Below are 72,089 nucleotides of genomic sequence, written 5' to 3'. Positions count from 1 at the left end.
TCCAAAACGCAAAACACCTGAGTTCGACGGGTGGGTTGATGGGAGATGGTATTCACTTATACCTCTCTTGTGGCCGACTGGTTAGTGTCACTGTAGTCCTGATTCCTCGTCCGTCGCTGGTTCGACCCCACGGGACGGTGGACTTATTATCAACTAAAATTCCCCTTCGGTAACATATATGAAAATATATTACTTCCGGTAGAGTGAATTGGATATTAAAGGACGTTTGTAGCTTTCTGATTGTATATGAATCACGGTGATGTGATAAATAGTCATAATATGGCTACGTGCGACAAATGCACTACACGGTCAACATGGCAGAGGTGGGTGGATATCGTCTCCAAACGCAAAACACCTGAGTTCGACGGGTGGGTTGATGGGAGATGGTATTCATATACCCTCTCTTGTGGCCGACTGGTTAGTGTGTCACTGTAGTCCTGATTCCTCGTCTGTCGCTGGTTCGACCCCACGGGACGGTGGACTTATTATCAACTAAAATTCCCCTTCGGTAACATATATGAAAATATATTACTTCCGAGGTAGAGTGAATTGATATTAAAGGACGTTTGTAGCTTTCTGATTGTATGTGAATCACGGTGATGTGATAAATAGTCATATATATATATATATATATATATATATATATATATATATATATATATATATATATATATATATATATATATATATATATATATATATATATATATATATATATATGTATATATATATATATATATATATATATATATATATATATATATATATATATATATATATATATATATATATATATATATATATATATATATATATATATATATATATATATATATATATATATATATATACACATATATATACATACATATATATATATATATATATATATATATATATATATATATATATATATATATATATTTGTGTGTGTATATATACACCAAAGGGAAATTATAATTGATAAGTGGTTCGTTGCCTCACAGGCTTGAACCGCCGGACATGAGAATCAATGATGTTCAGGTTCAGTGATGTGCCTTAAACCACTGGGCTATCAATGGAGGTACAAGTTGATACCGACTCTGCTGTACAAATCCCCCGTCAAGTGCAGGTAATTGTACTTAGCGTTTGTATCAACCCACTTCCACCATGACAGCATTTGAAACACATAGCTATTTTCATGAATGAATTTTTATCACATCACCGTGATTTTTAGTTTTCTGTAAAAGAAAACTATTGAGATGGCTATTTGACTGTCCGTCCACACTTTTTCTTTCCGCCCTCAGATCTTAGAAATTACTGAGGCTAGAGGGCTGGAAATTGGTATGTTGATCGTCCACCCTCCAATAATCAAGCATATCAAATTGCAGCCCTCTAGGCTCAGTAGTTTTTATTTTATTTAAGGTTAAAGTTAGCCATGATTGTGCATCTGGCACCACTATACAGTAGGTACCAACAACACAGCCATCACTGTGATGTGGCTGAAAGTTTCATGGGCCACTGCTGAGAGTTTCATGGGCCGTGGCTGAGAGTTTCATACAGTATTATATGCTGTACAGAAAACTCAATTGCGGTAAAGAAACTTCAGCGCATTTTTTACTTGTTTTTTTACACACACATTAAGCTACAAATGCCGTTTGATACCCAATTCGCTCTATCTCGGAAATAATATACAGTTGAGCCTCTTAAAACCGGCGTTCGGTGGTCCGGGAACTCCCGTGGCCGTGGTTCGGCTTGATATTGAATTGGCCACCATTAGTTCACTGCGCGGCCACGAGGGCGGCACCACCTAATGTTTACAACTTCCTGACAGAAAAAATTTACTGCCATATCTCTTTGTTTATATGAAAATAATTGTTAGTAATGAAAATAACTGAAGTCAAATATGTTTTCAATGTTAACTCTAAATGAATAAATATATTTTTTTAAAGATTCCACTTGAGAAGGCTCTACCAAGTCAAAACATTTAATCAAAACAATGAAACATTAGGCAACGCACAAATTCCTTACATTTAGACTTTAGAGTGCTTGAAAGACTTACAGGTGATAGCCTACGGTTTTGATCATTTCTTTTTTATAGCTGTATTTTTACCCATTCGATATGCCACCCATGAGATCAGATGATGCTAGAGGTAAGAAGTGCAAGCATAAATCTTTATCTGTGCTAGACAGTGTTTCTCCCGTTAGCGAGTGTTTAGTGTTCATTTTCCTCAATAGAAGGCCGTGTGCTTTGTTTACGTTTTGACAATGACGTTCAAATGCTGTGAGTGATTGCTAAAATTTAGTCTTTATTTTTGTCATTTCATTACCCTCTATAATCAAAACAAATGACGAAAAAACCAATAGCGATAATTATGAAGATAGTAAATATAGGAGATGAAGGTCAGTGATAATATTCTGCAGATTCTGAGAAAAGTTAAGTGCTGTAGTCGACTTCCGGTGAGGCTAATTTGGGAATGTAGGCTAAATGTGTTAAATAAAGTGCACTATTTTAAATTATGAAGTTTTAAAACGATAAAGTGAAAATATATGAGTAATGAAATGATAAAAGCAGTGTCAGAACATAGCCAAGTAGTAGGCTAAGTTGGCAACTAGGCTAGTTGTATGTGGAATTAACTTGCAAGACAATGTTTACACAGGGGCTTTATTTTTTAGGGATGTTTTCTATATTCCGGAATTTCTGTGGTCCGGCAGTGGCCTGGTCCCAAGGTTCCTGGATTTAAGAGGTTGGACTGTGTATATATATATATATATATATATATATATATATATATATATATATATATATATATATATATATATATATATATATATATATATATATATATATATATATATATATATATATATATATATATATATATATATATATATATATATATATATATATATATATATATACCGAAGGGAATTATAACTGATAAGTGGTAATAAGTAAAAATCATAAAAACATAAATATTAGAATTACTGATTCTTACAACAAGCCATAGTGGTTTTGTGCAGGCAGGCTGAGTCCCAAAACTAAGAGATTAATTGACTTCAGTTATTTTCCATTCATCCTCACGGTTTCAGTTCACCATCATGAAATAAGTGCATTTATGATTAATAATTACACCAAATCAATATCATCTGCAGTAATATAAAAAATGTAATCATAACAAAACACATAAATATCATAGCCACTTTATCCGCAGAATTTTATCCTAAATATTTCTGGTGTTCCTGGACTTAACGTACTTCTAAAGAATTCGTCCCCGTCTCTCTCTCTCTCTCTCTCTCTCTCTCTCTCTCTCTCTCTCTCTCTCTCTCTCTCTCTCTCTCTCTCTCTCTCTCAAAACAAATAGATAAGTAAATAAATTTATTTAAAAAGTAAACAGGATTCAGTAGGATTAGATAACAGGCAAAAAGTGTTCAATCCTGAAGTTAGATCTGAAAACCGAGAAAAAATACGGAAAGAAGAAGAAGAAGAAGAAGAAGAAGAAGAAGAGAGAGAGAAGAGAGAGAGAGAGAGAGAGAGAGAGAGAGAGAGAGAGAGAGAGAGAGAGAGGCAGAATTCCCAATTAAAATGGTAAAGGAATGAATTAACTTTTCTGCCTGGCAATTCATTTCAAGAGATGTCATGTCACAACCAAAAGATTTTTTCTTTATTCTAAATTCATCTACACATGAGATCTATTCAAATCGTTCTTTTGCAAAAAAATATATATATGAAATAAAACGGCTTTCGGAAAAGGAAACAATGGAGAAAAGCTGGAAAAACGAAAGGAAATTCGGCCAAGCAGAAACAGATGCTGCATCAAATAACAGTTTCTATATTTCTTTAATCCACTTTTTTGCTTCAGTTGGCTGAGGGGACGTACAGGCAGAAACACAGAAACGCGTATGTATGTATGTATGTATGTATGTATGTATGTATGTATGTATGTATGTATGTATGTATGTATGTATGTATGTATGTATGTATGTATTGTGCCATGACTCAGTCTTACAGCGAAAACTTAATTTCTGAAAGAATGCAGAGAATTTAATGACCGCTTGACGCGCATATGTTGGTGTATGTATGCATCATTGATGAAATTTAAAATATTTGATGAAAAATATAACTACAGTATTTACTTGTTTTCATTTAAATTTGTTTGTCTTGTCTAAAATTCTAAACCATTTAAAAGTTTTTCTAACTAAGAGAGCAACTGTCAATCACGCTACTATATTTCTTTTCTATCGTGCTGATTTCTTACCTTTTCATCTCCTTTTTTTTCCTCTTCTTCTTCAGTCTTATGTTTATAAATCGTTGTTTCTTGAGAGGACTTGTCAAAGAATCATTGTCCCAGTCAGTTATTCATTACTCTGACGATAATTTCATTTAATCGTAAGAGAAAGCGGATCGGTCTTAATTCATTGGGCAAGAGTGAATCCTTTAGAACAGCAAAGAGTGACAGCCACGCACAGATAACCAAACTACCGTGGAATGTATTGACTTCAATCGTTTGCAAGCCAATTATTGCATATAACAGGTACGCAGCAACTGAACGGCCCCTTTGCTGAAATCATGTTTTACTTTTTAAAGAATTGACATATTACAAGCAGGTTTGGAGGGTCCCCTTGCGTTTGCAAGCAATGAGTGGAATGGACTATCGAGGAGGGTTGGTCTCTGAGGGGAATTTCAAAGAATTCCTTTGATATCACAGTTCCGCACCTAGGTTAGTAGTGATACAAGATGGAGGAAATTCAAGTAAATGAATGCTTATTACTTATTTCTGACAGATACAAAAATAAATCACAACTACTTTGAATTAGTTTAAATCTGCAAATACATAACGGAGTAATATTTGTTAGAAAAGCGACATGACACGGTGTATGGTCAAGAAACGCTATATATGTCATGAAATTGGCAACTTGAGATAAGATCTAAAAACTCAACAGATTTTCCTCTAACGACAGATAACAGACGCATGAAAATCTACCAATCAGAGTTTGTGGTTTGGTGTTTATGATGGCCTTTTGCTGCAGTCTGTCGCATAACAGCAAAGAAAATTAGCGATTTGTCAAAATGAGTCCATTAGAGGCAACGAATGAAGAAAAGAAAACGAAAAATGAAATGTAAATTACTGATTCAGTTTATTTTATTAAATCAGAAACTTGTTTGAATTCGGAGAAGAATTATTTGGAAGGCGCTCGTCTTTTTTTTTTATGAAAAATTGTCATCATAAAAGTATCATGCAGTCAAGAATGGCTGGACTGGAAATTCATAATTCAGCTCAGGAAGGCAGCCTACCGTGTTATATCACAAATTCATAAATTTCAATAAACTTCCGTCATAGAATACGGAATTACTTTATTCTTCTTTTAGCTAGTTTATATCACCACTAAACTGAAATCGAGTTTGTTATAGAAATCCATTACTGAAATCTTTTCATTGAATTCACTCGGCTTTGCGGCGACTCTGCTCGCGATTCAATCGAATGTGTTGCTCCAGGGACTGACGTTTTCTTTGTGGCCTGATCGTCCTGCTTACTTACACTTGACTCTCTGATCTGCACTGGCTCTTCCGCTAAATCCTTTCGCACTGAAAATTCACGGAGATTAAAGCAGAGAGAGAGAGAGAAATATAATCTATTTAAAAGTCTCTTGTTCTCATGTTTCCTGCCTGTTGGTGCCTCTTTCCTTCCTATTCTTTTCTTATGCCTTTTCTTCCCTGTCATCGACTTGCTTCAGTCTTGGAATTCTGTTTATGAGTAGAATTTCCCTTATTGTTTACGAGTAAAAATCTTGTCACTAGTTTCGTATGACCAATACCTGTTAACGAAATTCGTAATCAGCTTTTCTCAGTTCGGTGACAATATCAAGTTTTTTCCATTGACAAATTTGAAATATTCTTTTTGTCTGTTCCACTGTATTCTATAATCGTCCGTCTTTCACGAGGCGGTTTTAGAGCGTCGTCATATTTTGGTAAGAAATAAGGGCTTTTTGAGTCGTTTACTTAGGTCTCGATACAAAGATGAAAGGTATTCAACTTAATCTTATAATGACATGAAAGCAGAGTTTTTATTTTGGAAAGTCAGATAAACCATTAAAATTCAACTTCGAAAAACACATAGGAGAAAGTTATGCCTGATTCCTTATCCATCTTCCGCAGCCGAAAAAGTATCATTTCTAAAGTAAAACCAAACACAAATTTTGAAAAATTCTGTGAGCATAAGTATAATATAGAAGTCGTTCAGATTATATAGTCATTTTTGAATATTACTATGCACCCCTCTGTCAAAATCTGCCTATATTGACATTTTAAAAAAGGAACGTGACAAAATGTATGGCGCAAAAAGATTCGTTGTTCAACATTTCTATGGTTCTGTAATTTCGCTTTTATGACAGATGCAGGAAGACAGTAAATGACCAGGGTCACTAGTCTTTCATGGAACATGAAAATAAAAGTGAAACTTTTATTTTCTTCCTCTTCTTTCGGCTTACTCTCTGAATACTTCCACAAAAGAGCTTATAATTAATATATGAAGAAGTTACTCAAACTAAGAGAACAACTAATTGCATTATTCAAATGAGATATTTTCCTGTCCTATTCCCGAACAAAATATACGCATTGATATGGAGGTGATCATACATAGATGCCTACAGTCCTATTTAAATGACTGTCGGGGCAACAGTTCACAGTCGGGTCCTTTCACCTCGGGAGCAGAGACTTGCCCTGAGAGATGAGGGACCTTCTCCGTGTCCCCTTGGTATTTCCCTCGCTTTCCCGGACCCTTTTAATCGAGGCATTTATTGTTTGCCTCTTTTCTTCCACGGTATGATAGTGTTAATCATCTCTTTTCTCCTTTTCCTCTGGGATTTCTTCTTCCTTTGTGCCTTCCTACCTTTCTTCCTTACTTTCTCTCTCTCTTTATTTCTTTCTTTCTCCCTTCCTATGTTTCTTTCTTTCTTTCTTCAGGAGCTCAATATTTTCGCTTTCGTTTGAGAGAGAGAGAGAGAGAGAGGCGTGTTTTCAGTCTGATTTTCAGCAAGAAGTCAGGGAATTCATTTCCTTTTCTATAAAACTCGTTTCTTTGGGTTTTCGGTCATTTTTCCTCCTGCGATTCAATCACTGACAATGATCAATGATGTCACGTCATTGTAATGGAAGAAATCTGTTCCTTGAATGAAAAATTACCATTTTATGTGCACATTATATATATATATATATATATATATATATATATATATATATATATATATATATATATATATATATATATATATATATATATATATATATATATATATATATATATATATATATATATATATATATATATATACAGTATATATATATATATATATATATATATATATATATATATATATATATATATATATATATACATGTGTGTGTGTGTATGTATGTATGAATGGGACGGTATGCTTAATATTCATCACATCAAAACTATTAAGCACTCCGCAACGTTAGAGCAGTCTTCAGTTCAACAAGAACAAAATCTAGCAACTTCATCCAATCTGAAAAAGGTCACATCCTATTCACAGCCGGTGACTAAATGTCTCCGCGTGTGCAGAAAATGCTCCTGAACATTAACTGCAATGCATAATTTGTATGAATCTTCTCATAATCGTCAATTAACTGCATTTCTTAGGTTTTTAATTAGCCCTTTTTTTGGAAACTATAACCTATCCGAAAAAAAACTTGGAACTTTCAAGAAGGTATTCATACCGGATACAGTAGTCTGATATGGAACTGCGGCGTCAGTGCCTGGCTTCATTATTTTTTTTTTAAACACACGAAATAAGGTCCCGGAAATACGTTACCAGTTCCGCTTGCCGAAAAAATACCTAACTCTTGTAACAAAGACATAGCATCTGCTAGTTAAAGTTATTTAGTGTTACTTACCAGTAAATACAGTTCTTTCTTTCTCAGCATTTCAGTTCACCTTAACCTGAATAGGGAGGGAGGGAGTCAGGGAGGGAGGGAGGATGGGCAGAGGAGAGCAATAACATATTCACACAAGCCTTCCAGTTTTGAATGACCGTCAGTCATTCAAAAACAGCCCAGTAGGGGATGAGTGCCATCAATACACCGCATGTGGTGCACTGTAGGAATTGCTAAAGAGTATTTGCTGTTGAAAGTGCCACAGAGCTTAGCTTGACAGAGTAAATTTCATAAAATAAATCAAACTCTCAGAATAAAGAAAGAAAACTGAGATTGGTGGGAATTATGCAGTGAGAGAGAGAGAGAGAGAGTGTGTGTGTGTGTGTGTGTGTGTGTGTGTGTGTGTGTGTGTGTGTGCGTGAGTGAGAGACGGGGGAGAGAGAGGTCTTGCGAAGCTCTGTAGATATCTCTTTTGATTGTTTTTCTTCAATCTTATGCTAATAACATCTCGATAAGATTTGTTAAATATGTTTTCGACATAATTTGTTTCTGTTGAATTTTCAAGAGACGATTTTTCGAGTCAAAGAGCGCCTCATCCTCAAAATTTTCTTGTCTTTGTTCATAATTTGATTAACCTTTGCTTCATAATATAAGTTGAACGCTACCAATCTATTGCAATGCTCGTCACCAGAAATGCTTCAAACGTTTTGCTTTGTATTACAGATTGTTTTAAAGGATGTGCCATTTAGGTGCTTTAATTAATTGCCTTTTGATCATGAGGGACCATATGCCCAATATCGTTTGACTGGATCCCCTCGACTTGGGACTACTTGACGTGGTGAGGGGGCTCTTGAACCCTAGCAATTTGTTCCCGGGTTTTAGTCCAAGGGTCCCATATATTATTATATATTTCTTTGGATTAATTTTTGTGGAATTTTCCACTTTTGCTAAAATTTATTGGACCTGACAAATAGGAAAGAAATCATAGCTGGGATTGGGTTTATATCCGAAGCTGAATAGTGGGAACTGTGGTAGGACCATCAACTACCCGATAATGTTTGGACCCGAGAGATATCAGATACATAACTCAAGGGTGGAACTCTCCTTTAGGGCTGGACCACGGATTCCAGGGGAGTCTGGTTCTGAGGATAGGACTCTCGGCATTCTATCCGCTTTGCCCATAATATGAATAGTGTGGGAATGATGGTAATCTTGTAATACTCTCAGTCCTAGCAAGCGGGTTTGGCTTACACTTGGGCCACTCTAATCATGTTGTGCCATCCCCTGTTGGGTAGGGTAGGGATGCGGACATTTGGTAGTCGGTTCTCACTTGTGTCATGAAAGGCTGATGATATCTTTTTAAGGTTTTCAGCTTTAATTTTTTTTTCTTCCAGTCTTTATGACTAGTAGCTATAAGGATTCGAGTACCCCTGGGCCCTTTGATGCAACCTACACTGACAACCTTTGTTTTGAAAAATCAAAGAAGCCTTCTAGTGTAATTACACTGAAACCCTGTGCTCCAGTACAGAACAAAGAGAAATTGAGCATAAATATATGTGAAATAGGACCAGGAATATTTGAAATCTGGAAGAGTCTAGTTGCGATATTTTGAATGTGTATATAGACATTGTGCAGTTTTGTGACTAAGAGCCTAAGATATCATCGGAAGGTTGAGGGGAGCTGACGGTAGAATCAGCCTCAGCAAAAGAAAGTAAAAAATTTAAAGCATTATCGCATCTCGGAGGAGTTAAAGTAGAATGTGCAGTACATCCTTTTTGAAATTACTCCAAGGGAATGATATATGCAACCCAACTGATGACATACTCGGAGGAGAACCTGGTAGAAGAATTAAAAGATTAAAGTGTGATAAGAATTGAAAGAATGAAGATGATAAATGGAGCCTTAGTTCCACTTCCCAATTTAATTATTACATTCGATTCTACTCGATTGCCTAATATAATACAAGGAGCCTGGTTAAGTTTTAAGGTTAAGTAACATATCCCAAAGCCGAGGAGATGTTTCCATTGCCAAGAATTTGGACATATGTTAGGGTCTTGTAGGCAGAAACTACAAGGCAAGCCTGCCACATGTGTCAAATGCAGTGAACCAGAGCATGGAAAAAGAAATCCAAACATTAAGTAACTGAACGTATCATGCTTATAAAGGCAAAAGAGATTACTGAATCAGTATGTTAAACCTGGAATATACTTTTCCAGTGTTCCTGCCAACAGAGGAAGAAATGTAAATGCCACCAGAGGTAATGTAAATAGAAAATCAGTGACAACCTGTACTTATGCCTCTTTGGAGGCTACATCAGTGATTGCTGGCGCTCCTGCTTCTTCGGAGGCTGCGCCAGTGATTTCTGGTGCTCTTGCCTCTTCGGAGGCATTGCCAGTGGTTTCTGGCACTCTTAGCTCTTCGTTGGCAAGTCGGTAGAGCTGTGGACTGGAACTCACTAGGCCTGAGTTCGAGTCTCCGGCCGGCTGATGAAGAGTTAGAGGAGTTTATTTCTGGTGATAGAAATTCATTTCTCGCTATAATGTGGTTCGGATTCCACAATAAGCTGTAGGTCCCGTTGCTAAGCAACCAATTGGTTCTTAGCCACGTAATATAAGTCTAATCCTTCGGGCCAGCCCTAGGAGAGCTGTTAATCAGCTCAGTGGTCTGGTAAAACTAAGTTATACTTAACTTTTCTGGCATTCTTGCCTCTTCAGAGGCAGCGCTAGTGGATTCTGGCACTCCTGCCTTTTTGGAGGAAGCGCCAGTGATTTCTGGCACTCCTGCTTCTATGGAGACAAAGCCAGTGATTTCTGGTACTCCTGCCTCTCTGGAAGAGGTGCCGGGTGTACCTGGCACTCCCGCCTCTCTGGAGGCTGTACCAGCTATACCTGGTGTGTCAGCTTCTCTGGAGGTTACACCAGTTATGGCTGACATTCCTGCCTCGTTGGAGGCTGCATTATCACTATCTGGTACTTGTGTCTCCCTGGAGCCTGCACCAGCTGTAAATAGTGCTTCTGATGCTTTGGAGGATGCATCACTGTCTGACCCTCGCACCCCTCCTCAGTAGTGCCAGCTTTCTCTGGTGCTCCTGAGATTAATAACCCTTGAAAAGGAAGGCAGCAATAAACAACCGGTCTCCTTCCGGAAAAAAGCAGGGGCAAGGCAGCAAGCTGAAAGCTCTTAAAAGAGGCTCCAATTTAACAGCCTCAAAAGGAAAGTAGAGTTCATTAATTTTCTCCCGTGGAAATGTCAGGGGTTAAGAGCTAAATGGGAAGAATTAAGGCTTCTCATATCAGAAGTGTCTCCTGTATGCATAGCTTTGTAGGAGACCATGATTGGTAATAATATGTGCCCCAGCCCACGAGAGTATACGGCAGATCATTCACCTATAACTTAAATATTGGAAGCCATGGGGTGTAATTTTGTATGTTCAAAATGACACCCCCACAAAATCCTGTTAGTACCCAATCTACATTGCAAGTGATAGGTGTGCAGATCCATTTGCAAGGAAAATATACAGTATGCTCTCTCTATCTACCACCTAGTGAAGTCTTCCCCGTTGATGAATTTAAATCCCTTATTCAACAGTTACCACATCCCTTTGTTTTTCTGGTAGATATGAATAGTAGAAACCCTCTTTGGGGTGACATCATCACCAATCAAAGAGGAAGGTGCAGGTGTTCCATCATGGAGGGTAAAAATGTGGGGATCCTCAACACTGGGGAGTCTACATATTTTCACGCTCAAACAGGCACACTATCAGCAGTTGATTCAACTATATGTAGTGATGACTGCCTTATTGGCTTTAATTGGAGAGTTATAAATGATAGATTTACCAGTGACCATTTTCCAATAGTGGTGAGTGTAGCCTCAAATCCTCCATCTTCAAGGCTACCGAAATGGAACACTGGTAAAGCTGAGTGGGCAACATTCCAGGAACGCAGCCCAATAGATGATTCTGTGTAAACGATGTTCTTGACTTTTTGTATACAATAATGTTCTCGGCCGGTCTTCAGTCTATACCTAGGACTTTGGGCATGTTTATCCATCGACCAATTCCCTGGTAGACTCGTAAAAACCAGGAAACTCATAGAACTATGAGGTCTGCTCTCACCAGCTACGGCAGATGAAAATGTGAGTATTACTGTGTTGAATTTCGAAAAGCAAGAGCTCATTTTCACATGGAAATTAAAAGAGCACAAAAGTAATCTTGGATAATTTTCATATCTTCACTAAATTCGAAAGTATGAAAGAGAGTTAGAAAAATAGCAGGCAAATATACTCCTTGTCAACCTCCAGTTATCAAGATTAATGGTTGTGAGGAAGCAGACGCCCGATTAGCGGCAAATGAGTTTGCTACTCTTTTTGCTAATGTTGCAAAGAAAAATAATGAGACACGTCGAAATTTATTTTATTATATCAATCAATGAACAATACAATGTACCCTTTACCATGAGAGAATTTTAATCAGCCTTGAATAAATGTAATAAATGCAATGGTCACTGGTAAATCTATCATTTATAACTCTCCTGGATTGGATGGTATAACATATTCAGTGATTAAGCATACCCCTGAAAATACCAGACTTTTCATATTAAGCATTATGAACAGAATTTACCGAGAACATATCTTCCCTAAGCTTTGGGAGTTGTTAAAATTACTGCCATTCATGAATCCAGGAAAAGACCCATTCAAGACAGAATATTATCGTCCTATTGCACTGACATCATGTTCGTGTAAGATTGTGGAAAAAATGGTGAGCACATGTTTGATGTGGTACTTGGAATGTGGTAATATCTGTCGCCTGCTCAGTGTGGTTTTTGAAGTATGCACTCCACAACTGATGTATTTGTTCGAATGGGATCTTCAATATGTGAAGCTTTTGCTAACAAGCAGTATCACATTACAGTTTCCTTTGATCTAGAGAAGTCTTATGATACAACATTTTGAGGCTCCTTGATGAATGTAACCTGAGAGGCAATTTGTCCCTCTTCATTAAGGCTTTTTTTTTAAATAGGTTATTCCAGGTTCAAGTTGGAGCAACAATGTCAGATGTATTCCATCAAGAAGAAGGAGTACCACAGGGAAGTATTTTAAGTGTAACCTTGTTTGCCCTAGCAATCATTGGGGTTCTCAAAATAATTTCCCCAGATATAACATATACACATTTTGTTGATGACCTTTCAGTATTATTTGCAGCAACAAGGATGGCAGTGGTTGAACGCCGCCTTCAGCTCTGCATTGATAATATAGTAAAGTGGGCTAAAATGAATGGTTTTAGATTTTCTGCTAGTAAAACAGTAACCATGTACTTTTGCCTTATAAGAAGATTCCACCCTGATCCAGATCTGTTCGTAAATAGGCAGAGAATTCCATGTGTTGGTGAAACAAGATTTCTTGGGTTTATTTTTGATAGCAAGCTGACAAGGATTCCACATCTGAAAAATGCTTGAAACCATTAGATATGCTGAAAGTTCTGTGTCACACTTCATGGGGTGCAGACCAAACTCAGATGTTGAGATTATATAAAGCGTTGGTCTTTTCAAAATTAGCTTATGGGTGTGAAGTGTACACTTCTGCAAAGCCAACTAGCCTTAAAATGCTTAATTCAATTCATCATGGAGGAGTAAGATTGTGTGCAGGAGCATTTAAATCATCTCCCACTGAGAGCATGCTTGTAGATCTTCATTACCAGTGTCTGCTGGTTCGGAGCTGGTACAGATTTCAGAGGCTCCCAAAGTTTTTAACCAGCATTTGCATGAGAAATGAAAGGAGTATGGGGAAGACCCCCATAGCACCACATTTTTACATCTGGCTAACCTCAGCCCCTCCCTTCCAACCCTACCCAACCCACCTTGCCCCACCATGTCCCAACCTGCCATAATCTAACCCAACCTAACCTAACACCCCCTCCCTTTCCAACCCAACCTAACTTAACCCCTAAATATTTATATATATAAACATCCCCTCTCCCTGCTAACCTAACCCAACCTAACCTAACCTTAACCGCCAACCCCAACTCAAACCTAACCTGACCCACCCTGCCTTAACATATCCCAACCTGTCGTGACCAAACCCTCTCTCCCTCCAACACACATACACACATATAAAAAAAGGTAATGCGATATGATTCCCTTTCACCTAAAAATATCCGACGAAGGGTTATGAGATCCACCATCTTCCCTCTGACCAGTCTCTCTTCTCTCTTCTCTCTCCCCCTTCCCCCACCCCTCTTTTAACCTTCTCTCTCTTCTCCATCCCCTTCCCCGCTCCCCTCTCTCTGAGCCTGAACCTCGAAACAACTTTTATTGAAAGAATTTCTGATACCTATATTTCATTCTGTCAGTTCATTTTTTTACAGTTTCTCATCATCGTCGAACATGGAATATCTAATTAGAGATTTACATACAATGTCCATTGACTGTACAAAGGGGGGAAATCACCTTTCGGAGGATCTGTCTCTGTGTTGATTAATTACTCTTCTACGAATGTCGAACCAGTGATACAGAGTAATAAACAAGCACGAATGCAATTTTACGAGCATTGTGAGGCTCAAATCAGCATTGACAGAGTTCTTTTTCTCCGAATCTCACGGGTGAGTAATTCTGAACACAAATGAAAGTGGCGTGTGTGTCACCCCCGTTTTAACTTGTATAGGAGAATGCGCAAAAGATGCTTGGCACCTGTCTCAACATGTACCATCCGCTCGTGTTTCGACGTGACGACACGAGAACTGGAGGGTTATGGCTACCCGAGAAACAGATTCAAACAGGATCATGATTCATGTCTTTTTTATTTCATTTTATTCTTTTGTGATACCATTTTTTAATTTTCACAATACCTATTTTGAACTTGTGTTTTTTACACCCATTCACCTTTTTTTTCTATTTTCTTTCACTTCGTTAATATTGTAGTTTTTCACTGCGTTTTTTTTTCAGTTTTTCACTCTGTCTTTTTTACTTCGTCCCTCTTATTTTAACTTTCCCATTAGTTCGACAGAAAATGCGTCCCGTATCAATGAAAACAATGCTGACATTTAGAGGTAACACTTTTAAACCTCTGTCGCAAATGTTATACAAAGAAGACCATGTACCGGGCGCTTTTTCAGCACCAAAGGGGAAATTCAGAATGATGCCTTGAATAAAGAAAGAAAGAGAGAAAGAGAGAACGAAAGAAAGAAAGAGAAGGAAAGAAAGGAAGACAGAAAGAAAGAAAGAAGGAAAGAAAGAAAAACCAAAAGTATTAATGGAAGCAAAAGAATAAAAAAAAGGACACATTTATATTAATATGACCTCCTCGATATCGCGCACGCCTGAACTGAAATTCCCACACCCAAACCCATATCCATAACATACCCATACCCATATGCATACCATACCCATACCCATACCCACCTCCTCACATGCTCCTATGTTGATTTTTTCATTTTTTTAACAACCTTTTACACCTCATAAAAGTTTTTTTCCAAACACTTTGAAACTTCTTATTTCATTGTTTCATTATGCCTACGGATGCCTAAAGTTGTTTCCAGGGTCAGGGTCAGAGAGGGAGTAGGGAGGAGGGAGGATGGGGATGGAGAGGAGAGAGAAGGTTAAAGGAGGGGAGGGGGAAGAGGAAAGAGAGAGGGGTCAGAGGGATATTTTTAGGTAAGGGGGAATCATATCGCATTACCTCTTTTATATGTGTGTATATGTGTTGGAGGGAGAGAGGGTCTGGTCACAACAGGTTGGGATATGTTAAGGCAGGGTGGGCCAGGTTAGGTTTGAGTGGGGGTGTTAAGGTTAGGTTAGGTTGGGTTAGGTTAGGTTGTGTTAGGTTAGCTGGGAGAGGGGATATTTATATATATATATAGATATATAGGGGTTAAGTTAGGTTGGGTTAGAGTGGGGAGGCGGTTTAGATTAGGTTGGGTTAGGTTAGCGGGGAGAGGGGATATTTATATATATGCATATATAAGGGTTAAGTTAGGTTGGGTTAGAGTGGGGGAGGAGGTTAGGTTGGGTTAGGTTACGACAGGGTGGGACATGTTGGGGCAAGGTGGGTTAGGTGGGTTGGGAGGGAGGGGTTGAGGTTAGCTGGATGTTAAAATGTGGTGCTGTGGAGTTTTTGCCCACCTGAAAGGCATTCGCATTTCTATGAAAATCACCCCAATCACCCTCAACCATTTGCTTTTAGAGTAAATTTTATTGTTAGGGAATTAAATATGCCAAGGATGGAAATTGTACCAGGAAGATATTAAGTTAGCTTCCCTGGAACCTTCCGGAGGTAAAATTTTGTAAATATTTTCATTTTACCAAGACAGAATTGTCCAGTGAGGCCATGCGGTCAATATTTTTAGATCATTCCTCGCAACATGATAACTCCTTAGTGGTTTTCAAGGATGGCTCAAAGTCAGATGCTGCTGTCGCTTTGGAGGGGTCTTCCCTGATATTGAAAGATGCGGGAGATTTTCATCTGTTGTATCTATTTTAAAGGCTTTAAAGGAAATTTTAATTCAGAATGGAAATAGTTTTATTATATATTGTGACTCAAGAATGGTTCTACAGTCACTGGAATCTTTTAACTCTTTAAACCCTCTGATTTTAGATGTTTTGGAATGTTTTTAGTGAAAAGAAGAGGAAAGAGGTAAATTTTTGGTGGGTCCTTTCCCATGTTGGTTGGTTGGGAACGAGAAAGCTGACTAACTTGCAAAGTCAGCGGTCAGCTCCCCAGAACCCAAAAGATGCCTACTGCCATATCGGGATTTATATCCTCTAGTAGGAAAGAAAATTAAAAAGAATTGGCAGTCCCAATGGGAAGATATTTTAACGAATAAAAAATGCGCAGTATTACGTCATCGGTGTCTCCTTGGTCATATCCCTATATGCCAAGGAGACAGGAAACGATGTTATGCAGATTGAGGATTGGATATACAAGATCCATTCATGGGTTCTTGGTGTCCCGTGAAAATCCTCCATTTCGCGATGACTGTACTGTGCCCTTGACTGCGAGACATTTGCTGGTATGTGTCCCAGTCTTGGGAATTTGAGACTCGGGCTCCTGTCCTGGGGGCGTGAAACAGAAGGTCATGTTATTCTAGCTACAATTCTCGGTGAGGATTGTATTACAGAGCATTTATATATCTTTATGTGGGAGGCGAGCCTCCTCAACAAAACTTAGATTATACATAGGCCTGTAAAGTAAATGAAAGTATTAATAGTATATTTGAAGAAATATCATTATATACATATATTATATTTTTTTAGATATTTTATATGAAATTATTTTTAGACTTATTTTATTTTTAGTTTTCTATTTAAACTTATTACGGCGTCAGTAACGTAGATGCTGTCATGCCAGTCGTAAAAGACATAATCAATCAATCAATTTTAACTGGAGCTATGCATTATCCAATATGTCACGGCCTCTCACTGTCTTTATTTACTTAGTCATACATTCAAACATTCAAGTAGTCCTTCAGATGATAAGTGTAAACTAAAAACAATACTGTTCAATGTAACATGTATCTGCTTTAGCGCATCATCTCATTTTATTATTTTTAAAAATCTATTTTCTGACAACTCTTTGGCTCTATTTCAGGCCATCTGAAAAGTGAAGAGAGATCTGCCATTCACTTAACTATTACTCCATGGGCCGAAGTGTATTGACGAAAAGACCGTGGACCCATAATCTTTTCACCAATAGTACATAGTCCCTCGTTGGAAGAATCGGTAGAGTTCTCGGCTGGCACTCTGCTAGGCCCGAGTCTCCGGCCGGCCAATGAAGAATTAGAGGAATTTATTTCTGGTGATAGAAATTCATATCTCGGTATAATGTGGTTCGGATTCCACAATAAGCTGTAGGTCCCGTTGCTAGGTAACCAATTAGTTCTTAGCCACGTGAAATAAGTCTAATCCTTCAGGCCAGCCCTCTCTAGGAGAGCTGTTAATCAGCTCAGTGGTCTGGTTAAACTACGGTATACTTAACTTTTAACTAATAGTATTTTTCCTAAAAGAGCGGCCTATTTTGCTTCATTTAGGTCACATATTATTTGGTTTAAACAAAGTAAGTCACCAGAGAGAAAAATAAGCTCTGCTTTATCTTCTAGAAATTACACTTCAAGTGAACAAGAGATCAAATCTTAAACGGTTTAAGCTCGAGTGAGCATTATTAATACATATAATATAAAGCAGCGTTATTAATACACAAAGAGCTCTTGCATCACATATACAGTATATCTAGAATCATTACTCAATAGCTACAGCAGCGTATTTCCATTTCTATTTTCTTCATTAAGATGTTTAAAATGATGGAAAGCTTGAGCTATCTTTGACTGCCTAAGAGAGCTTAATTGTTCATTTTGTTTATAATACTGAACAATGGTTTGATAAATCGAAGAAGCGAACTTTCTTTGTACATAAACGAATGAATGAATGAATGAATGAATGAGTCCTTCAAGCTTACAGCTGAAGATGTGCCCGCAACTTGATCACCTCAGCCTGATCGAATGGTCGTTTTTGTCCCTCTTCAAAGCCAACGAGTATTACATTGAGGCCTTTGGCGGCCACAGCTAAGCCAGAGTATTTAAGACTGGTGGTTTTCATGACCTGTTAAACAGCCCGTGCAGTGAAACCACTTCCTTCAGCGGCAAGGTAAACCATGACAGCAAAGAGTGGGGCCACTGTAGCTTCTGTCAGCACAGAATTGGACTTTCCTTCTGCCACATAACGTGCCTGCAATTGCACCTTTTCTTCCAAGGAGAGTTTTGCAAGGCAGTGGAGCTTCAGTCTAGCATAGAAGGCTTGACAGATAATCACATACTGGTCAACGTAATGCTGTCCTTTAAATATATATATATGTATGTATATATATATATATATATATATATATATATATATATATATATATATATATATATATATATATATATAAATATATATATATATATATATATATATATATATATATATATATAAATATCATGTTTCATTTATGACATAATTAAGAAAATTCAGTTTCTTAGTAAATCTAGGACTGATTCCTATATATATCTCTCTATTGCACATGAAAAGGAATGCTATTGTGAAATCTCAGTTTGATCAGCAGACGCGAACGTCATCAGTAAATACCTGTGTAGTGTTTTAAAGACAGTGCGTCAGCATACATTCGCATGCGTCTGCATAGACTCAACGTTCTCTTTTGATCAGAGCTGAAGGCAAAAGTCACGTAGGCTTTTAAGGAAGTCCTTGGAACGAGGTCATGTGTTTGTTCGTGTGTGTGAATCGTAGTCTTGCTATGTAAAAAGTGTGAAAGCTTAGATAGAGATCGACATGGGAAGCCATCCTGCATGACCATTGTATTCCTTCTGTATAAAGTCTTTTTATACGAAATACAAGAAAACCACTATGGAGTTTGTCTGAATCCTACAGAAGATTGGTCAGATCTCAAACAACAGTCTTATTGCACAGCCATGAAGAATTGTGAAGATGCAACAACAACTTTCTGACTGCGTTCTAAACACAGTCTTTATTACCAAACAAATAGGAATATTCTGGAGGAATATCCTATGATAGATGGTGGCAGCGATCATAGGATGTTCCTCCAGAATATTCCTATTTGTTTGGTAATAAAGACTGTGTTTAGAACGTAGTCAGAAAGTTGTTGTTGCATCTTCACAATTCTTCATGGCTGTGCAATGAGACTGTTGTTTGAGATCTGACCAATCTTCTGTAGGATTCAGACAAACTCCATAGTGGTTTTTCTTGTATTTCGTATAAAAAGACTTTATACAGAAGGAATACAATGGTCTACACAGGATGGCTTCCCATGTCGATCTCTATCTAAGCTTTCACACTTTTTACATAGCAAGACTACGATTCACACACACGAACAAACACATGACCTCGTTCCAAGGACTTCCCACGCCTACGTGACTTTTGCCTTCAGCTCTGATCAAAAAGAGAACGCTGAGTCTATGCAGACGCATGCGAATGTATGCTGACGCACTGTCTTTAAAACACTACACAGGTATTTACTGATGACGTTCGCGTCTGGGTTGATCAAACTGAGATTTCACAATAGCATTCCTTCATGTGCAATAGAGATATATATGTATAGGAATCAGTCCTAGATTTACTAAAAACTGTATTTTTTAATTATGTCATAAATGAAACATGACATAAATATATATATATATATATATATATATATATATATATATATATATATATATATATATATATATATATATATATATATATATATATATATATATATATATATATATATATATATATATATATATATATATATATATATATATATATATATATATATATATATATATATATATATACTGTATATATATATTTTATATATAAATATATATACATATATATATTATATAAATATATATATATATATTTTTTTTATTGTATATTCACGTCAATGGCATTATTTGCAGGGAATTTCTTTATAATTAGACTTTTAATCAGTCTATACTTCTTTTTCTCATCAGGCAAGCTCACAGGAATAAGGAAAATTTATTCACTTTCCATTCCATTTACTTATAGTCAACGGGCCATTTCCTTGCCTATCGGCTGCGTCTTTAGGACTGAATTACACAATGGCATACGGTTTTTATTAATAGCATGAACTTAGCAGCTTCACCTAAAATTTTAAACATGACGTCAGTGGGGTGCTCAGTTTCTATTGGTCTCTGGGTCTCGCTAGTAGTCTGTGCGGCAGCAAAGGCGTTCCTAGTACTCTGTATGCAGAAGACCCACAGCTGTACAAGCTGTCTTTATTCTGCTACCAGTACGGAAGCTGACGCCACGATGAAAATTTATACGCACCTTAAGGAGTCTGCTGGTGGATCCCACATAGGTCCCTGTTTGACATTCAGGGCAAGTATATTTATAAACAACACCAGATGACATATAAGGTAATAACCGCTCTTTAGTTTTAAGGTCCCTGTTTGACATTCAGGGCAAGATACTTACCCTGAATGTCAAACAGGGACCTATGTGGGATCCACCAGCAGACTCCTTAAGGTGCGTATCGATTCTCATCGTGGCGTAAGCTTCCCTACTGGTAGCAGAATTTCAAACCCAGAACATTCCAATATCAGAAATCACTCAAAAATTTGTAAAACACACATTGATAATAAAGACTTCTGCATTTTAGGCCACACCACCAACCCTCAAGACCTTGTGATTCTGGAATCACTTTTTATTAAACAACTTGTTCCATCGTTAAACACTCATATGTCCTCCTCCCCTCTATATTTATTCTGACTTGTGTTGTTTTTATTTATGGATGCGTTTAGTTTAACGCTGTCACTCCGCTAGGTCGGTCCTTAATCTTTTGTTCTGTAACCCCCTTCACGGCTATTTTCATTTTTTGTTTACTGTATATTCTGTTACCTTTCATTCTAAAGTAATGATTTTTTTAAAAATTTTTCTCTAATTTTAATGTTTGTATATATTTCTGAAATTTTGTATGAATAATTTTCAGCTTTTCAATTCTTAACTTTTAGTTTTAGTTTTTACGATTTTACAAAGGATTTTATTTTCCATTTTAACAGCCTTGATGATGTAATTGCTTTGATAATTACGAAACGTTGGAATAAAGTCAGCTTGTATATCTGTGTGTCTTCTACCCTTCATTGATGATTTTAAATATGGATTGACTCTGACTCCTGACTCTGACTCCTTACACTAAGCTATATATATATATATATATATATATATATATATATATATATATATATATATATATATATATATATATATATATATATATGTGTGTGTGTGTGTGTGTGTGTAATGTATATATATATATATATATATATATATATATATATATATATATATATATATATATATATATATATATATATATATATATATATATATATATATATATATGTATATATATATATATATATATATATATATATATATATATATATATATATATATATGTGTGTGTGTGTATAAATAATCCTTGATTGTTTCACGCATAAATGATATTGTCAAGTCAAAATAACATTAGAAAATAATGAAACTCTGTCTAGAAATAGTGAACCACTTATGGTCAGAGACAAGTGAAGTATTTAATTGTATCTTTTTACTTTACGTATTATATGTGCATAGTTGTATTTTCATGCTGATATTAGTTACCTTAAGTAAAATAAGGTAAAATAATGATATTCGTAAATTACTTGAAATGAATCAGTTCAACTTTTTTGTTGCACTGCTTAGCTCAAAGCACAGTGTGACAAAGAAAACTGCCAAAGCCAGCACAAAAAGTGGTCATTGTTAAATACCTCTGCAGTTCAACATATGAAACTATTACCAAGAAAACTGAAAGGAAAAGACACGTGTTTGTGCCTCCTGATAAATATTCCAGGAATACACACAAAAATTCCTCAGAAATATATTCCTTTCGGAGGAGGAATCTGGAGATATATACCTATTTTGGCCTCAGGCGACCGATGCCCCTCTGGAGCTCTTGAAGGAGACTTTGGGGATCTGTCGACCTCACAAAATTTAAATGATCCTCCTAACTTTTCGAAGAGCTCAACTTTGTCGATGGTTGATGTGGACCGCTGCTCCTTGCATGAAGAAACATCTTTCTTCTTTTCCTTAAGATAAAGGTGAGCGTAAAGGAAAATGATATATTTACATTCCAAAAGGTTACATCAGTAGAGCCATGCTCAAATGTCATGCAACGTTGTTCTCTTTTGTATCGCCCAAAATCTCAAATTCAACGAAAAATGTGCGGTTGTCAAGTGGTGTCATATATGTTGGGTATGTGAACTCACAGCTAACCTTTTCCGTATGGATCAATAGATATGACATCTTTTATTCCCTGATATTCGTAATTTACGTGAAATGAACTGAATATACTCATATTTTTTTGTTGCGCTGCTTAGCTCAAAGCATAGTGTGACAAAGTTGGCAGTGCTGCCAAAGCCAACTCGTACAACTTGCCATAAGAAGTGGTCATCGCAAATACCTCTACAGCATATAAAAATAGTCCTAATAACCTCATCAGTTACAATAAAATTTTCGAAATAGAAATACGAGTTACAGATAACTTTCTTAGAAATTTGGAGTGTTAGGCTATGTTCAAACTGTCCATATGTTACACCATTATTTATGAAGAAGTTAAGAAATATAACACAAACTTTTTTCCTTTGAAAATACAAATATTCCTATAAATACAGAATAAATATTTTCAAGATTATTTAATTGTCTTTACACACGTAGACCTGTTCCAAATAGTTCATGTTGTTGCCACCCCAGTGGTTGTCACTCAGGCAACGCCCACCCGTTGATAACGGTGGATTTGTTTTAGCTACAGTAATTTCTTATGTATGTATTTATCTTTCTTTCAGCACTGAGGCGGCTGTTTAAAATTTTCGGTTGCAATTGAAGCCAATATCATAATGTTATACAGTAAAGGCTTTTTATGATTTTTATTGTCGAGAATTTCTCGACGATAACTCAGTTTACTGGCTCTTGCCCACTGTTCTGGGCCTAATACGCAGTCTAAAAGAGACTCCAGCTCCAAACCAGCACTACAGATGGTGGCTACACAAACACGACTTCATTTTTAAAAAAAATCACCACAAAAATACACTGTAACGCCGAATAAAACCCAAGCTATTGAACTTATGTTGCTATAAACTAACCGCAGACTTACAACAATGTTACGTTAATGCAAGATTCAGCTGGGTTCATAACCAAAACGCAATTACAATGAACAAAGAAAGAATTTCTGGAACACTGGGGAACAGGCAATCAAGATTCAAAAACGGTTACCTCATTTCTGTTACAGATCACTAAAATCACAACTTGATCTAGCCTGTGATTGCAGTGTTACTACTTGACATGATACACATCAATGCAAAGAAAACACCGGCGTTGATCAAGCTGGATTAAACAACGGTACAATTATCTAATGCTTCTAGAACGATCTGGTGAATGGCAGGTTGCCCGGGAAAGACACGCAAAAAACACGTCTAACTTGTAAGCATGCTAGATGATGAGTGAAAAAGGGGATGCTTTGGCATGGCCAAGAGTGTTCTTTTCAGAAATTTCAGATTTACAATTACATTATTACAAGTAAGTTTCTTAGTTCCAAAACTCTAGATAACTAAAGGTGCAGTGTGCAGTGCACTTTTAAAGAATAAAGGACATGCAACAAATGAAATAATACTAGCATTTTCCAAATCAGAACCATCGCATTACTTCCATATCAACATTTCTTGACACACAATCACTACGTTTGCTAATTCTACTGATATCTGAAACGACTAGATAGGAGGTTTTGGTGGCAAAATCCCTGCAAAAGATTTTGTCAACATTGTCCCAGCCTAGAAGTATCTGACAGCCAAGGCAGAGAAGTTGTGAATGATGTTCAAGGAGACAACATTCGGTTCCGACTTACTCCCCAGATGTGATTGGAGGCCTCATAATCACAGCCGGCTCACAGCATAAGCAGGATAATGGACACTATTCCATGTCTTAAAATCACACATTACAGCAGTGCATAAAAACAATGAAATGCAAATAAATCGGCACAACGGTGCTCTCCTCTCTCGGTAGCACACAGACTATCAGACTATCAAAACTATAAGGGTTCCTGGACCTTCTCACAGTTCCATTTCGTTCCTCCTCAAGGAACAAATGTTTTTATAGAATCTCTCAAAAAACACTATAGTTTGCCTTTTCGGAGCCAATGTCCCATTTTTCTCTCATTGGGTTAGAGCCACTTTCCTTTTGGGTCTACCCTGAGTTCTGGGGACATTCACTGTATTCTGTCTTTCGCTACTATCATCACCCACAGTCTCTGAATTATTATCAACTAGTTTGTTGTTGTTAATGTTCACTACCATACTTTCACTATTATGTATTTCACTGTCATTACCACTCTCAGCATTTATGATATCACAGTTACTGACTTCATGTCAGTCATTCACTTCTCATACAATAATGTGTTCGATCAGCATGAGACATTCTTCACCTTCACACAGAACTTTCACAGAACGGATGACATCATCCTCTCCGAGGTAGAGTTGTAAGATTCTTCCAAGAGGCCAGAATTTATGACGATGGTCAGTCCTTTTCAGGCAAAACGACATCATCGCATCTGAGTGGAGTCGACGCACCAGGGCCAAAATCACGGTGTTGGCGTTTAGCCTGTAGTTATTTGGTGCTCCAACATAATTGAAAGGCATGTAGAGTGTCAAGTAACTTGAAGTATTCAGCTTGAATCTTCTTAGTTGTGAAAGTATCAGGCATGCTTTTGTTCGAGGCTGTGGCAGGCAGCAAATGGATGGTTCTACCACTTGGGAGATGCGACGGACTGAGGGCCTCATCCTAGCGGGTATCACCACAATAAGTGAAAGGGTGGTTTTTGACAACACGCTCTGCCTCTTTAACTAGTGTTCTTGTCTGTTCCTCGTTGAACAATGCTCTATCGAGCGAGACTGCCAGGGCACTCTTCGTCACCCCAATTAGTCTCTCATACATTCTGCCCTTCCAAGGCAAATGTGGAGTTTGGAAATTCTAGCATATTCCTCTTTCTCTCAAATATGACTGAGTCATGTCCTCATTGCAAAGAACAGCTAACAAGTTATTTGCAGACATGAATGTGGTGTGACTGTCAGAATAAATGACAGCTGGAGCACCATGACAGGCAGCAAATCTACAAAGGCTCATGATGAAGGTGTCAGCACTGAGGTTCATCACCAGATCCAGGTAGGTGGTACGAGTGCTGAGACACATAATTATGAAGTTGCAAACATGACTCTCCTGGATGTTGACTGGACCTGCATGATCAAGTCCTATGTGGTAAAACAGTATCGTCAGAGTCACATGAGGGCTCGATAGCTGGGGTTGAGTAAGCCGCAACAATGGAGCTCTGAGCATTCACTTTCGTTCTACACATTTACTAACGATTCTTTTAACTAGCACTCTCACTGCTTGCGTCCAACAATCTTGTCTGAAAATTGAGATAACTGTATTGACACCACAGTGTCAATGAATGTTGTGGATATATTCGAGATATAATGTTACTAGTTTTCCCTTGAGGGCAACAGGATCAAGTTATTCTTGGTACTTCTTGCATTCTTCAAACAATATCTAGAATATGTTATACGATTAATTAAAGCTAAATTTAACTGTCTGGTAAAATTAACTATTTCATGAGGAGCTTATCCACCTTTCTCCAAATATCTACATAAAGTGGGCCAATGATGGCCTTGTTCTACATAAGCTAGCTTAATTAATGGATTATCTCTATTCTTCAGGAATTTACAAACATGTTGCATTATATTGTAAAGAGAGCTGTAGTTGGATATACTTTCCCAGAAGTGAAGTAACAGGGCAGGAGGTCCTGGCTGAAGTTCCTTCTGCAGCTCTCATAGCACAGACATTACTATCGACGAAGATGCATTGTCTCAGGAGTCATCAGTTGGTGCTACGTGACCTGGGACATGCAACATGGGTGAGCCTCTTTCCCACAAGGATTGCTCATGCAATTGCTTGACATCTACCCCGCAGGACAGCACATCCGCTGGATTCTGCTCAGAGGAAACGTACTGCAAATGGAATCTGCACTCCTGTAGAATAAAGGATACCCCCTGTGCCCTATTGGCTGTGAAGGTGTTTTGTTTTCAACCTTACTACCCATCCATGCGATAGCTACTTTACTATCTCCCCAAATCGTTACCTTACTATATTTAAATGTAAAGGCTCGTGAAGGTGACCTTTGAAAAGTTGGGTCAGCTATTCACAGGGTCCATTTTCACTACACGCAGCAGATAGGAAACTGCTGAAGCAATTCGCATACCACAAGGGTCGAAGAAACCACCTTGGTGACAAGACACGGGCTGGCAAATGCGTTTTCAGCAAAGAACGTTCTAGAAGCTGAACCAGTTACAAAATCCGGTTTTGAAGGATGCATGTCGATAGTGACACCTTGAAATACAGAGGCGTGTCTTGCCGAACTTTGACCTCGAATGATGTCATACAAAAGTACGTTCGTTCGTGCGTTACATAATGAATATAATGGGAGGAACCGTTGTTCGAATTGGACTTGTGAGATCCGATTCATGTGTGTCTGAAGATGTGAATGATTTTTCACATGGAGACTGTCCCAGAGGACTTGTGGAGTGAGTAAGAATTCATATATGTTTTTAGACTTTTTTTTTCAGAACTGTGAACACACGGTATCTCCTGTGACAGTGAAATGTGTGTTTCTGCAATTTTTTACATTTTATGATTTTTAATGTGACGTTTCTTCTTTCACAGGTATTTCTGTTCCACTCCATTCCTATTCCTTTTTCCTCTCTCCCTCCTACAAGGATGAGAGTGGTATGACATTTGAGATGACCTGTTTTTTTATTGATTGACCTGTTCATGATTTGACAGATGAGTTATTTTCTGTAATTGGGGGTTTATGATTTTGGAGCATTATTTCCTTAGAAGATTTTCTGGTAGTGTTGAAACATTGGATTTCATTCTTCGTAATTTTTAAGAAATTATTTTTCGTTGATTTTGTCAATAAAGGGTTTTAGTTTTGTACTTAGTATCTCATTCCAGTAGCCCTTAGATTTTAGTTAGGGAAAGATACAACTGATGAAGTAGCTCACGCTACATGTTATCACACAATGTCTCGGGATAAGGAGATCAAACCTCTGTTCATAAAACAGAGACTTAAATCAAGTATAGGCTCAGAAATGGCCTTTACAGTTTTTGGTGGCAGCGTAAAAGGTAGCGTATAAGGTAGTTAGGGCAGTTAGAAGGTGTTAGATAGTTAGATAATTGAATAATTAGGCATGTATACATTTCCGAAGAGACATAAATTAGTGTTGGCATCTCTGGATAGGATTTTGTGGGAGTCAGCAGAGTCAGCAGTTGCTGGGGGCGAGCTGTAGCATCTCTCTCGCTAGCTAGTGTTTTGTGGAGAGTGTTTTGGGTAGGGGGTAAAAACAGTGATATTGTGCAATAATTGCGATATTAAGACCACTATGCGTGTGTTAAAACACATGAAGACGCACGAGTGTTTTTTTGTCTCTCTCTCTCTTCGCTTGATGGAAATTCGCTCGCTGCTAACGTAAGTGTTGTGATGTTATCTTTTTCTTTTTTTTTAGTTGTGTTAATGTGAAATTGTCCTTTTCGTTGTGTTGTAACTGGTGATAGGGACAACTGCGTGTTTTTTGTCGTTGAGTTTTGACTAATGTTCCGGTTGCAACGAGTGTGTTACATCATCACCACGGTGACATAGTAGTTGCGTCACGAGTTTGGGCGGAGCGTCGTGCTTGCCTATGAATCGCTGAGCGTATTATGGTATGTTGTATTTTCTTTTTTTATTTTTTTTTATAGCAATCTGCGGTACGCATCGGCGTGTATTATGTAAGGGTGATATTTGGTTGTTGGGTTATTTCTGGGAACTTCAATATTTGGGTAGTATCCTACGTGATATTTATGAGTTGCGGGTGCAAAACAGTTTTTGCACAAGTGTGAATGCACTTCTTGGTTTTGTAGTCACACACGTATGTGCGTGTGGGTATGTGTGTGTGAGTATGTGGGCAGAGCGCTTGCCTTTGGTTGAGTGACACTTTCCGTTTGGACAAAGGGAAGTGTTGATCCAGCAGTTTTTGACATTGAGAGATTTTGATGCAAACCTCAAATACATTGAAGGTAAGCATAATGTGGTTGCAGATGCATTGAGCAGATATTTTCCACTCAAGGATGAGGGAGTACAAACCGAATCCTGTGTGGGAGACGAGAGTAAACATTTGGTGTCTAATGTCTCGGATACTAGTAGTTCTGAGATATCGCATGTAGGGGACATACACGTTCGTACGGTGCATACTTCGGAGAGAAATAGTGAGTCGGCAGTCTCGGAAGAGATTGTTATTCGTGATGTTGAGGGAAACGCTGTGTGTTATGTTACTGGTGAAAATGTCACTTGGGACATACCCTTGCTCGAAGAGAAGCAAGATGAAGATAAATTATTATCAGATGCATTCCTGGGTTGTATTGTTGTTATGGTAATGGGTAGTTACGGGTCATCTTTTTTCCTTTCGGGTGTTAATGGGTTGTAAATGGGCATGACTTGTAGTTTGTTGTAATTCAAGAGGACGTTACTCCGTAGAGTTATACGAATTTTTGATAGTTCGGGTTCATTGTGATTTCTGATGTAAGCTGCAGTACTTAGTGTAAATTGTGTGCAGAATGCCGTAGAGTTTTGTAGATATATGAATTTGAGTTTTTGTTTTTTTTATATGGATCGCAACTGCGGTTAGGGATTTCATCGTTCGCACTTGGCGATAGTAATGGGTTACTTTGAGTTAATGGTTTGTTTTCATATGATTTTGGGAATTGTGACCTGGGCTAATTTCATACGAGATTTGACCTGTGTTATTGTGTTATTTTGTTATTATGTTATGATGTGTTTTGTCGTCTGACGCAATATCTTTGAATATAGAGTTACAGAATAAGGGTTTGTTGTTTAGGATTTTGTTTTGGGGAGGTATTTAGTATATTGGACCGAACGGGTCTGATCTTTTTCGGGTTGGGATATGTCAGTTAGGATTTAGGAGAGGTTTAGGAAGGTTTTTGATAGGGATATCGAATTCGAGTATTCGGTTTTTTTCAGTTCTCTTTTAAAATATAAGGGAGCTGTGCCATGAGTAATTGTAGTTGTTAGGATCATAGGAGCGATTGCCATTAAGTCAATTGCTATGGTGTTGAGAATTAGTCAGGTATTGCGAAATATTCGCTAACCGGGTAGAACCTTGATGCCTTTACGAGATATGATACCTTTCAGATGTTTAGGATTGCCTTTCGTTGTTCAGTGTATGGATAGGATTCTTGAGTACTTTTTCTGTTGGATAGAATTTTTATGAATAGTTCTTTAGAGTTAGTGTACTTGGTAGTGAGTTGACTGTGGAAATTCCGGGTACCAACTTGGAATTGTTTCACATTGAGAACATATGACCTTTGCACTAGTAGTCTTATTTGGTTCAGTAATAATATGGTATAGGGAATAGACGAGTTACTTTTTGATATGACTGTCGATATGACCGACTCACGGAAAATACCACTCCCTCGAAATGGAGAGGTTGGAATAGCTTCACCGTCCTCAACATATGAGAAACCTGTCAACGTTACTTCTGCACTTTGGAGAGATGTCGGGCAGGATGTCTTCATATTGCTGTATTTTCGAGGAGACATTGGGTTGGCGCAAAAAGGATTTGCAAGCCATTCATTTTCGTCGGATCGCTGGGAGACGCAAGAATACATTCAGCTTGGACTGGTGCAGTCGCAAGCCTTTCATCTTGGTTGGATCACCGTTGGCGTGCGCAGTCGCAGGCCTTTCAGCGTGAGGCAGTACCAGGAGTCAAATCGTCTAGATTAATGCGTTTCTTGAATGAACTGGTTGTGCTATAATATCTGTGTTATAAGATATATATATGTTTTGCACCTAGACATTTTGAGGTGGGGTCCACCTCAGGTGCGTGGACCGAGCAATCTGTAAAGGCTCGCGAAGGTGACCTTTGAAAAGTTGGGTCAGCTATTCGCAGGGTCCATTTTCACTACACGCAGCAGATAGGAAACTGCTGAAGCAATTCGCATACCACAAGGGTCGAAGAAACCACCTTGGTGACAAGACACGGGCTGGCAAATGCGTTTTCAGCAAAGAACGTTCTAGAAGCTGAACCAGTTACAAAATCCGGTTTTGAAGGATGCATGTCGATAGTGACGCCTTGAAATACAGAGGCGTGTCTTGCCGAACTTTGACCTCGAATGATGTCATACAAAAGTACGTTCGTTCGTGCGTTACATAATGAATATAATGGGAGGAACCGTTGTTCGAATTGGACTTGTGAGATCCGATTCATGTGTGTCTGAAGATGTGAGTGATTTTTCACATGGAGACTGTCCCAGAGGACTTGTGGAGTGAGTAAGAATTCATATATGTTTTTAGACTTTTTTTTCAGAACTGTGAACACACGGTATCTCCTGTGACAGTGAAATGTGTGTTTCTGCAATTTTTTACATTTTATGATTTTTAATGTGACGTTTCTTCTTTCACAGGTATTTCTGTTCCACTCCATTCCTATTCCTTTTTCCTCTCTCCCTCCTACAAGGATGAGAGTGGTATGACATTTGAGATGACCTGTTTTTTTATTGATTGACCTGTTCATGATTTGACAGATGAGTTATTTTCTGTAATTGGGGGTTTATGATTTTGGAGCATTATTTCCTTAGAAGATTTTCTGGTAGTGTTGAAACATTGGATTTCATTCTTCGTAATTTTCAAGAAGTTATTTTTCGTTGATTTTGTCAATAAAGGGTTTTAGTTTTGTACTTAGTATCTCATTCCAGTAGTCCTTAGATTTTAGTTAGGGAAAGATACAACTGATGAAGTAGCTCACGTTACATGTTATCACACAATGTCTCAGGATAAGCGAGATCAAACCTCTGTTCATAAAACAGAGACTTAAATCAAGTATAGGCTCAGAAATGGCCTTTACATAAAGACTTGGCTGAGATACTTGGCTTATCTGGCCCTGACAATTAAGGCCATTAGCTCTAATCATGGGATTGTTAGTGCATGTTTCTTACAAGAGGTAATTCTCAATTTGGCAGTTAAGAGATAGGCCTCCCCATTGACGTTTCTGGCATAAGCTACTCTGCCATAGGCTTTCATGGAAGCAACACAAAAAACATGTAATTCTGAATTCTCCAAAACTATTTCATTTTGCACTTTAATTTATCTATCTCTAGAAAATCAGTGAGTATTTCTCTCGCTTCTACTGCTCTCTCAGGGGTTATATATCGTCCCAACCAACTTTCTTGTTCCACAGAACTTGCAAAAGGGTTTTACTTTTGACAAAAATTGGAGATACAAGACCTAAAGGGTCAAAGTTGGACACAACTAAGGACAGGATCTTTCGTTTGGTCGGTACCCATTTATCATTTATCACTTCCTTCCCCTTGAACGGTTTGAGTGACAAAGTGTCAGATTCACGGTCCCAAATCATCCCAAGAATTGGAATTTCTACTGGCTCTTCAGCATGAACTTCAGAATCAAATTGCACATTGTTAATAACCCATCCCCCGAGTGGCATGTGAATGTGTTCTAAAATTGCTTTGCCTCAGACTGAATCTTCAATCATGTTCTTTACAGAATCATAGGTTTTAATGAAATTGTCAACATAAAAGTGCTTTAAGACCTCATCTCTACCCTCCTTTTGCAGATGAGTTTGTAAGACTTGCTGCAAGAGGTAGGGGCCCAAGGTTACACCAAATATGACTACTTTGAACTCAAAGGTGGTAATGTTGGATTAATTTTCTGACCACAGAAAACTAGCATATTTGGCATCTTTGGGGTTTAGGATAATGCAGTGAAATGTCTTAGAAATATCAGGCGTTACACCATAAGGCTTGGCTCTGAATCTTTACAACAAATCAAATGAAACTTCTACTAAGTCAGGACTGGCATATTGGCGCTCATTAAGTGACCGCCACCACTTTGCTTTGAAGAAGCATTAAACACTATTCAGAGTGGTGTGGTCATACTTTCCTTAACTACCACAAAGTGAGGCGTGTAATAACCCTCGATGACTGGGCTTGTTACTTTTCAAATGAAACCAATATCTACGTACACTTGGATCACATCAGAATATTGCTGATGGTACATGGGCTCACTATTGAAACGAGCTTCTAACGATTTCAAGTGAGGAATTACAAGCTTATAATTGGTAGTTGGCCTCTCACAATCATGGAATGGCAGGCTGACCTGGTAACCTCACGAGGTTTGCTTAATGCTGCTCACAACACGTCGCATCGTGGTGTTGTGTGTAACAATGAATTGCTTATGGGGTTGAATGCTCAGCATATCTAATCTCTATCACTCATCAATGTTTTTGTGATGGACGTCCTGTCTAGCCCACCCTGGTAGTCTCCCATAAGGAGATACTCCATTAGGTGTTACAAATAAGCTGATGCCATCATATTTCTCTAAGCCGTACACAAAATGATTGAAATAATCAGCTCCAATTTAAAATCTCTACATTTTTAGTGTGTCACTTTCAACCTCCTGATCAGCAAGTGTGTAACCCTTTTGTTGCAAATGCTCTCTTACATTCATCAGCCCGATGTTGTGAATGGGCATGTTTACTTTATCATGGACTAACAACTGTAACCTCAGGATTAGTTGTCCTATTCTCAGCCGATGTGCGAGTAAATTAAACTTCCATTAATCACGTCTGTTGCAAAACGTGCAATATTCAATGAAACCTTTTTGATGATGGGAATGTTCAATTCAGCAGCCAAACGACTACTAATGAAGCTCCTTTGGCTTTCAGTGTTGAAAAATACTTGGGTTACACGTTCCCTATTATTATCATCAATGGTAGCTGAAGCAGTCAGCAATAAAGTAGATGGCAAGTCCATGCTACTTGGAGAATTCAAAAGCCTAACATTAACAGACGGCTTCTCGTCATCCGATTTGTTACATCGATTGTTTATGTTAAGCTTTCTCTTCTTTTGCTGGTTCTAAGTCTGAGTGTGGCTTTAGAAACAATGTTGGATCTAGGAACAGTGTTACTAGTTGAAGCTGCATTAAAGTTTTGATTAGACTTTTAATAGAACAAATGAGGGTATGTATGGTGATGTCCTCCACAACTTTTGCAATTTAGTTAATGGCACTCATGACTACTATGTCCTTTCACAAAGCAATTGAAACAATGTTGGTTTAGCATTCAACACTCTTACAGTCGTTTACACTAACAAATTTGTGACAATCATTCGTGGAATGCCCTTTGTTGCAAAAGGGGCGAGATTTGATGCGAGTAGTGGCTGATGGCTGTTCGGTCTTAAGCTCTGAGGAGTTTGACAATGGTGTCATAATTACAACATCGCTCAAAGTACAAATGTGAAAGTCTAGGGCGTCATACAACTCAGTTACTGAATAATCTGACTTACGCAAAAAGTTGACAGCTTGCGGATAGACTCCCCATGCAATAAGTTCACTAAGTACTATCCCTTCCCCACCTAACATGGGGTGAAGTTTGTCAGTTTGCTCCAATACAATAGCAAGTTCGTTTCATAACTTCTTGAGACTTTCGTGCTCAAAGGTAGGGATAGGCAAATCTCTGAGGCAATTGATTAACAGAGCTAACGTCTAGGAAATGGATCGCTGCACCAAAGTTCTCTGCAGTGACGCTCAACGACTTTATCAATTTAAGTGGCTCTTCTTCTAGCACGCTAAGTAGGTGTGTGAACTTGGTGAATGGATTTAGCTCTGAATGGTTGTGCACATAGACACTGAAAAGCTGTTTGAATGTTGTGTATTCACTCATATCCCCTTTAAATACAGGTAATTTAATCTCCCTTAATTTCCCTTCAGATGGTTGATAAGTCTGGAAAAGCTGTGAGACTCTCACCTGAAGGGCACCTTTAGCAGCTCCAGCCTCACTGAGTGCATTGCACACTTCTTCATGAGAGACATCCTCTAACTTGACACCAGACCTAAAAATATCGGCAAGTTCGTCATGATCTCGATTGATCTTCTTAATGAGATCCCGATACATCTCTACAGGTTGTGTCCATAACAGTTGCCAGTTAGACTTTTACGTTATGTCTAAGGAGAGTTATAAGGGCTGTTACTTAGCTGCTATCTTTATGTTAACAGTTATGCACTCGGGCGTTGCAGATCTGTTATGCTAAACCGATCACATGATCTCACAATTCGCCACTGCAGATCACCAGCGTTCGACAGTTTTGGGCTCAACCACTGCCAGATTGTTGCCCCAATAAGATAACGAAAACATTCATGTGCTATGTATCCAGAATTCCGCATTACTCTCATGCTACCTGGAGTGGTGTAGCCTACCATTTGTGTCTGGCTCAACATCTGTGTGTCTGCCATCAAGGGACCAAATGTCAAGAATTTCTTGACGATAACTCAGTTTACTGGCTCTTGCTTGCTCTTCTGGGCCTGATACACAGTCTAAAAGAGACTCTGGCTCCAAACCAGCACTACAGGTGGTGGGTACACAAACACAAGTTCATTTAAAAAAAATTTTCTACAAAAATATACTATAACACACAAGCTATTGAACTTATGTTGCTATAAACTAACCACAAATTTACAGCAATGTTATGTTAAAGTAAGATTCAGCTGGGTTCATGACCAAAACGCATTTACAATGAACAAAGAAAGCATTTCTGGAACACTTGGGAACAGGCAATCAAGATTCAAAAAAGGTTACCTCATTTCTGTTACAGATCACTAAAATTACAACTTGATATAGCCTGTGATTGCAGTGTTACTACTTGACATGATACACATCAATGCAAAGAAAAGATCGGCATCGACCAAATTGGATTAAACAATGGTACAATTACCTAATGCTTCTAGATCAATCTGGTGAATGGCAGGTTGTCCGGGAAAGACACACAAAAAACATGTCTAACTTGTAAGCATGTTAGATGATGAGTGAAAAAGGGGATGCTGTAGCATGGCCAAGAGCATTCTTTTCAGAAATTTCAGGTTTACAATTACATTACTATAAGTACGATATAGGTAACTAAAGGTGCAATGTACAGTGCACTTTTAAAGAATAAAGGACATGCAACAAATGAAATAATACTAGCATTTTCCAAATCAGAAACATCGCGTAACTTCCATGTCATCATTTCTTGACATGCAATTACTATGTTCGCTAATTCTGCTGATATCTGAAACGACTAGATAGGAGGTTTTGGTGGCAAAATCCCTGCAGAAGATTTTGTCAATATTTCTTACCATTTTAACACTTGAACCTAGACTTTTTTTTTGTCGAACATATCAGCACTGGGTGAACAAAAGTTTTGGAAATGTTCCATCACTGTCTTTCTGAAATTTGGCTGCAAGTAATTTTTTCTTACAGTTTTGATATATATGACAGATTTTACTCCTATGAAATATATTATGGGTTTATTTTGTAAAGCAATCGTGTTTTCTCATTGAAATAAAAGATAAATGTGCAGCATGTTAGGTTGCCAGTTTGTGAATTTTGAAAGAAATCCTATGCAGTCATGCAGCATCACTTCTGAGCATGACTGTACAACAGTGGGTCGAGAAATGTGTTTGTGCTCGCATTTCTAATTATATATTACAGCTAGTTAAAAAATTTTCCTAACAAAACAGTCAAAGGATAAATCAATGAAAAAACTTCAGTTTTCTTCGTCATACCACATAGTCTGTTTGTGCCTCTTACCTATCTATGAAGCAAATGTTTCTAAAGAGTTTAATCAGTTCTCGATTGATTTTCTCACCCCAGTTCTCAAGTTCTTGAAACCAACACTTCTAGAGCGTTAGTGAGAAATATCCCAAATGTTGTGAGAGATGTCTGTTTTCACTGTTAGCAACAATACAACCCCACTGCGAAGACAAGGGAGGGGAGAAGAGGAGGAGTGGCTCCCCAATGCTCCGCAGGGTACCACGCCCGGGGTGGCGCCGCACAGCTGGATCTCCAGTTTTTCTCTGAAGGGATATGGTAACCCGGCTACTATATCCCTACAATTAATCCTAGCCGGTGACATAGAATTAAACCCAAGCCCCTACACATGTCCCATCTGCAGCACACGAGTCACAGCTTCTCGCGCCGGGGGTGGATCAGTCCACTGCAACTTGTGTGGTGGGTGGGTACAACTTCGGTGCACCACACTGAGAACACTAAAAGACTACAATGTACATTAGAAGTGCATCATATGCCATAACACACACACACAAACAAACAATAACAATACACAACAAGCACTTCCTATCCAACAAAACACCAACCAACCAACACCACACAGATCACCATCTCCCACATCTACGACACTTTCCTCCAATCCCAGAACACTGTCACCCATTCCTACAAATCAAACATCCCCACAAACCCCAACACCCCATAGGACACACTCACCTAACGCTCACAGAAATGCACCACTAAATACACGCACTCACACACTTAGACATAATCGCCACAACATAAACATCTTACAATTAAACATTGACGGCATTCGCAACAAACACATTGAACTAAAACATTTCATGCACAAACAAAAGATCCACATAGCCATCATTCAAGAAACAAAACTGAAACACACACATAAAACACCCAACATACCAAATTACACAGCCATCAGACAAGACAGACAACATGGTGGTGGCGGAGGCCTTATCACATACATACACCATAACATATCCTACATTGAAAAAATGCAGCACATCAGAACACTAACACAAGTAGGCAGACATACAGAACTACAAGCATTTAATATCAAAATAGGGCACAATAAACAAATCACAATCAACACATACATCCCTCCAGAATATTCACTGGGTTTACCAGCAAACTTCACAATTAGACTGCAGGCGTTGAATACCCTCCCAGATATACTTCTGGGAGGAGATTTCAATGCCAAACACACAGACTGGTACGCCCACCAAGACATCATACAAAGAGGCACAGACATCTCAACACAATTAGACCAGCTATAGATACTAAACAACACAGATATGCACACACATACCACACCAAGCCAACTTTAGTCTCACTTCCCCAGACATAACATTTTGCTCACCCAACATTGCACCATCAATCACATGGAAAACACAAACAGACCTATCATCAGACCACCTTCCTATTTTAATAACACTCCGAACCACACATGACACTTTCTCACATACAAGACACACCATCCCTAACTACAAGCGCGCTGCCTGGGATGAGTACTTGGAAACCACTGAGGCTCATTTCCGGGAGCTAAACCACACACACATAACATCATCACAGACACTAAACAATACAACAATACAATTCAACGACATAATAAACAATGCAGACAAAAGAAACGTTCCTAAAGGCAACAGAAAATACTACAACCCAAACTTCACGCCTGACATAGACAGACTCATAACAGAACGAAACAATTTAAGAAATACACCAACCCCACGCACACAAATCACAACAAATCGCATACATGATTTAAACACAGAAATAAACACCAAATTAACTCAAAAACAGACAGAGAACTGGCAAACTTTTCAACGTACACTATACTACAGAACCAACCCATCCAAACTACACAAAACTATCAACAGTCTCATCAATTCAAACAGTGGGAACACTCAAAGTCACGCCTCAATCACCACATCTGACAAGATCCCTTCACACAAGCAACAAGCCAACATCTTAATAAACCACTACGCAAAAATCAGCCACCTACGCAAATACAAAGAAGACAGACACATCTACAGACGCAAACAACAGTTCCCATTAGATTACACAGTAATACTAGCCACAACAGAAGACACTGCTAGAATCATTAAACAACTTAAAAACTCTGCAGCCATGGGCATCGATAACATTTCAAATATTCACTTAAAACATCTAGGTCCACATGGCACACAAACACTGACAAACATAGCCAACTATTCATACGCACACTGCATTATACCACACATTTGGAAACTGGGGAAAATAATAGCACTTCTAAAACCAAACAAAACACCTACACAAGCAGCTTCATACAGACCTATAACTTTATTCTGCACACCATCAAAAGTAGTAGAACGCCTCATCTTACGCAAAACCACACCACACATACCACTGTCACCCACTCAACATGGCTACAGACCACACCACTCCACAACAACACTACTCACCAACCTCACACAAAAAATACAAGATGGCATTAACTCCAGACGCCCACCACAAAGAACACTGCAAATCACAATAGACATAAGTAAAGCCTTTGACGCCATCTCTAGACAACTTCTCATCAACAAAGTTTACAACACCACACTGCACAACAACACCAAACGCTGGCTCGCCAATTACTTAACAGACAGACAAGCATTTGTACACTACAATGGCGAGTCATCCAAAATCAGAAACTTCCCGAACGGCGTCCCACAAGGCTCCGTCCTAAGTCCAACACTTTTTAACCTATTCATGCATGACATACCAACACCACCTAACAACATATACATCTCCTCATATGCAGACGATCTAACAATCATATCAATACATGCAGACAAAAACGTATGCTCCACACAAGTACAGACTTACATAACACAACTTGAAAACTGGCTCACACAAAACAGATTACAGGTAGCACCAACAAAATCCACAAGTACACTACTCACTAGTCACAACAAAGAACATCAGTACAGACCCACAGCAATGCTGAACAACACCACAATTCCACACACACATGAAACAAAAATCCTAGGAGTCACATACAACACTTCAATGTCATTTGCTCCACATGTCAGTAACATCATCAAGAAATGCAGACCTAGACTAAATGCACTAAGATCACTAACAGGCACAACATTTGGACAACAAAAAGAAACGCTCATCACAGTATACAAACAATACATCCGTTCCATAATAAACTACGCCAGCCCAGCCTGGCACCCTGCCATATCCAACACACAACTAAACAAACTACAAATAATACAAAACACAGCTCTTAGAATCATCCTTGGCAGTACACAATCCACACCATAGAACACTTACAGTTATGAAACCAAGATTCTCACCATCAGGCAACACTTAGACATGAGAGGCACACAATTCTTGGCATCGGTCATAAACAACACAAACAGCCCATGTTATTACCTTCACGACCACCCTCCAACACACAGGCAAATAGCGAATACACCACACAGACACTATAAAAAATTTCTTGAATTCTATACCACCACCCACAAACATCACACAAAACAAAAAGCACATCCATACTCACCTCACCAGACAAGCACTTAATAACCTTCCCAACAACAAAATACTCGGCACCCCCCCCACCCAACATAAGCAGCACAGAAACACAGCTCTCAAGATTGGAGAGAGTACACCTGACTCGACTTCGCTGTGGTCATCACCAATCACTAAACACCTACAAACACCGCATAGACAACACCCAAACAGACATATGTCCACTCTGCCAAGTTAGTCCCCACACAATTACACATCTCTTAGTAGATTGCCCTAACTTGACAGCCCTTAGACAACAACACAACATCCACACTACCACACAGTTATGGTCAGATCCAGTAAGCGTGGTGTCCTTCTTGTGCGGTGCAGGCTTCCTGGCATAACAGAGTCTGGGGAACCACAACAACAACAACTGTTAGCAACAACAACAACAACAACTATCATAATTACGGTACTTTTCTGACAGAATACTTATTGCTCTAATTTTCGATATAAATAGTTTCAAATAGTATTTCAAATGTTCACAGTTCTCAAGGTTATGGTGCAAAACGGGGCTGATATTTGGAAAGCCCGGCTGCAGAACTCACGGAAGCCTAATGTCATGCAAAACCAAAGGAAAGGGAATATTTATTATGATTTTACTAAAGCGTACTTGATTTAATGTATACAGGTACAGCTATTCTTTTACAACAGCAATATCAGAGGGAGTAATATACGAGTAAATCGGATATGGAGGCATCATGAGAAGTTTTAAAGGAAATTTTCATCACCTGGAAGTGAGTAACGATATACATAGAAATTGAAAAGAATAGCGATTTTGTCAGATGGAAAATTGAAACTGTAATAAGATCAATGTAAAATTGGGAAGAACAGTGAACGAATGCTGTGCATGCTCCACAGAAATCGTCTATGAAATAAACAACAGAAATCTGTTGTCAATATCCACCTAAGTAAGGACTCAGAGTGTCACATTGCATCTGCCTCTAAAAGCTCTCAAAATGCTGACCATATCTACCCACTAGAACCAAAGAAGAAAAGCATCAGACGAGGTCTTCTGAGGCTCCTTAAGTTTTGACAGGGTCACAAAAGATCCCAAAGGCTTCATCTTAACCCAGTCACAAAAGTATATCTTAGTTTAACCAGACCACTGAGCTGGTTAACAGCTCTCCTAGGGCTGGCCCGAAGGATTAGACTTATTTTTACGTGGCTAAGAACCTACTGGTTACTTAGCAATGGGACCTACAGCTTATTGTGGAATCCGAACCACATTATGACGAGAAATGAATTTCTATCACCAGAAATAAATTCCTCTAATTCTTTTTTGACGGCTCGGAGAGTTGAACGTTGGGCCAACAGCATGCCAGTCGAAAGCTCTACCACTCCTCCAAAGAAGAACTAACCCAGTCACAAGAGGCCTAGGTAATTCTCAAGGGACTTACTTAGTCTTGATAGAAGTAAACACAATTTAGCGTATTTCTGAAGAAATAACTCTCTCTCTCTCTCTCTCTCTCTCTCTCTCTCTCTCTCTCTCTCTCTCTCTCTCTCTCTCTCTCATCTCTCTGTGTGACATTCTCTCGGTGAGACGTAATTGTTCATGGTCTGGATAATCTACCCGATAATACGCGTCTTACATACAATTAGCGAATGAAATATAGCTAAAAGTGTTCGTGAACTATCGGTGATTAGCTTAATATCAGATTAGAGTGATAAACCGTCTAATAAGTTGTTTACGAGTGAATTAATAAAATCTGAAAATCATGGAGGAGTCAGCTAACAGTGGCAAAAGGTGGAGAAACCTTGCTTGCATCGGAGATATTCAATATGATGAATTGGCAGGAAGGGAACTTGGTTTGCTGATCGTGGAGATGAATTGCAACATCGACCAAAAAGATGTGAAAGCATTCACAGACATATTGAAAGGATACGATCCTTCAAACTGGAGCAAATCTGTAGAAAATATCTTGAAAATAATAGAAGGGATACCAATGAAAGTTCAAGTTATCAAAAGACTTATAAAGAAAATCTACAAAAATCAACACATTCCATCAAAGAAAATAAGTACGGTGGAATTAGTGAATATATTGATTGATGCAATAGGCAAACAGATGCCTAAAGCATGTAAACTATGTAGAGTGTGGTACAGCATTGTAAATCCACAAAACCTGATTAGGAAATGCTATGCTTGCCACGTACCGACACACCCTTCATGTGCTGAAGTTGAGCAAAATAGAAATAAGGACACAAAAATATTTTGCTCAACATGTCTAGTATGGATAGACAAGGTCATTAAATCAAGACTTAATGTACAGATTGTGGAGGATGAAGACGATGAAGAAGATGAAGAAGAGGAAGAAGAGGAAAATAGAAAAGAAGAAAATAAGACTGAAGAGAGAGAAAAGATTAATGAAAACAAAGAACAGGATAATAGTATGGATGCAGAGAAACTCATAGATTCTACATATAAGGCAATACAGCAACATACATATGAAGAAATAAACTATGACATGATAAATCAAAATAAAATCCCAAAGAGGTTGTACCCGGATCTCCATACTGATGGGAAAGAACAAAAAAAAAAAAAAAAAAGAAAGACACAGTGTGCACCCTTTTGAAAAGAGGGAATTGCAGGTTTGGTGAAAGATGTTATTACAAACATCCCAAGATATGTCACAATTATGAGATCTATGGCAAATGTGCATATCTAGATGGCTATGAAGAGGAATGCAGCGATCTACATCCAAAAATATGTAGAAACTGGAAAGAAGGAAATGGATGTAGGTTTAATAAGAAATGTAGGTACATGCATCCTGTAGCCATGAAAAACCAAAATCAAAATCAAATACATATAAAAAAACAAGGTAAAAATGAAACAAATAAAGAAAAGAACAAAGATCATGTGATGAAGGCAAAAAGCAAGCCAACAACACATTATGAAATGTTAGCACCACGATATGAGCCATCAGCACCTAGATATAGCACAAGGAACAAGCAATGTATCTATGATGCTAGGGGATGGTGCAGATATGGAGATAAGTGCAGGTTTATGCACAAAGTGAATAAATATGAAGCTGGAAGAACAAATATAATGGAAAAGTTGGATTTTTAATGTACGAATTTCTGGAAATGAAAAAAAGATCAACATATCAGAACAGGAAAGAGACATGGGAAAATCCTTATTATTACCCATATTAGATAATGGAGATAATACGCAAACCATCATAGTGATGAACGCGCAGGGTTTAGTTTCGAGTAACTCGAAAAGAAAGATAGAGTTCTTAGAAGAACTAACCCAAAATGAAAAAATAGAAATATTGAATATAAGTGAAACCTGGTATTCCCAAGAGACTGGTAATGATGACCAGATAAAGGTTTTCCAAACTTATAGATCAGATAGAAAAAATAGAAATCAAGGGGGAACCGCGATATATGGGAGAGATGCCAATCAAGGAAAAATCTGTGAGAAATATAGTAACACAGAATGTGAATTAATAGCGGTAGAATTTGAATCTAAAAAATTAGTGAACGTTGTAATATATAGACCCCATAATACTAAAGAGTTTGACATAATAATTGAAAAATTGGATGAAATATGTAGAAATCACAAGGACTGGACTATACTCCTAACCGGAGACTTTAACTTTCCTTTTGTAGAATGGAAAGAACGAATAGGAGACTGTGGTTGTATTTATACATATAAAAAAGAGCAATAGTAGTGCAGAAGATAAGAGGCAATTTGAAAAGCTATTAGATATGCTAATAGAACATAACATTCAGCAAATAAATCACCTACCAACAAGAAAGGATAATATTTTAGACCTAGTATTTGTGAATGAGGTGAACTATGTTAAAGAAATAATAGTATATAACACGAGTATTTCGGACCATAATGTCATAGAACTAACAGTCCGTTCCAGAACATATAAAAACAGAGAAAAGCAAGAGACGAAAAAATGGGAAGGATATGGAAAATACAATTTCTATAGTAAGAATATAAATTGGTCAAAAATAAATGAAGAATTAAACAAAGAATGGGAAAACATATTTGTAAGTGATGATATACAGGTAAATACCGATATATTATATAAAATATTAGAGGAAATAGTGGAAAAATATATACCGAAGAAAAAGTAATCATCAGTCACGAATTCCAAGAGACAGAAGGATCTTGTTCCAGAAAATTAGAAAGTGGAAAAAGCTCTTGCAAAAGAAAAGAATGCATGGAAAGTGATGGAACTAAAAAGTAAGATAGAAAATGCAGAACAAAAGATTATACAATCAAAAGAAAATGAAAAATGGAACCTAGAAGAAATGACACTACAAAATATCAAGCAAAACCCTAAAATTTTTTATTCATATGCAAAAAGATGAATAAAATAAGAGTAGAAATAGGCCCTCTAAGAATTGAAGGGCGATTAACGAATGAAAAAAAGGAAATATGTAACATATTAGCAGAAAGATATAAGAGTGAATTTACACCTAGAATTGACAATGAAGATAATGATACAGAAATAAGAGATGAAAATACTGAATACTTATCAGATATAGATATTACAGAAGCTGATATTGTGCAGGCTATTAATGAAATTAAAAATGGATCAGCAGCAGGACCAGATGGAGTACCTGCCATATTGTTAAAGAAAGTGGTTCATTCAATCGCAAAGCCGCTAGCAATATTATTAAGACAAAGTATAGATACAGGCAAGATTTATGATGAGCATAAATTAGCATATATTACTCCTACTTTCAAAAGTGGTTCAAGACTAGAGGCAAGTAATTATAGGCCTGTGAGTCTGACATCTCATATTATGAAAGTATATGAAAGGGTAATGAAAAAAATATAATGAAACATTTAATGAAAAATAGGTTGTTCAATATAGGACAACATGGTTTTGTACCCGGAAAAAGTACACAAACCCAACTGTTAGTCCACCATGAAAGCATATATAAAAATATGATAAATGAAAAAGATACAGATGTGGTTTACCTAGACTTTGCAAAAGCTTTTGACAAGGTAGATCATAATATATTAGTGAAAAAATTAGAAAACATAACATTGTTGACAAAGTAGGAAGATGGATAAAAGAATTTTTGCAAAACAGAAAACAGATAGTGATTGCAAACGATGAGAAATCGGATGAAGCTACGGTAATATCCGGTGTACCACAGGGTACGGTGTTAGCTGCATTGCTGTTTGTGATTATGATTGCAGACATAGACAGTAATGTTAAGGACTCAGTAGTAAGAAGTTTCGCAGATGACACAAGAATAAGTAGAGAAATTGCTTGTGATGAAGATAGGAACTCGCTACAAAGAGACCTAAACAAAATATATAAATGGGCAGAGATAAATAGGATGGTATTTAACTCTGATAAATTTGAATCAATGAACTATGGTGATAAAGTAGGAATGCTATATGCATATAAAGGACCTAATAATGAGACACTCACAAACAAGGAAGCAGTTAAAGACCTTGGTGTGATGTTGAATAGAATATGTTATGCAATGATCAAATAGCAATTCTATTGGCAAAATGCAAAGCAAAAATGGGAATGTTGTTCGGCACTTCAAAACAAGAAAAGCTGAACACATGATTATGCTTTATAAAACGTACGTACGTAGTCCACTTGAATATTGCAATATAATATGGTACCCACACTACCAAAAGGATATTGCACAAATAGAGAGTGTACAAAGGTCATTTACAGCTAGAATAGAAGAAGTTAAGGACCTTGACTACTGGGAAAGACTACAATTCTTAAATTTATAGTCTTGAAAGGAGAAGAAAATGCTACTTGGTAATTCAAGCATGGAAACAGATAGAAGGAATTACTGAAAACATCATGGAACTAAAATTATCAAAAAGAGCAAGCAGAGGTAGATTAATAGTGCCAAAAACTATACCAGGAAAATTAAGGAAAGCACACAGGACATTAATCCACCACGCACCAGCATCGATAATGCAGCGTCTATTCAATGTGCTACCAGCTCATCTGAGGAACATAACAGGAATGAGCGTAGATGTGTTTAAGAATAAGCTCGACAGATATCTAAGATGCATCCCAGACCATCCAAGACTGGAAGATGCAAAATATACCGGAAGATGCGTTAGCAACTCTGGTAGACATGGTAGACATCAAAGGCGCCTCACACTAAGGTCTGTAGGTAAGGTACCTGGGGCAATATAAAGAATTGTAAGGTCTGTAAGGTATAGGTCTCTCTCTCTCTCTCTCTCTCTCTCTCTCTCTCTCTCTCTATCTATATATATATACACACACACACACACACACACACACATATATATATATATATATATATATATATATATATATATATATATATATATATATATATATATATATATATATATATATATATATATATATATATATATATATATATATATATATATATATATATATATATATATTATATATATATATAATTCTGTGTGTGTGTGTATGACTGTGTGTTCAAGTTTTGTGTGCGTCTGTTTGCTTGTTGATCCATCCCGATAATAGTGGCAATTTTCTCTAAAAATAATGTTTAATTTTTTCAGCAACATTTTATTATTTTGCGCATTTTTGTAGAACACTCGCAGTCAGCGCTTCATTCCTCCTTTGCATGTGAAAAAAAGAGCCAAAACTGAAACACAAAGTCCAAATCCCTTTGCCAAATCGAAGATCTTATTGTAAGTTAGTCTTGTTCCGATCTTTTTTTTTTATTAATATTTCATCCTTCTCACCCATATTTCTTTTTGTTTTATCTGTTTAATAAATCCATCTCTACAATTGACTTATTGTTGTTCTCTCGTTTCTTTGTCCTTTTTCGTGTTCCATAAGATCTTGCTCGTCTCCTTTGTTATTCCCTTCGCACTACCCTGGTCCTCCTTTTTTTCTGATGTCTGCTCTCTCCTGTACCAGTAACCTTTCCTCAGATTGCGCTCGTGTGAATTATTCCTGTTTTTTTATCCTATTCTTTCTGTCCTTTTGAAAGCAGTTCACTTCTTTGAATAACAATCCACTGCCTTTGAATAAGATAAGAAGAAAAACTCGTTAGACATTTCCCTAGCGATGAGGACGGAGCTCAGTGATGTGTGAACAACGGGGCTAAAAAAGACACTGATCTAGTTGGACAACAACTGATGCTGCTAGATTGCTGGATACTATGTTTCGAATGCACGGTTAGAGATTTCACTTTTGGCCTATCAAAAATACTTCATTTAATTAAGGGCACTTCCTCTGAGATTTCACATAGCAGGAGTATTGCCTGTAGAGTTCGAGCGAGGTGCGATGGAATGGTGTATGATGTTGAAACACGTCAAGTGAGGTTACCAAGAGAGCTGAGATTTTGGACAACAAGGAAAATATTTGTGGAGGGCAACTTTGAGATCGTAATCGCAGTAAAACGTACCGGGTCGATAATTTAACGCAAAGAGAAAGCCAGAATTAGTATAAAAACAGTCTGAAGGAAATAATTTGTTGGAAATGATGAAAATTTTTAACCTGAAATAACAAGATTACAATGCTTAGTGCAGTAAGATTAAACAGAAATGTCGGTATTAGATTAACTGTTTAGAAATGCCATTCCCGTAATGGCGAGATTCCTTTCAACGTTTTTGTGAAAACCCGGGATGGTGAAGCAGAATTCCCAACAACCACAAATCTCGATGCATTGCCGAAAGGGAAGATGATGCAAGAGGAGGAATGGTGAAAGATTCCTCAAAGCTCTTCCGAAATAATTGCATGATTCAACACCAATTCCTTTACTGCCCATTTGGGGTGTCCGGGTCAGGTCCTTTACGGGTTTGCGATATTTTATGGCCCCGAATTAGGGAACTCTCTTGCCAGTAAATCACACAGACATTGGCGATGGGAAATTACTCTCCGAAAAATGTTTGTTTATTACATGCTTTTATTTACCTAATAACTTCTGCGTCTGTCTGTCTGTCTGTCTGTCTGTCTGTTTGTCTGTCGTCAAATCTTGTAACTCAATCTTTGACCTGTTCCCTTCGTCCAATGGAGTTCAAATTTTGCATGGTTACTCAATCCTGGTGAAAATACAACCTTACATGGTCAGTAGGTCAGCAGTGACCTCTGGTAACCCTAAAGTGACCTCTCCCAGTATCTCAGGATTTGTGTGAAACTCTTCGGATTTTTCACACCTTCTTTGACTCGGCAAATAACTCTTCGGGTTTTTCAAACCCTTCTTTGGCTCGACAGGATATCAATTTCGTTAGCTACAATCATAAATCGGTTACAGTTTCTGTCAAAACTAAAAAGTATAAAATAAAAAAGATATAAAAAAGCATTTTTAAAACACGCTTTTATTAAAATGAACTGAAAAGTAAAAAATAAATCTTTTGAGACACACCAGGATTTTTTTACGATTAATCATATCTACAAAAATAAAAGAGTGGGCGGCAAACATGGAAGGAAATGCTACAAGAAATAAAAAAAATTTTTCTTTTCTTATAGCTCTTCTTTCCATGTTTGGCAGCCACGCTTTTATTTTTGTGGACATGATTAATTGGTGTGTCTCAGAAGATTTATTTTTCACTTTTTAGCGCATTTTAATTAAAGCGCATTTTAAATATGTTTTTTATATTTTTTTATTGATTCCCTTTTTTTCCGTTCGCGTATAGATATTCTATCTCTGAGGAGGCAGGTTTCTCAATAGTATGGCCCTTTAAGCTAATCTATATGAACGTTTTCTCACTTCTAAAAATAATTATAATAATAATATAAAAATTGGAAATAATTGATACGATTCATTATGTGTGAATGTTTTGCTTTAAATCTAAGTGATTTTACAATGTGTTGAAAATTTTACTTTTTCTGGAATTATCAAAACAAATCCAATGCTGTCTTTGTGAAGTGATGATAAACAAGCGCGCGAGCACACACACACACACACACACACACACACACACATATATATATATATATATATATATATATATATATATATATATATATATATATATATATATATATATATATATATATATATATATATATATTTATATATATATATATATATATATATATATATATATATATATATATATATATATATATATATATATATAAAATAAAGTACGTTAGACCCTGGCGTGTGCGAACTGTATTCGTTATGTTCTTCAGTTAGAACAATTTTGTTTACCTTACTGAAAATGTTTAAAACATGATAAAAAGATAAATTAGCATAGAGATTCATTTATTTACTTCTTCCTGTATTATTGAATAAATGAAAGTCAGTAAATACTACAGTAAAACAACACAAAAACTATTTGACTTTCGCTGCACATCAAATTTTTGTTTCGGTAGTTGAATATAATTTTTGAAAAGGAAAACCACATATTTTCCCGTTATATAAATACACTCTCATTTATGGCAAGACTCTTCTCTGATTCCTTACTTGATGAGTTTGAAGAGAATCTTTTTATGGGTCAACAACTGCTTCCCAATCGCAATATTGCCAGAGATCACCTTTCCGTTGAAATGTTGGGTTAATGTCGTTCTAGGTATTTTTTTTTTTTCTCTCTTGCTTTTCTCGTGACTCAAAGCTCGAAATTTTCATTCGTCTTTACTAGCTCGTTTATCAGGAGATTATCATCTGTATAATTAATATTTAAAAGTCATAATTATTATTACTTCGATACTTCTACGTTTTGACGTTGCCATAAAAAAGATATCACCGTAGCACCGCTAAATATAAAATCAAAGGAAAATATTAAAAATCGGTGGAGGACAATTTGGTTTTAGAGAGAGAGAGAGAGAGAGAGAGAGAGAGAGAGAGAGAGAGAGAGAGAGATCACATTCTTATTTTTTCATCTATTAACTTTTGAAAGGGAGCAACAAGAAGGTTCCCACAATTCCACTCAGTGAGTGGTAGCGGATCTTTTTCTGCTATATAAAGGATTTTCCCCATAAGTATTAGATCCTCTCAGAGCTCTTGGCAAATAAAAGGAAAACATCCTTTCCTTTCCTTTTTAAGTATAGTCAAACAGTTGCTTAAACTCTCTCTCTCTCTCTCTCTCTCTCTCTCTCTCTCTCTCTCTCTCTCTCTCTCTCTCTCTCTCTTTAAAATTTGCTTTCAAAAGCAAATAATGATTACTCTAGTAAGAAATTTAGGTTAAAACATGGTAATAAATCTTCCTACTAGTTCCAGCTGAAACTGGAAATATCTCTCTCTCTCTCTCTCTCTCTCTCTCTCTCTCTCTCTCTCTCTCTCTCTCTCTCTCTCTCTCTCTCTCTCTCTCTCTCAAACGTTTTATAATGGATATTCTAGTGAGAAATTTAGGTTAAAGCGTGTTAATAAATCTTACTATTCCCAGGTGAAACATGACATACAGGGTGTTTCGAAATTAGAGCCCTCCCCCCCCCCCTTCTACAGCATAAACTAAAATTGATATAGACAAAAACAAAAGTAATTCAGAACAGGTATTTATTTAAGTCTCTCTCTGAGTATTTAATATTTTGTGTGGCCTCCATCTGCCTATACCACAGCCTGCATTCTTGAGTGGTATGATTTCAGTAAATCGCAAAAAAGCTGAGACTCAAACTCCATTTCCCTGAGCACTTCGGTTGCCTCTCTTCGCAGGTCATCGAGGCTTGGTATACCATCGTAGTTCACTGTGCATGCTTCAACACGATCCTTTAAGATACTACCAATGTTTCCACGCACTTTAAGGTCAGGGGAGCTACCTGGAAATTCACTTGACGAGAAGAAATCGATACCACTGTGTCTGAAGAGCCTTGAAACATGGTGCCTTATCATGCAAGCTGCATTTGTTTTTGATTCTGACTCTGTTAATTCATTATGTGATTTATTTAATACCAAACCAACTCACTAGTACATAATGTATATAACTTTATTGCAATAAATTAGTTTTATGGTGCTTCAGTGGTTTTGTTACGCTCCTTCCTCCGTGGTTTATCATGACTGCTGCCAGTCAGTCCAGGACCATTCTATTTTTTTTTATTTAGAACCTGTAGAACCGACTGCGGTTCATTACAATATATATATATATATATATATATATACAGTATATACAGTGTGTTTCGAAAATAGAGGTCAGCATAAACTAAAATTGATATGGAGAAAAACAAAAGTAATTCAGAACAGATATCTAAGTTTCTCTCTGAGTATATTTTAATATTTTGTGTGGCCTCCATCTGCCTGTACCACAGCCTGCATTCTTGAGGGGTATGATTTCAGCAAATCGCAAAAAAGCTGAGACTCAAACTCCATTTCCCTGAGCACTTTGGTCACCTCTCTTCGCAGGTCATCGAGGCTTGGTATACCAGCATAGTTCACTGTGCGCACTTCAACACAATCCTTTAAGATACTAACAATGTTTTCACACACATTAAGGTCAGGGGAGCTACCTGGAAATTCACTTGATGAGAAGAAATCGATACCACTGTTTCGAAGCAGCTCCCGTGTCTGAAGAGCCTTGAAACATGGTGCCTTATCATGCAAAAATGTGACTTCTTCAACAGATAACACATTTTCAGGACAGGAAATACACCACCAGTAAGCACAGTTTCTCTGAAGTATTCGCCATTCCATGACTGTCCTTTTTCTTTGATGATCCACATTAACCGTTTGGCTGTGAAACAGAGAAAAATTCCCAAACGTTCAGGAAATTTCATAACTTGGCGATAGCGCACGTCATCGCTGATATCATCCAACTTTGCAGCCCAAATGATGTCATTTTTATGATTTGGCTTCCTGACTGTGTAAATGAAGAATTCATCTGATGCGGCAACATGGAAAAAGTCAGCTTCATCCCAATCTTTAATAAATGAACCACAGAACCATGCACAGTCTTCTCTCTGTTGCTGAGTGATGTTGGGCTTGCTGATAACATGAAATGGTTTGATACCAGATTTTTTCAACTCACGATATACAGCACTATAACATCTCTTCTTTCCCATTTTTGTTTCTAGTTCAAGCGCCATTTTATGTAAAGACTTTCTTGGTCTACCCACTGCCTCAGCTATGATGTCTTTTGACTCCTGAGAAAGGACTTCAGGCCTTCCAATATTCTCACTCTTTTCGCGATGACAGTCATGGATTTTTGTCCCAGTTTCTTTTAACAAAGGATTCATCTTTTTCAATGTATTTAGCTATCCAGGAACGTGAAATGAAGGATGCGCCAGCATCCCTGGCCTCTCTGAAGGTTATATACTGGATTTGGTCAATCCATGTGATTTCCTCTGAGTCGTTAACCATGGCTGTCGCTCAGTCAGAAAATACAAGAAATGTAAAATGAAAAATAGCTTAATAGAAACTTAAAATAATGTACTTGGAGATAGGCTATAGCAGAAAACTTCATAACTTTCCATTTGTTCTGTGGAGGAAGGGGCCTCTAATTTCGAAACACCTGGTATATCCGAAATCTTTCCCAATTACATCGTTATTACATTGCTAAGCATAGTTCTCTGTTATTATTATTATTATTATTATTATTATTATTATTATTATTATTATTATTATTATTATTATTATTATTATTATTATTATTATTATCAAAATAGTTTTTCCAGACCACTGAGCTGATTAATTATCAGCTCTTATATAAACAAAGTGCACTTGTCTTGTTATAAAATTGTCTGTTTCCGGGTAGGAAGGGCACTTCTACATGGAATAAATGAAAGGGGAAATAAAGAAATACGGAATACGTTTTTCCCTGTGTTTGTTGGCATTTATTGCTAGTTTACGCTCATGGAAAAGACTTGCTACGTAATGATTCATGAAAAGTAATTCTTAGGTAAAACTAAAAATTTTGGCTGCATTTCCTCAGAAAGAAAGCGTGTGAAGACGGCCAAGAAGGAAATCAGTAAGAAGAAAATAAAGGAAGTATAACTGTTACGCCTTTACCGCCTGGAATAGAATGCGACTGTTGGTGGCTTCCAGGAAATTGCCTCTCTGGGGGAGACAAATCGGGACAAGGAGGCTGGAATCTCACGGAAATCATTTTTCCTTTGTTTCTATTCATTCTTTATGCAAAACGAATGGTCATATTTGCAATATTGGAGTAAGCATTTTCGTTTTTCCTTGTTGATTTTTTGGGGGGTCCGGCGGGCTTATGTTTAACAACTGCTTATTCTGATATGTTTTTCTAGTCAAAACTGCAATGCAACAAGAATGATCGCAAGTCCAATTCTTGAACGAGTTAATCCATTAATACAATTGAATAAACTTGAAAAGAATATTGTTTACTTCAGCATTTCTCCTTTGTTTAACTGGATCTTGCATTTTTAGTATAATCATTGTTCTGCTACTGGTAGAACAAAAGGTCTTTTTATGAATTTTCATAATTTCTCGTTGTATACTGACGATAGCACAGTATTATGTAAAGTACATGAAACAAAACAAATTCTAGAAAAAGTTTTCAAGAACTCCTGGTAGCAAAAAATTACTTTTAGACATTTTCTCAGCGACCATTTCTGGCACTGGCCTATGAGATCTAGAGAACAATGTTCCACATTTACCAGATTAGCGAACCCGACCTTGAATGAGCTAATATCGCCATCTTTATTCTCGCAGCAAACGAAGAAATGCTGTTTTGTAGGTGATGGCATTTTGCTTATCTGTGTTTCTGATTTGTTATCATATTTTTCTAGATTCCTTTCTTGTGGCTCTTTTTATCTCTTCGGAGTGCAGAAATTTGTTCATCTATTGTATTCTTCTCTTCTTTTCACAGATAAGGCTTTCCTTTGTGTGGAGTCTCTCAGGAAGGTAACGGCTTATTTTAATTTCCCGTATAATAATAATAATAATAATAATAATAATAATAATAATAATAATAATAATAATAAATGTATCACCTATCAAAGTTTATTTCTAAGGCTTAGTGGAGGCCTCTCAGAAGCTTGATCATGGACCTACTGTTTGCTTCAGTGCCTGTGTCTGTCTCATCAGGTGTGCAGTTAAACAGTAGCGCGATATTAGACCAGACTTGCATTTAAACAACAAGTTCGAGGATCAAGACAGCTCCGATCCGTTTTTGAAGTTCCCGTTGACCAATTCCAAACACTGGCGAAGCGGTCAGTGGCGTATCAAAATATGCTCTGTCTACTGAGCGGTTCTGCCTTGTTGGGAAAAATCACCATTCTCCCTACAATCAAGTTTTGTTCTTGGGTGTAATTTGTTCGTTCGATAAGCACAAACAACAATATAGTACTCTGACTTATCCAAAAATTTCTGCTTATTATTGACACTTTAGGAGTTATTCCCACACCGAGAAAAGGAGGAGTAACGCTTTTATGTCCACCACTTTAGTGTAAATTTATTATTAAAGTAGTTTAACCAGACCACTGAGCTGACTTTCAGCTCTCATAGGGCTGGCCCGAAGGATTAGAATAAAATACTAGGTCTAGGCCTAAGGCCAATCTCTGAAACCGAATAGTTCATTCGGTGTGATGACGAATGAGTGAAAATTAAACCAAAAACTGCACAAAGGCACACGCTTCCACACTGGAACACATGCACACAATAAATACATTTACTCAGCATCCATACATACATGAAAAAATTAAACTCGGAATAAGTTAAGTAATATTTTAAAATTTTGTTTTTAAAACTCATTAAATGTCCCGTGAATTTTCGTATTTTCATCATTTACTTATATTTATATTTTATCGACTAAATTACATCTCTTCATGAACATCAAAATCGGGACGACTGAAACTGCAAAAGATGCTGACAAAATTTCCTTCATTGATTTATTTCCAAAAGTTGACAATCGCTGTTTGTTATACTTTGGGCACTCACTCAACACATCTAACCGCTATTATCACTTGCACTCTGAGCACTCGGGAGCAGGGCCTCGTGGGCTGCTCATTAAATGTCCGTGTGTCAGACGAGTATGGCGCAAAGGCTTTTCCTTAGACCTTGGTATGGCCTATTCTGAGACAAGTCACAATTACTTCCGCGTTTTTGTCTCTCTGGTATGATGAACTCCATTTTCTAACACAAGATTTTACCTGTTTCAATTTATTTTTTCGGGTTCTGCATTCCATATATTTTGCCATCTATTTATAATGATGATTGTTCTATATATCTTATATAGTCACTAGTAGGGATGTTTATGTTTGCTCTTGTCATGTGGACTGCTTCTTTAGCTGCTTTATCAGCTGCTTCATTTCCTTTAATCCCTACATGGGCAGGGATCCAACATAATTCAGTGTTTTTTTTTTTTATTATTACACAACTTATGGAGTGAAAACTTAATTGTTGCACAATATTATTATTTGGATTGTAACTTTGAAGGGCTTCTATAGTGCTTCTGGAGTCGCTATAAATCACAAAATTATTAAATGAGGTTTCTTTAATTATTTTTATGGCTGATGGTATTGCGCATAACTCAGCTGTAAATACTGAGACGTTATCAGGTAAAGGGAACTGATATGTTTTGTTTTGGGATATTGCAGCATACCCCACTCCATATTGTGACTTTGATCCGTCAGCGTATGTGACTTAGATCCGTCGGCGTATATTGCGTATGGTGTTCTGGGGTACATGAATAACTTTTTGATAAATATCCTAAGTGCATAAAAATTCTCATTTTATTCATTGTCCAAGGAGGAGGTAATTTTACTATTAAAGGTAATTGTATATTTATATTCAGCGACTCAAACAATCTTCTAGCTCTAATTGGGAAAGGAGGTAGATGATTGTTTATATATACATCTCTTAATCCAAATAATTTTTTGGTTGGAGAATCATTTGTCTGAATTCTCAGGGCACTCTTCATTGTTACTAGCTCTCTATGGAGAGAGAGAGAGAGAGAGAGAGAGAGAGAGAGAGAGAGAGAGAGAGAGAGAGAGAGAGAGGTCGTTCACCACATTCAATTTGTAAAGATGACTTTGGTGATGATCTAAAGGCTCCTGAACATGTTCTAAGGCCTTCATTATGAACTGGGTCTAACGTTTTCAGCATTGCGTCCGATGCCGAGCCATATATTTCGATTCCATAATCAATAATAGACATAACTGTTGCTTTATACAGTACAGTAAGGGTATGTCTGTCGGCTCCCCTAGTAGTGTTCGATAGTTTTTTAATTAGATTTAATGCTCTTTTATATTTTGATTTCATGTATGTTATGTGGGCTTTCCAGTTCAAGTGAGTATCAAATACTAAACCCAAAACTTTTACTGTTTGGTAATTGGTATACTATGGTTTCTGATTTTCAAATCTATTTCTTCACCCTTTTTCCACTTTTTATATTTATAAAACATGATTGCTGGAGTTTTATCTATGAAAAATTTAAAGCCTGCAGATGAGGCCCATTCATCTATTTTTATAAAGCTTTTATTAATGATTCGTTCTGGATGTTTTATTCAAGATGCTGAATAATATACGGCAAAATCATCCATATACAAGTTACCTTCATTTCCAATAGGTAGATGTTTACTGATATCATTAATTGCTGAAGTAAACAGTGTGCCACTAAGGACGCTTCCTTGTGGAACACCATTTTCAAGTGGAAATGTACTTGACAATACATCATCAACTCCCACTTGAAAAGTCTGATTTGTCAGAAAGTTTTGGGATAAACCTAGGTAAATGTTTAGGGATGTTGTTTTTATGTAACATTTTTAATACTGCATATCTACACGTAGTATTATACGCCTTTTCAGTGTCAAAAGAGACGGCTATAATAATTTGTTTTCGTTCAAATTCTCTGCATACGTGGTCTTCCAAGTTAGACAGAGAATCCAATGTAGATCTGTTACATTGTGACCTGAATTGAGTGGGAGTCAAAATTTTATTTTCTCAAATGTGCTATGTTAGTCGAGCATTTACCATTTTCTCTGGTAATCTGCATAAGCAAATTGTTAAGGAAATTGGTCCATAATTGTTTACATTACTGGGATCCTTTCCAGGTTTGGGGATAAGAATAATTATAGCTTTATGCCATTCATCAGGAAATAAATTTTGAAGCCATAAGTGATTATAAAACTCTAATAAGTATGATTTTTCCAAAGGTGCTAAGTGGCAGATCATTTCAAAATAAATATTGTCACATCCATGGGCAGATTTATTGCTGTTCAAGAGAGCAATTTGTTGTTATTAATTCTATACTATTTTTCTTTGTGCAGAAGTGTTCATATAAATTTTTATCACTACTCACTTTTTCTAAGTTTTCTCCTATTACATTACTTATTTCTTTTGGATCAAGTATTCTTATCCCATCTTTTAATATGGCATGTCTAGGAGGTTTAACATGGATGCCATTTATTTTCCTGAATTTTTCCCATATTTTTTGTATGGGAGTATTATTAGAGAGATCTGATACATATTTCCTCGTTGAAATGAGTCTTCCTTGAGTTACTTCTTTTTTAAATTTTGCAGATATTTTGTTATATAGAGGTTTTAATGTATCAATTTTTAATAATAGTATAGCCAGTTTTTGTAAATTATCTTCTAGTATTAGTAATGTTTTATTTATTTTACTGAACTTTCTATTCAAACTATCTAATCGTCTTCCAATTTTGGTTTTATTTTTATTAATTCTGTTAGTTTATCAGACCACCATGGGACTTTGTGTTTTGTGGGATGAGATTTTTATTTTGGTATTACTTTATCAGCAGCACTTTTAATAAAATCAACAAGAAATCTATTTATTTCATTATGATCATGTATATACTCAAATGGTGGGATATTCATAGTGTGGAATTTATATAGTTCCCAATCTGCTTTATAACTGTTACATTGAGGGACATGCTTGGTGGGATTATTTTGTAATAATGAAATTGACATTAGGAAATGATCACTGGTATGCAAGTCATCAAATGTATTCCAATCCAGTCTGTCTACTGTGTTTGTTAAGTCTACTGAAGAAAACGTTCCATGTGTTTTTGAAAAGTATGTGCTGATTTCATTATCATTTATACAGCACATGTCTTTTGAATCTATGAATTCTTCTATTTTACTTCCTGCTCTATTTGAGTTTGTACAATTACAGTCCCATATTGGGTTGTGAACATTAAAATCTCCTACTATTAATGTAGGTTCTTTGGCATTGTTAGATAATTCTTTAAGTTTATCAGTGTCGTAATTTTTATTAGGTTGGTTATATAAATTATAAGTTACATAATTATCGTTTTTTATTCGTATTCTAGTACTCTATATTTGCGAGTCAGTAAACTTTATAGGTACTCTGTCATAACATACTTTGTTTTGTACATATATAGCAATACTTAAATTTCCTTCTTCCTCTATAGATGTAGATGCTAAGGTATACTTACATATTGTTGATATTATTTTGTTAACATGTTGTAAACATAGTATCATTGGTTCGTATCCTTTTAGTAATCTTTGTATTACTCCTAAATATGATCTGGTTTGTAGACCATTTACGTTCCATTGTATAATATAGCTATTGAAAATATTTTGTTATAGCAGTCGAGTTTTACTTTCTTTTTTGGTATAATCAATTTGGATTTTTTCTAATAATTTACTCACGACATTTACTTGCTTTTCTTTATCATATACTAAGTGTGCAATGCACAAGCAACCTTTTTCATGGGTCTTCAAATCAGTGGTTTCTTTTTTCCTATTTATAAAATTACTTATAATGTTTGTTAAACCATCTTTTGTCGTGTATTTGTTATTATTAAATAATTCAACGAAACAATAGTTACATCCACATTTGTTATCATGTATATTTCTTGTTTCATTTGTTCTTGTACCAGTTATTGGAGATGGAATAATCTCTTCTCCCTTGACATAATCATTGCTATCTATTGTATGGATCTCTTTTACTACTTTGGTATTTTGAGTATCTGCTTCCATAGGTTTTACTGTTATTTTAGGAGACAAAGGTATAATCTTAGCTTGTTTTTGTTATTGTTCTTTCTTCATATCCTTGGTCTTTGGTTTAACCGCTGTTTCTCTAATAACAGTTGGTTACTTCGTTTTGGGTGGTGTTCTCTCCAAAGTTCTCTTTTTATCTTTAATTTCCAGTCCATCACAAATTTCCTTTACTATTACTGTGGTAGTACCTTCTTGAGATTTTTGCATTAATATTTCAAATTAATTTAATAAAAAATTATCCATATCATTTGCACCTCTTTCTTGATTCTTTACTATTTTAGTTTTTTTCCGTAAAGTAAAAATTTCTTCTTGGGATTCATTTTTCTGTGCTCCGTTCCTACTGTCGGTATGCGTTTTTCTTTCATTTTTGGTTCTTGTTATTGAAGAATATATACGTTTCTTAGACGGATCTTGAATTCCTCTCACTTTTAATTCTAATTTAGCTGCTTTTATAGACATATCAGTTTTTTCTTGTATTATTTTAAACTTGTATATATATTACATACATTCTTTGGACCTTGCATAGATGGTCTTGATTCCCTGCACTTCTATTGTGTGGTATGTTCTTCAGATCCACATTACGCACACATTGGTTCATTTCTCCAATATTTCTTTGCATGCCCATAGACACTGCAGTGGCTTTGGAACATATGGTCTTATTTCTCCGTTTTGGCCTAATATTTTTATTTTTTGAGGTAGATCTTAACCTTCAAATTTTATTTTTGCGATTTTAACGGTTGCTTATTTCTTTGCTTACTGGGTACATATATACCTCACAATATTGGACTCTAGGATATCTTTTTTTAAGAGAGTCTAAGAGAATGCTCTTTTTGAGTGGTTCGTCGCTGTTATCAGGAAGCACAATAGTACCCTGAAATGCTATTCACAATGTCATGTTTTTTTTTTTTTTTTTACGTTTATATTATATATTGTTATAGACATATACTCCTCAAACTGACTCTTTGTTGTGGCTTCTGTAAGCCACGTCTCTCTTATCTGTCTAAACGACATTTTTGCCATTGAATGTCTGTTTAACAGGTAGTTTTCTAACTTCAGGGCTGCAATTTTACATTCTGTTTCTAAGGTTAGAAACCTTGACCAACTTCCACGCTCAAAGAGGGAGTCGAAGTGAGTCAAGGTTGGATCAAGACGATATTTACCTTTATTAAGTTTGCTCTGTACTGGAGCATAGGATGCCAGTGTAATTACACTAGTGTTCTTTTTAGATTTTTCTAAACAAAGGTTGTCAGAGGAGGTTCCAGTGGTCGTCAACTGTGCCAAGTCTGTACCATCAAAGGGCCCAGGGGTACTTGAATCTTTATTTTTACTTGTCATAAAGATTAAAGAGTGTACATATATATATATATATATATATATATATATATATATATATATATATATATATATATATGTATATATATATATATATATATATATATATATATATATATATATATATATATATATATATATATATATATATATATATATATATATATATATATATATATATATATATATATATATATATATATATATATATAAGCCTGGAAACATTAACAAAATATCATCGGCCTTTCATTAAGTTCATTATTCCATCAATGTCTGTGTCCCTACCCTACCCCACAGGGGATGGCACAACATGATTAGGGTTTCCCAAGTGTAAGCTAAACCGGCTTGCTAGAACTGAGAATATTACAAGAATACCATCATCCCAATCCTAATCATATTATGGGCAAACCGGCTTGAATGCTGAGAGTCCTATCTCCAGAGCCAGAACCCCCTGGAATCTGTGGCCCAGCCCTAAAAAACAGTTCCACCCTTGAGCTATTAATCCGATATCTCTCAGGTCCAAACATTATCGGGTAGTTGATGATCCTACCACAGTTCCCACTATTTAGCTTTGTTATAAACCCAATCCCAGATATGATATCTTTTCCTATTTATCAGGTCCAATAAATTTTAGCAAAACTGGAAAATTCCACAAAAATTAATCCAAAGAAATATATAATGATATATGGGACTCTTGGACTCAAACCCGAGAACAAATTCCTGGGGTTCAAAAGCCCCTCACCACGTCAAGGTGGTATAGTGTATATATATAAGTATATATATATATATATATATATATATATATATATATATATATATATATATATATATATATATATATATATATATATATATATATATATATATATATATATATGTATATATATATATATATATATATATATATATATATATATATATATATATATATATATATATATATATATATATATATATATATATATATATATATATATATATGTTTGTGTGTTTGTGTGCATGTATTATAAAGGGCTGCGTATCAATTAAAATTTTCATAGATGTCCTGCAGCTTGATTATTATTTCGTTGAAACCTTACTGCACAGCGGCCACCTCCTGTTACGGGAGATGGCTTAATGTTGAAATAAAGAACTGAAAAAACAATAATGATAATAAGAGTCATTATTATTATTATTATTATTATTATTATTATTATTATTATTATTATTATTATTATTATTATTATTATTATTATTATTATTATTATTATTATTATTTGGGAGAAAAGCTCTATCACGAGAGTCATAAATGTTCTAAAGGGCCCACAATATTATAATTGTTAAAGACTCGAGTAGAATTTTAAGAAAGCGTTCGAAACCTTCTCTGGGTTCATCTTCAGTCAAAATGAGAAATTTTACATAAAACGTACAGAGGCAAGTTAGCTCGCAAAAAGACAAGGTGATGAAGAACGAGGGCAGTTATTCTAACTAGGTGATTTCCTCTCCTCTGTTAATATTTGGCGAAAGTGATCGAGGACTAATTACACGTTTAGGGGAACATAAGCGTGCTTATGAGCTACATTCACAAAGCAGCGCAATAGTAGCACATGCATTCAGTAATGACCATAGGCCCAATTGGAGCAAGGCTAATATTATCTTTAAAAGCAACAATGTGCATGTCAGGCGACTAGTTAAAGGAGCTGCTATAAGTTTAGGAGAGTCATTTAAAGGCAACAAGGCTTTTGTTAACGAAAACCCATATGTTAATTATCATATATCAATATGTTTCTTAAAGATTTTAACTTTAAGACAGACTCTTCTTTCCCTCTCCTGATGCTGCTTCTGCCTTGCCTCTCCCTGCCCAGGTAACCCCCCAAGGGAAGTCTGGTTACGGTGCCCAAGCTGCGCCTCCTGATGAAGGACCTCTTGCAACGTTACGACGACCCGTGCGGAGATCGAGCAGAATTGCAGCCAGGAATATTAACAGAGGAGAGGAAATCACCTAGTTAGAATAACTGCCCTCGTTCTTCATCACCTAGTCTATTTGCGAGCTAAATGTCGGTGTCAACAATCGTCAGTGACTTTTTATTTGGATTTTTATGTTTGCATCTTTACATTGTATTTGAAATTACTCATTTGGACTGAAGATTAACCCAGGGAAGGGTTCAAAAGCTTTCATAAAATTCTACTCGAGCCTTTAACATTTATATAATTGTGGACCCTTTACAACAATTATTATTATTATTATTATTATTATTATTATTATTATTATTATTATTATTATTATTATTATTATTATTATTCATTAAATAATGTTACTCATATCTTAACTAGAGCCATATTTCATTTCATCGGCAATAAATCTAATCCTCTCCAGAGATCATTCACCTGTCGCCAAAAGGTTTCTTTTTAGAAGCCAGCTCCCAAATTCATATTCTCTCTCTCACCCACTGAGTTAATTTAAGAGTTCATCGAAAGTCTCATTAAAAGTAAATGACAAAATATCAGTATAATGATATATGACCAAATGTTAAAAATATTATAAAGAAATTTTATAAAGAACAAAAGAGTAATCATTTAAGAAAATAAAATACCAGTTGTGGAGCATTCGAGTTATCACTTCATTGTGTCATAGTTCCTGAGGTTAGTAAAAAAGGCAATGAGATGTTGTTTACATTTCTTAAAACGAAAATGTTGCATTTTCTGCTCTTTCCATTATTTCTATTTCGTTTTCATCTGTTGATAATTCCAGTTTTTAGCGCCAAACCTGATCTTATGAGCAGACTGCTTCGTGACTCGAAGTCGATGACCGAAAGAATCCTCGCCGTCATAATCATCCCTCTTGTTAACGGAGGCCCTCCTTTGGGACCTCGTTTAGCCTTTCTGGTTGAGCAATATTTGTTTTTCAGTTTCAGTTTATAGTTTTGTTGAATAACGCGTTGTTTACCATGTCATAACTGGAAGATTTTGACTCCTGTATTATTTTTCTATTATTCGCACATTGTCCTTCAGGTACAGTACCATTGTTTGACTGATGGTTCTTTCCATCTGAGTTGTGGCCTACTTTTCTCGCTAGAATCGAATATTTCTCAGTGAGAACCAGCCTATCCTGGTTCCCCATTTCCTCTCCCTTCTTCCATAACGCCCTTCCAACTGGACTGCTTTCGCCCTAAAGTCGAAAAGTCACGTTATTTGTGTATTACTTGACGGAACAGCCAAGAACCTCAAACTATCAGAAAGTGGCATTCAGAAGAAAAATTATAAATACTCTTTCTCTCCATCTAAACGTTCCTTTAACGCTTTTTCTTAATTTTGCAAAGCACAATTTCATCTGACACCATTGACAAAAATTTGAGGCATTTTCGGAGACCAAAGCACCGAACCAGACCTGGTGTTTGAACCCTGACCAAGGGTGGAAGTCATCAAAGCGAGCCACATGATTCGAGCGTCGTCCTTTGGCAGTCTGCCTCAGTTTATTTGCAACCGCCTCAGGAGGGTCTTTTTCATCTAATTCTTCCTTATCCAGAAAGCAGTAGAGCATGTGCAAGCAAGAGGCGTATCCCGCAGCGTGCGCGAAGGATTTCTGACGCCCTCCTTAAATAGTAAAAAAAGAAAAGAAATTAAAATAACAAAAATATAAAGAAATTGATAAAATAAAATAAATTAAGTTTGATATATATAAAATGGAAATAAATAAAAATGTACTAAGTGGAAATAAATAACAATAAAATACATGAAACTGAATCAAAATGAAAATTGAATAAAATATAAATGAAAATAAACATAAAAATACAAAAATGTCAATATATAAGAGTAACAGGAAATGGAATAAATTAAAATAAAATATAAATATATATATGAGTAAAAAGAAATGGAAAAATAAAAATTAATAAAAATTCAAATAAACGAAAACAAATTTAAATAAATAATAATAAAATAAATCAATGTAAATACAAATAAGAATAGATGAAAATGAGCAAAAACAAATAAAAAAGAAATATAAGCAAATAATTCAAAAAATAAAAGTACACAAAAATAAAGAGGCTAATTAAAAAGAAATATTAATTATAGAAATAAACAAAAAGAAAATTAAATAAAATGAATGGAAAAAAATTAGTAATAATAGAAGATATAATTAGTAAGAAATGAAAATAAGCAAAATAAATAGAAGTAGAAAAATAGAAATAAATATGAATAAAAATAAAAGAATAAATAAAATAAACATTAATAATAATATAAGTGAAAATAAAAATAAGTTAGACTAAAAATTAAGAAAATAGCTAAAAGCATAAAAAATTAAAATAAATTAAATATGTAAATACATGTAAATAAAATACATAAATAAATAAAGATAAATAAGAAAAAGAATACAATTAATCTTAAAATTAGTAAAAATAAATATAGACATTTAAAGATATATAAAAATACATAAAAGCATAAAAACGAACAAAGAATATATAAAAAAAGAATTAGTACAAATAATTTTTAAAAATTATAAAAATGAATAAACAAAAATAAATGCAAAATAAAAGATAAAACAAAGAAGAAAATAAAAATAAATCTAAATTTTTTAAAACAAATAAAAATAAATAATAGTCACAATCAAAGGAAATAAAGTAAAATATTAGTAAAAAATAACAGTAAAATAAAAAATAAAAATAAATAAGAAAATAAAAGTAAAAATAGATAGCAACAAATACTAACAAATATGAATAAAAATGTAAAAAGCAAATGAAAATAAAGATATAAAAAGAATTTAAATAAAAGAAAAACAAATAAAGATATATGTACATAAAAATTAAATAAAATTATAAAATGTAAAAAAAAATTAAAAAGGAAATTAAGTAAAAGTACACAAAGCTAATAAAAAGATATAAAATAAGAAATACATAAAGATAAAAAATTATTTATTTTTTTATAAATTTTTTATACAGTATACCATTTTTATGGATGTCATTTTAATATATACCATTTTTGTAAATACTGTTTTTATATATTCTATTTTTTATATATCATTTTTATTATTTTAATTTTCCATATACCATTTTTATATATAATATTTTTAAACATGTTGTTTTATATATATATATATATATATATATATATATATATATATATATATATATATATATATATATATATACAGTAGTATTTTTATAGATATGTAGTTTTTATATATTCGATTTTTATATGTACCAATTTTATGTTTACCATTTAACATATCTTTTATTATCTTATTTTTATTATTTATTTTTATATATTCTATTTTTATTTTTATATATATCATTTTTATATATACTATTTAAAATTCATTTTTATAAATACTTTATTTTATAGATCATTTTAATATATACCGCAATGATATATAACAATAATATATACCATTTTCATTACTCTATTTTTACATATAAACTTTTTAATTATATCATTTTAATATAACCCCTTTTTATTATTCAATATTTTTATTTTATGTTTTATATAGCATTTTTATATATAGCATTTTTATAAACACTATTTTTATGCATTCTATTTTTATATATACCATTTTTATTAATTCATTTTTATATATTCCATTTTTATGGGTACCATTTTTATTTGTAACATATTTATATAAAGATTTTTATATACACAACTTTTATATACCATTTCTAAGAGTACCATTTTTATTTATACCATTATTATATATATACCATTTTTATTATTTTATTCTTATATATACCATTTCCTTCATTTTATTTTATATATACCAATTTTATTGTATTGTTCTTATGTACATATCATTTTTATATATACCATTTATACATATATAATTTTTACTTTTTGTTTTTATATATACCAATTTTATACATACCATTTTTATTATTTTCTTTTTATATATACTATTTTTCATATACAACTTTTATATATAGCATTTTTATTTATAGCATTTTTATATATACCATATTGATATATTCCATTTTTATACATATATTTTTTATTGTTATACTTTTATGTATACCATTTTAATATATACTATTTTCATTAGTTTATTTTTTCTATAAACCATTTTAGTTATGTAATTTTTATATGTATCAATTTTATACTTACACTTTTATAATTTCATTTTCGTTATTTTATTTCTACGTAAACTTTTGGTATATTTTATATATATACCATTTTTATACAATATTTCTATATAAACTATTTTTATATATACCATTTTATATAAACCATTTTAATTATTTTATTTTTCATATATTTCACTTTTATAAATGCTAATTTATAAAACCATTTTTAAATATACCGTTTTTATTATTTTATTTTTATATATAAAATTTTTATATAAAGCATTTTTATATATACCATTTTTATATATTAGATTTTTTACATACCATCTGTCTATGTACATCTTTATATATAGCATTTTTATTTATACCATTTTTATCATTTTATTTTTAAATATACCTTTTTATAAATGCAATTTTTATTGTTTTATTTTTATTATTTAGTTTATTTTATTTTATTTATATATACTTTATTTTTATATATACAGCTTTTATGTAACATTCTTATTTATACTATTTTTATATCATTCTATATGTATAATATTATAATATATTCCATTTTTATTATTTTTATATTTATATATATATATATATATATATATATATATATATATATATATATATATATATATATATATATTTCATATATACCATTTTTATCATTTTATTTTTATCTATATATTTTCTATATATATATTTTATATATACCATTTCATATATACCATTTTTATTATTTTATTTTTATCTATACATTTTCTTATATACCATTTTCATTGTTTTATTTTTAAATACCCCATTTTTATATATACGATTTTTATTTATGTCATTTTTATATATACCCATTTAACATATAACTTTTTTATTTGAACCGTTTTAATATATATGATTTTTATTATCTTATTTTTATCTTATATATGCCATTTTTATATATAACATTTTTATATATACTACAGTATATCCATATATACCATTTATATTTATACCTTTTTTATATAAACGATTTAATATAAACCACTTTTATAAATACCATTTTTATATATATAATGTTTTAATATATAAAACTTTAGTATACTTTTTTATGCATACAATTTTAATATATACAATTTTTATATATACCACATTTATATACACCATTTTTATGTATAAAAATTTTATATATTCCATTTTATACATAAGCTTTTATATATACTATTTTTATTTTTATCGTTTCATTTTTATGTATGCCATTTTTATATATACCATTTTTATTTTTCGTTTTTAGATACCAATTTTAATATTTTATTTTCACACACACACACACACATATATACATATATATATATATATATATATATATATATATATATATATATATATATATATATATATTATATTATTTTTAGTATTTTATTTTTATATGTACATTTTTGCGTATATAACATAGTGTATACCATATTTATGTAATAAAATTTTATATATACCATTTTTATATATACCAATTTTATCATTTTATTTTTATATATACCATTTTCATTATTTTATTTTCTATATACCATTTTTTCATATACCATTTTAATATATACCATTTTATTTTTATATATACCGTATTTATAAGTTATTTTTTCTATATAACATTTATATATACCATTTTGATTATTTGATTGTTATATATATCATTTTCATATATACCATTTTTATTATTTTATTTTTATATATTTTTCTTTTATTTTTATAAATACCTTTTTAAAAGTAACACTTTTAATTAAACTCTATCAATATATACCATTTTTATTTCATCATTTTTATCATTTTATTTTCAAATATACCATTTTGTATATACTATTTTTATATATACCATTTTAATTATTTTATTTTTACATATACCATTTTTATATATTCAATTTTTCTAAATACTAATTTTATAAATAACATTTTTATATATACTATTTTTATTATTTTGATTTCGCATATACCATTTTATATTAATTTTATATTGATTAGTATTAATAATGATTTTTATCCTTTTTATATTTTTAATGTTTTATTTTTTTACCTAATTTTTACTTCAATTTTTCTAAATTTATCTTTGTTTATATTTGTTTTTATTTTGATCTTATTTCGTTTTATATATTTTGTTTCCATTTTTATTTCCTTTGCTGTTTATTTTTTCCTGTTTGATAATTGTTATTGTATTTTTAAAATTTTATTATATCATATTATTCTTAATTGTAATTAAATAGTATTTGTCTTTTAAACTGAAAAGATAAATTACAAATAAAAATATAAAACAATAATTTTAAATAATGATGAATTCATAAAACTAAGTTATAAGAATATATCAGTAAACGTAAAATTAAAATCTTTCATCAAAAAGAGGGAAAACTCCCAAAATAACTGTAATCAAACTGAAGAATATTTTTCAGATTTTTATATATTACGTTCATTTTCCTATTTTTAGGCAATCTTTGAAACTGATTTTTTACTTAAATCGTGATTGTTTTTTAATTGTGTTTTTATATGCAAAACGTACATGATCATTTAGCCCTAAATATTATTTTATTATTACATTTTTTAGGTTCTTAATTTGTGAAACATGGTTACGTGGTGGTGGTGTATAAATCAAAATTTAGTTAAAATATCAGTTTTCAATTTCTCCTAAAAAAGAAAATGATCGTAACAAATAAAAAGAAAATTAAATTTTTACAACAGTTTTAATGGAAGAGTTTTAGGACCTTTCCGTCTTTTTTATAATTGATCGTAATTTTTAGGTTCATTGAGAAATTTTCACGAATTAGTTTTATGTTATTATCATTAAACATAAAAATTGTTCATTATTATTATTATTATTATTATTATTATTATTATTATTATTATTATTATTATTATTATTATTATTATTATTATTATTATTATTATTATTATTATTATTATTCTTTATTGCATTTTAAAAATTTATATTTTTTATGTTTTATTTCTTGAAATTTGGCATTATTTCTTTTAGCAGAATTTTATTTAGAAGAATAAAATATAAATATATATATTCTTTATGATGATGCAAAATATTTAGCTCAAAACAGTTGAATAAAATTCGAAAACTCGAGAAAAATTACAGTTCATGAAATATCTATTTTACTTACTCATTTCTTAATCAAGTTTACTTCACTTCCTCATGTTCATTTTAATTTTAGTTTTATATAATTTTCTCACATTTTCAGTGTTTTCTTTATAATTATCAAACATTTTATTTTTATAATAATTGTTCTTTGTTTCCAGTTATTTGGTTTTAATTTATTTTAATTCAATTTTTTCGTTTCTATTGTTTTTAGTTTACTTTTTGTTTCAACTAATTTCTTTGCATTTCCGTCTATTTTTTTTTTTTTTATTAATATACCTTTATTTACATTTATTTTAATTCGTATTCTTAATATTGTTTTATCTTATTTATATATTTTAATATTTATATTTCTTTTTTTAATTTAATTTTTGTTTTATTTTTTTTATTTTTCTTGATTTAAATTTGCTTTTAATTCATTTTATCTCATTTAGTATGTCTTGTTTCATGCTTATTTTCTTTGTTATTTATTTTTTGTTTAACTACTGCTATTGTATTTTTAAAATTTACGTGTATCATAATTTTCTTAATTGTAATTAAACTGTATTCCCCATTTGAATTAAAAAAATAAATTACAAAGAAAAAATAAAAATTATATAATAGTAAATAATGATTAATTCATAAAATTAGGTTATAAGAATATATCAGTAAACGTTAAACAAAAATCAGTCATAAAAAAGAGGGCAAAACTCCCAAAAATATTGTTTTCAAATTTATTTTTTTTCATAAATTTAAGAATATATAAGATTAATTACGATGCAGAAGTCAAGTAAAAATCAGTTTAAGGAATTTCAATTTACTTACTCATTTTTTAATAAATTTTATTCCTCTTTCTCATATTTTTTTTAACTTTACATATAGTCACATTTTCTCTTTTTTTATTTAGTTTCATTTTATTTGTTCGATTCAGTTTTTTTAGATTACCTTTTGTTTCAACAAATTTCTATGCATTTCTGTTGTTTTTCAGGTTTTTTTAAAGGTTTCTTAATCTTTATTTACATTTATTTTAATTAGAATTCATAATGTTTTTTTACCTTATTTTTTTATATTTTAATGTTTATATTTCCTTTTTATTTATTTTTCGTTTCATTTTTTCTTGATTTATATTTGTTTTTATTTTCATATTATTTCATTTCATATGTTTTGTCTCCATTTTTATTTCCTTTGCTATTCATTTTTTTTTGTTAAATTATTGTTATTCTGTTTTGAAAACTTACAAGACTCATAATTTTCCTATTGACATTTGAATTATAAAGATAAATTACAAATAAAAATATAAAATAATGATGGTATATAATGATTCATTAATAAAAGTAGGTTTTAAGAATATATCAGTAAATAAACGTTAAACAAAAATAAGTCATCAAAAGGAGGGCAAAACTCCCAAAAATATTGTAATCAGATTATAATATTTTTAATCATTTTTATGTTTAGTTTATCTTCCAATTTTTAGGCGATTTTTGAAATTGACTTTTGACTCAAACATGATTGTTGTTTTAACAGTCTTTTTATATGCAAAGAGTATAATATGATCATATTGCCTTAAACACACCGTTTGCATAAATACCATTTTTATTATTTTTATTTTTATGATTTACATTTATTTTATTTCTATATATACCTTTTTATATATAAAATTTTTAATTAAACCATTTTATATTTTTAATTTTATTTTTATAACATTTTTGATTAAACCATTTTATATAATATATATATATATATATATATACCATTTTAATTTTATTTTTATATATACAGTATATATATATATATGTATATATATAGTATGTATATATATATATATATATGTATATATATATATATATATATATATATATATATATATATATATATATATATATATGAACATACAGTATGTATATATATATATATATATATATATATATATATATATATATATATATATATATAATATATATATATATATATATATATATATATATATGTATATATATATATATATATATATATATATATATATATATATATATATATATATATATATATATTTTACTGTATACATAAGATTTTTATATACTATTTTCATATATGCATTTTTATACATAACACTTTTATTATTTTTTTGTTTTTATTCTGCTCATATTATTTTATTTATATATACCATTTCCATTTATACTATTTTATATATACCATTTTTATATATACTATTTTTATATATTCCATTGTTACATATGCTAGTTTTATATATACCATTTACATTGTTTAATTTTTATAATTTTATTTTTATACTATTCTTATATATACAATTTTTTATTTAGCATTTTTCATATTTTTTTATTATCTTGTTTTAATTATTTTATTTTTATATATTCCATTATTTATATATATATATATATAATTCTTACATATAGTATTTTTAAATATACTATTTTTATAATTTATTTTTATTTATACCATAAGTATATAGGTCATTTTCATATATACCATTAACGTATATACATCTTTATATATGACATTTTCATACAAATCAATTTTACGTATATTTTTATTATTTTTTATACATATAAATTTTTATTTATTCCATTGTAATATAACCCACTTTTTATTATTTTACTTTTTATTTTATTTTCTATTTACCATTTTTTATTTCTTTTTATACATAAATTTTTTATACACCATTTTTATCAATATTTTTTAATATATATAATTTTTATTTTTCAGATATATCCCATTTTTATATAACAGAAATTTATATATACTATTGGTGTATACATATTTATAAATACCATATTTACATAATTATATTTTTATGATTTCTTTATTATATTATTTGTATAATTTTATTTTTATATCTACCATTTTGTGTACCATTTTCATTCATGTTTTTATGTACATCATTTTTATTTATACCACTTTTATTTATAGGATTTTATATATAAACATATTTATATATAGCATTTTCATATAGAAAAATTTCTATGTGTACCAGTTTTATAAATTCATTTTTATGTATATCATTTTTATATATACCCTTTTTATGCAAACCATTTTTATTTATGCCATTTCTGTATATATATTTTCATTTTCCATTATTACATATAAAATTTATATATACACCGTTTTCATAAATTCCATGGTTATTATTTTTTTATACATACCTCTTCTATATATACCATTTTATGTATACCA

Source organism: Macrobrachium rosenbergii, chromosome 48 (assembly GCF_040412425.1).
Source record: "Macrobrachium rosenbergii isolate ZJJX-2024 chromosome 48, ASM4041242v1, whole genome shotgun sequence".
NCBI classification, from domain to species: Eukaryota; Metazoa; Arthropoda; class Malacostraca; order Decapoda; family Palaemonidae; genus Macrobrachium; species Macrobrachium rosenbergii.
The sequence above is the reverse complement of the archived record's forward strand: the minus strand, read 5'-3'. Positions refer to the sequence as shown.